This window comes from Akebia trifoliata, chromosome 16 (assembly GCF_017979445.1).
Source record: "Akebia trifoliata isolate Shusen 1 chromosome 16, ASM1797944v1, whole genome shotgun sequence".
Classification (NCBI taxonomy): Eukaryota; Viridiplantae; Streptophyta; class Magnoliopsida; order Ranunculales; family Lardizabalaceae; genus Akebia; species Akebia trifoliata.
The window spans coordinates 9,371,581-9,443,669 of NC_141390.1; the positions used below are offsets into that span (position 1 = coordinate 9,371,581).

A 72,089-nucleotide genomic window follows, 5' to 3' on the forward strand; every position below is an offset into this window, starting at 1 on the left:
TGCATGATAAGCCAATAAAGACCCAATTTTTTAAACTTTGAACTCAATAATACCGAGTCTTTAACTAATTCAAGTCCTAGAAATGTAGCTCTAATAAGTTCGAGTCCAAGAATTGAGACTCCGAATCTTTTTGAATCATAGAATGAGTAGGTTTTTTGAAGTGCCTACAAACCTAAGTTCGAGTCCAATAAACGAGACTCCAACTTATTGAATCATAGAATGAGTAGGTAGTGCCTACAAACCTAAGTTCGAGTTCAATAAACGAGACTCCAACTTATTGAATCATAGAATGAGTAGGTAGTGCCTACAAACCTAAGTTCGAGTCTGAAAAATGAGACTCTAACTTTTTGAATCATAGAATAAATTGACAAGATTGTTTAAGTTCCTGTAAACCTTAGCTAGAGTTCAATAAACGAGACTCAAATTTTTTTAGACTCTAAAAATGAATTTTGATAGGAAATAATGAAGTTTCTAAATCACCTATCTCGTTATTCAAACTTACCATAATTTAATATTGTGTGATTGTCTTCATTGCGTATGTGCATTTCAATTTGAATCATTAATGTTAATAAGATGAGATCTCTAAGACCTGACATTCTTTTTTAATTGAGGAGAGTTTATTCTCAATGATCTGATAGAACACTCAATAAGTATCACACCATTGCACACATATGCATTTTTCCTTTAGTCAGGGAAAATTTTCTAAAAGGCTCTACCATCGTCAGTGAGAGTCCAAGCTCTAGGACCTGACAACTTTTAGTTTGGGGAGAGTTTTACCCTCAAGGATCTGAATGCCTCGACGAATTGCTAAATCAGGCTACAAAATGAACTGTCATTAGCTTTGGTATTCAGATATCGTACTATCTACCAAAAAGGGGTATCTATAGACACCCATTTTTGCACTTGCCTGATTAATCAACTCATCAACCCGATCACAACGATTCCCAATGATGGATGATTATTCCAATGCTTTATTTGTTACTAGATATGTTTCAAAAATTCAGATAACTTATTTCAAACAAACAAAATTGTAGAAACCACATTACGCTAGAAAAATATAACCCCAAAAACATAGAAATCATCATCTTGTAGATAAAAATAAGCTTTAGGATAAAAATCACTAAAAAATGATCAAATTACCAAAATACCCCTAACATCAAAACATCCTTAGAACACCTTTACTCTTAGAAAAATACATTCGAACACATAAAACAACAAAATGAAATCAAATAAACCATTTCGCCAATTTTCATCAGATTCGATAAAATTATGAAAATACCCCTCATAGGGTTCGTGATCATTTCATGCCAAAAAATTTGTAAATGATACAAACCAATAATCTCATTGAATTTCTTACGAAAAATCGATTCCAAAACATCCCGGAACATCGAAAATCGACTTGAAATGCAAAAGTTCTCTTCGGGGGCAAAATGTTAATTTTTCAATTTTTAAAATTTTTAATTTCGAAATTAATAAATAAAATATTAATTAACGTAAAGTAAACCTTAATAAAATTAATTTAAAAATCTAAACCAAGTCAATATCATTGACTTAAGTCAAAACCCTAATTAAAACCCTAACCAAGTCAATCTCATTAGACTTAAGTCCAAAACCCTAATCTAAAAAGACCAAGTCAATCTCATAAGACTTAAGTCAAAACCCTAATTGAAATCCTAGTCTAAAGAAACCTAGTCAATTTCATAAGACTTAAGTCAAAATCCTAATTCATCTTATCTAAAAGGAGACCTAGTCAAACCCTAATTCTTTTAAAAAACTCTATAAATATAGAGCCTCCACAACTTAATTTCGCAGGTCAAAATAAACTCTACAAAGGTAGGTCAAAAAGTTTCCCTAACCTTCTCCAAATCCTAATTTTGAAGTCCTAACTCCTTACCTATTATCCAAACCCCGGCTTCTACTCAAAAAAACCCATAAACCTTTCAAAAACACTCAAAAATCCCTTGAAAAGTGAGAAAACAATCAGATCTAAAAAAATGATACTTCAACTTGGATATCAGAAACAGATCCAGTGATAGAGGAATAACAAGGAAACTCATACAAGGACACTCACTGCTAGTACTGAGGGAATCGTTGTAATCCGCTAGGTAATTATTTTTATTATTTTTTTGTTATTATTTTTAAGTCTATTTTACAATGTAGTTTTATTTTACAATAAAAGTCGCCAACGGGCCTAAAAAGCCTGATTCGCCAACACGTGGCATTTTTTATCAATCCAATATTCCAAAAATTCCTAAAAAGATAAAAAATATATAAAATGACACTCGAGATACCCATTACCCTCCACCGCTCCGCTCCCGAATAAAATTATCCTAAGCCCAACTAAAGCCCACAAGCCCTCAACTCTCCAAAAATGCATTTCTCACCTTACCCCCTAACCTAAATTTAATCCCACATCACCTAAAAACCTAAAATATGCCCATTATCGAAAATCCAATCCAAAATGACCCCAACTAATTCCTAAAACCCAAAACCATCCCTAAAACCCAAGTCCAGTACCCCTAAGCCCTTATCAATATCCAATTCATTTCCAACCCATTAACCCTAACCCACAAACCACTACCCACATCAACCAATCACAATCTTGATCATCAAAGATGACACATGTTATCACCACCTCACACCTCCCTCATCTAACTACCTACCACCATCACTTTTCTTTAACAATCCATCTACCCCATCACCTTTCTCTAATAATCCATCTACCCATATCACTTCTCTCCAAAAATCACCTCAACCCATACCCTTCCCTAACCTACCTTCCATCACTCTTCTCTAACACAATGAACCACCTACATCACAACCCATATCCTCTACACCCTAACCCATCAACTTTCTCTAATCACTCCACCAACTCACATCACAACCTACACCTCCCCTTATCATTTCTTACAAAAACCCATTCTCTTAAACCTAACCAATACTCATTATCTTTAATCAAACACTTACCCTCACCATTCAATTCATCTAATCAGCCTCTCTCCCCATCCTTTTCAACAAATGTCATCATCTCATTAATCCTCACAAAAACCCAAACACCTAACCCCTTACATCCCCTTACACAATCCTAACCTAAACACCCTACCTCCTCAACCAATTCAATACTCAATCAAACACCTAACCCTTACACCACCATTCTCCATCATTCATCTCATTTCACCAAACCCTCTACCCAAATGGTTTGGGTAAGATCAAAATCATTTGGATCAAAACACAACCCACTTACCTTTATTACATAATTACCCTTCTATCCACTCAAAATTACATATCCTTCACCCTAAATCCCTAACAATTCTACTTTTTTTCAAATTTTCACTCCCATTATACCCCCCAAAATATCCTCCCAACGCCTATTAATACCCCCATCCCCTTTCAAAAATGGTTACCAAGTCTTACTAATTCTCACTCACCAACTTTCACTACCAACAAAAATACCTCACCAAATCTCACACTAAAAAATTATCACTCAACTCCATTCTCTAATCATCTCTACTTCACTCTCACTCTAACATCACCCTTTTAAAAAAGAAAAGTGTACTTTCATCCTCCATTAAATACTAAAAGAAGAAGACAGAAGAAAAAAGAAGAAAGAAAAAAAAAAGACAATTTTGAAGTTGCAAGGTGGGTTCAAAGTATATCCCCCCTCTTCTTATCTACCCTCTCCATCTCCCCCTTCTACTATCCCCTTCTTCCTTATTTTTTTTTAGAATGACCTAAGATGTGAATGCTCCCCCTCCCTTATCTCCGGTAGATTGGACATCGGTCTGGTCGAAAGTATAAGGGTTGTAACCACTTTCTAAATAAAATCGATTTTAAACCCTTTAAACTGTTTTGAGGCAACGGTGTTTGAATATTTCTCAACTTATGAGAATTGATCCATTACCATGGCCAACACGTTTCAAATATGCTCAAGGCTAATACCCTTTAGGATCATCTCCTTTGATGAGATAATCCTTACAAGCTAAAGTCAAAAATGAATCCCTACTTAAGGTACAAATGCACAACACATAGCACTTTATTTTTTATTTTTTTTAATCAAAATGACCAAGTTAAGTTGAGGTTACCGCCACTTGGCGGAGAGAAAAGGGTGCCTAAGACCTTCCCTTTTCAATCGAACCGCTTACCCCGATCTCAAGGTTTGATTAGTTCCCATCGTGAGTCACTAAAAGTCAAAATATCATTTTTTTTGAAAAATGTACTTCGGGTGACCATTCACACCCACTTATAATATGAATGGTGGCGACTCCAAACCTTAGTAGACGTGGCCATCGTAATCGAAAACCACGTAGTTACAACATCGACTAAATCTGAGTTAAACTAAATCTATATTTTGGTTTTTTTTTTTTTTAAAGAATAATAAATAACCAAAACAACCTGATTCTGAAAGAACATGAAGGAAGCAATCTATCAAGTCAAAATAAATAAATAAACATATATATATATATGGAACTTGATAACTTTGAGAATTTACCTATTTGCATTGTTCATCCTTCAATGGGAGGATTTGGAATCTCTACGATTAGATCCTCGCTTTTAGGATCTCGAGTTGAAAAAAAAAACCCAAAAGATTTCGAAAGTTCACCTTCGCGTGCTTGGAATCCAAATTTGCATAAATTGGAAAAAAAAAGGTTGTAAAAAATCACAGATCTGAAGACTAAAATCCCAAACTGTGACCCGAAAAGCCAAAGAGAAACTGTAAACACTAAAAAAGGGAAGAAGAAGAAACTCGGACCATTTATAGTTGTAGTTTCTTGTTTAAATCGAAGGTTATCGAACATTTTTCGATAGTCGGAGGGGTCGTCCAATGCCGTCAATTAAACCTGCCGATCGAAGAATAAGTAAATGCAACATGGGTGACGGCAACTAAGGTTTGGAGTTGCTTCAGTCTTCTTGAGGAAGAAGATGATTGTTCAGTTGGGCCAAGCCCGGTTCAACTAATAAACTTATTCGACCCATTTGGGTCAAACTCTAACCTGATTCGATCCAAATCGGTTCAGTAAAATCTATTCAGTTGAACCAACCCATGAAAAACCTTTTTTTTTTAACTTTGGAAAGCCATAACTTGTTCATTTTAACTTCGATTTAAACCAAGAGTCCATTTTAAATATTTTTTTTAGATCTATTCAATGAAATTGTTAAAATAATTTGTTGATAGCAACATATAATATTAAAATAAGATCAAGTATATACCCTTCTTGGAGAATATATCTAGAATTGTTTTTTTTTATGTTAAATAATTTTAGATGTTACTATTATCACAAATGTTTGTACCCACATTCAAAGAAAAAATAATTAAAAAGTAAATTAAAAAGTGATCGTTCTATGAAAGTTACAGGTTCTTAAATTTTGAGACTTAGTATTTCACTAAAATCACTTTGTGTCACTCTTTTGTATGGAATCACTAACTTTTGCCCAAAGGTGATTTAGGAGTCTTTGTGTAGATCGAGTGAGTAGAATAGTCACAAATGTGAAGGGAAGAGAAGGATAACCATTTTACTAAAGGTGCCTGGATCAACCTGGAACATGACTGGCTAGGTCTATGTGTGCACTCCAATATAATTTAAGGGGGCATAAAGCATATTGAGATCTTGGCCTAAAGGTGAGTCTTAATGATATGACTTGTTTGTACCGACAGAGTGGAAAGTGTCACCCTTAATCAAACACTTTGAAACAATTCGACCAAAACCCCTAATAAGAATTGAATCCCACAGTATCTATAATAATGTTTGACCATATCTTATTGCAGTCATAGATGAATCATTGATTCAAAAGAGTCTGGCAAGAATTGAGCCTATAAATGGCTCTAATTACTCATCCTAGAGAATGAATATTGACATTTTGCTAGGATGCATGGACTTTAATTTTATTCTTTATGAGGACATGCCATCAACTTCACTTCAAGATTCTACGGAGTTGGTGAGGACCCAATTTGCTAAATGGGAAAAGACTAAAATATTGCTTTAAATGATTATTCGCGCGTCTATAAGTGAGGCACTTCGAAGTGGTATTTAGACCATAGATACAGCTAAAAAATTATTACAGATCATCAACCATTTGTGGGATAAAAAAGATCTATTCAGTATGAATATTTGGGTCAATTAATGAATCTAAAATATGACGGTAATGAAAATGTAAGGGAACATACTTTTAAGATGTCCAAGCTTGTTATTGATCTCCATGAATATAGGATTATTTTTGAAGATGACCTTTTGGTTCACATGGCAATCTTATATTTTCTTAAGTCTTATGACACTTTCAAGGTCAATTACAATGCACGAAAAACTAAATGGGAACTGAATTAGCTAACTACCCTTTGTGTTATTGAGGAAGTAAAATTGAGAGATTTGAAGGTTGAGTCAACACACCTGGAAATTCACACAAGTAGCAAGAAAAATTTCAAGAGTAAGGATTTCAAGAAAGATAGCAACAAGAACTTCCAGTAAAGAAAGGGATTTAAAGGTTTCAAGAATTAGAAAACAATCAAAGAAAAAGCAAAGTCTGAAAAAATAGATGATGATGAATGCTAGTTCTACAAGAAGAAAGGAAAGTTCTGCAAATATATGTTGGTCATTTCTGCTAGTCTACACTACTCTGGACCTCACTGTGGGAAAACTATTCTCTATAGGAATTATCGCTTCCCTTCCGTAGGCCATAACGAATGGAGACATCCTTGTAGATGTTCTGACGTTGTTCTGTAAGCCCATGAGACCCTGTGCAAGATCGTTTTTCCACCTGTCTTTTGACTCCCCTAGCCTTTTCTTCAAAGTGTCTATCAACACCTTATTTATAGCCTCAGCTTGGCCATTACCCTGGGGGTACTACGCTGTGGAAAAAATTGCTTTATTCCAAGCTCACTACAGAAATCTCTAATCTACTTTCCAGCAAATTATCTCCCATTATCGAAAACTAGGATGTGCGGTAGGCCAAACTTGCATATAATATTCTCCTAGAAAAACTTTTGGACTTCCTACTGTCAGATTTTGGCTAAAGGGGGTGTGTCCGCCCACTTAGTGAAATAATCCGTGGCTACCAACAAGAAAGTCAGATTACCTAGTACCCTAGGTAATAGGCCTACTAAATCGATCCCCTACTGTGCAAAGGGCCACGGGCTAACAAGGGAGTTGAGATGTACTGCTGGTTTCCTAATTATCTTCCCATGTTTTTGGTAGTTGTCATAGTGCTTGACGTGCAGTGTTGCATCCTTCTATAGATAAAGCCAAAAATAGCCTTGTGAAAGTACCTAATGCGCCAGAGATTGCACTCCTGAATGATTTCCACAGTCTCCCTCGTGAATTTCACTTAACACATCTTTTGCTTCTTCTAGAGGCAAACAACTCAAGAGTGGCCCTCACACAGACTTTCTATATAGAATCCTATCCAAGATAGTATATCCTTCTGCTCGACTCCTAACATGCCTGGCCTCCTTCGAATCGTTAAGCAAGTCTCCCTGTTGCAGGAAGGCTAGGATTGGGTTCATCCATCCTTAGTCCCTCACAACTACTACCATACTAGCCAACCCGTGCTCGTCTATTGCTGGACGCTCTTGATAGCCTAATGGCAGCTCCCTCCTGTCCTGCCTGGCCAACATCAAAGTGATGTAGGCTAGAACATCTACATGCATATTATCTGTCTGGGTTATATGCCCCATTTTTATTCCTCATATGCGATACATAACGGATCTAATCTTCTCTAGGTAAAATTGCATCCTGGGATCCCAAGCCTCGAACATCCCATTGATGTGATTTACCATTAACTGTGAGTCGTTATAAATTATGGCCTCAGATATCCCCAGACCCGCTAAAGATTCAAGGCCGAGCAGCATCGCCTCGTATTCTGCTTCATTGTTTGACACCCTGAACCCCAATCTAACCACATTTTCTATTTTTGACCCGTCTGGGGTGATCAGCACTACTCCGACTCCTGAACCTTTGAGATTGGATAATCTATCCATGTAGACCTTCCACCCCAGATCACTTTGCAACTCTTACTTATCATCCTCTTGGTCTAATCCCTTTACCAATAGATCTGATTTCTCTTCCACTGGGAAGTATGTCAAGAAATCAACTACCGCTTGGCCTTTCAACCAGACTTTGGGTTTGAATTCAAGCCCAAACTCTACAAGTTGTACTACCCACTTCGTCATTCTACCTGACCCTTCCACTTTTCCCAATACAGACTTTAGAGGGAACTCTATGATGACTTGCACCCGATGTGCTTGAAAGTACGATCGCAGGTGTAACGCCATATATACTGAGGCTAACCCTACCTTCACGAGTCTTGAGTAGCGCATTTCTGCATCCGTGAAGGTTTTACTCAAAAGTAAATGGGATGCTCTGTCACTGTCCCGATCCTAACCTAGACCGACCTAAGCGCATGCTTTGAAGTGGCCAAATACAATCTTAACTCCTCTCCCACTTATGACTTTGAGAGTATGGGTGGTTTGTCAAGGTATCTTTTCAGTTATGAGCTTGTGCTCACATTCTTCCGTCCATTCAAACTTGGAATTTTTTCGTAGCAACTAGTACAAGGGTTAACATTTATTGAAAGACCTGGCTATAAAATGATTTAAGGCAGCTACTCTCCCTACAAGTTTTTGGACTTGCTTCTGAGTCCTTGGGGAAGGCATTTCTAATAACGCATTGATCTAATCTGGGTTGGCTTTGATCCCCCTTGTTTTGACTAGGTAACCCAGGAATTTTCCCGAAGTTAACGCGAAGGTGCACTTCGTCAGGTTAAGCTTCATCCCCACATTCCTTACTCGGAAAAAAATTTCTTCCAAATCACTAACATGGTCTTTCCTTCTTTCGCTCTTGACCAACAGGTCATCTATGTACACCTCTGATGTTCTACCCAACAGGTCCCTGAAGAAGCCGTCACCAACCTCTAGTACATAGCTCCAGCATTATTTAAGCCAAAGGGCATCACTTTATAATAGTAAAGCCCCTGTTCTGTAATGAATGTCATCTTCTTCTGATCTTTTGAGCTGATTGTATCCAAAGTAGCCGTCCATAAAAGACAGCCTCTCATGATCGGAAGTCGTACTTACCAGCTGGTATATCCTTGGCATTGGGAAACCATCCTTAGGACAGGCTTTGTTTAAGTTTGTGAAGTCTATGCAAACTCTAACCTTCCCATTATTCTTAGGCACTGCCACAATATTCGTTATCCATTTCAGGAATTGTACCTCCTTTATGAACCCAGCTCTGATCAACCTACTCACTTCTTCATTCACCGTCTCCCTGAACCGTGGTGCTAACCTCCTTAGTTTCTACTTGATTGGCTTGAAGTTGGGCTCTACATTCAAGTGGTGACAAACCACTTCTGGGCTGATCCCTAACATCTCTTCAATGGACCAAGAAGACATCCATATTCCTCCTCAGACATTCTGCTAACTCCTTCAACTCATCTAGCTTGAATTCCATCCCTACCCCTACTTATTTTCCTTATCCCACATGTACCATCTAAACGCCTTCTAGGCATGGGGGTCCACCAGGCTTGGCCTCCTCCCACTTTAATTGCTATTAATATTCTTCGGTCGCAGGCGACCCTTCCCTGCCTAGGGTACACACTTGAGCTCACATCCCCTGTGACATGGGAAATCGAAGGACCTAGTAATAAGTAGATGGGACTGCTCGCATCTCATGTGTCCACTATCTCCCCAGAATAACATTGTAGGGAGAGCTTGTCTCAACAATTACGAACCTGGCCATCACAATTATCGGTCCCGCCTGTACTGGCAACACTATTCCCCCCTCCCCTCCCCCCCCCCCCCCCCCAAAGCTGATTGGATCTTCCATCAAACCCGATCAACGGCGCTCCCACTTGGGAGAGCATTTTCCTACTAAGGCCCATCATTAAAAAGGTTGAAGCATACAAAATATCTACTGAGCTACCATTATTAATCAGCACCCTCTTGAACTTGAAAGTGCCCACTTTTAGCGTTACCACCAGCGCATCATAATAGGGCCTTGCTACCCTTTCCAAGTCCTTCTTAGAGAAAGCCACTATTTTCTCTCCATGGTGCCCCATATGCTCTGTTGGCCCATTTCTTGCTGTATAGACATGAGCCAGATACTCAACCCTTCTTCTCTTTATCCTCTTACTGGTTTCTTCTTGCCCTAAATTTCTACTCTCCTTTATGAAGACAACATGTCTCACCACTACCCTTCCCCCTGCTCCTCAAAAGGTGGCTGGTCAGCCCTGTGATTCTTGTCCTGGGGTGGGTCTTCTCTTTGTCTTCTGGGCAGGTCTCTCAACTTGCCCTGCTCTACTAGCCTCTGTAGAAATCTCCTGAAGGCTTGGCCTCGATTAGTGGTATGTGCCCGTACCTTGTGATACTCACAGTATCTCTTATTTCGGTTAATTTGATCCCGAGGAAGAGGTGCAGACCACTCGAAATACAGTTCGTGTGTAATGAGAGACAAGATCTCATTGGGGAGGCATAGCAAAATACGTCTCTACTCTTTTTTTTTTCTCCCCCTCTTGCTCAAGCGGCATTTTCCTGCCCTGGTGCTGCGGCCAATGCTGTTTATTAGGTTTTTCCACAGCATAACCTTATTATTCCCCGCTAAGCTCTGAGGATTATCTTCTAAACGGATGTACTTTTCCGTTCTTTCAAACATCTCGCTTAAAGTTTCCGATCTCTTCTTCACTAGGGATCTATACAACCCTGAGCCGGATAGTAAAGAATTTTTGAATGCCACCATAGTTGTTCTCTCATCACAACTCTCTAGAGACATTGCTTCCTCTCTAAATCTCCTCGTGAATTCTTTGAGGCTCTCCCAGATCCCAATCTCATGCTAAGCAACGCGTCAACGTCTCCTCTACTTTCTCTGTTACCAATGTAACGCAGTACGAAGGCAGTGTAGAATTCCTCGAATAAAGTAATGGATCCATATGGCAACTTGTGGAACCAAGTCAGCGTGTTCCCCTGCAAATTCGAGGGGAATAATCTACACATCAATCCTTCCTTCTTCTCCTACAATGCAAGCATCTACCAGAAATGGAAAAGATGCTCCACCAGATCCTTCGTCCCTGAATAAGGGGTGAAACGCGGTGATACGAACTTCTTCGAGATCTCTTCAGCTAAAATTTATACCATGAAGATAGACTTCTGAATCCCTCGAATAACTTGTGCTGGTGTCGTGCCTACATCAGCATTCTTCATCATCTCTTTCTCGTTTCTAATCATCTCTCTAACATCCTCTCAAGTTAGGCCCATTACGGGCTTAGTCCGCGTGGCTGCAGTGGCAACCTCTGTTTCACCTTCTCCCGTAAGAATCATCAACAGTGTGCTCCCTTCCGTACTCGAAGCATGATCATCCTTGCTTACCGGCGGAGAATCCGTTGGTAAACTATCTTACCTCGTCGGTTGCTAGTTATCGAGGCACTAGCTTAAGTTCCGGTTCTGCTCATCTAAATCATCCATCTTTTTCTACATCTCTTCCTGTTGTTTTCTCATGGCATCCAATATATTCAAAAGTTGTGCATCTACGGTTGGAACCGCTGGTGGGGGTGCATTGACTTTGTTTGTTCTCGTGGATCTCACCATTGTTTCAATAGAAATCAATCTACTTTTGGTGTTCCCACAGACGGCATCAGTTCTGTGTGGTCGAAATCCTGTGAACGACTGCGATGAATCCAACCGCACTGATCTGAAGTCGTTCCTAGCACCTCCCTTTTCGCGGCGGCGTGGTACCTGCCAAAATCACTCCGATGCTCAAGTTAGAAAAGCAAAGGAATAGATCTTAGTATTAGTTAGACCCTAATCTCCCCAAAAAAGATCCCCTCCAATTGTGCTTCCTGTGCTACTTATCCCCCCTAACTGCCCATAGGATTTCCTCCTCTATAGGCTGTAATCATAGGATCTCCACTAACTCTATGGAGTTGTTTATCTAATCAGGATCTTCTGGATCGATCGCACTTATCTACAGAGATCTCTTCCGGGATCTTCAGGATTGACGTGCATGCAATAGTTTTACGATTTACTTATGACGTGGTCTACCCTACTTAGCAGGCCTAGTCTGGCTTAACGCTATGCTGCCTTGCCAACCAGACTAGGGAGGTCCCTACTTTAACCTGCCCTACTTACAGGGCTGCGCCCCGCATACTATTCCGTGCCTGGTACAACTCAGCTGATTCGGACACGTGTACGGCTTTAATTTACACGCAATTATTTCCCTCTACAAGTATTAATGAGGATTGAAGGGGAAAGAAGTTTCCCCTTAACCTATGGATTGATATATTGATCTATGGATCAAATGGTTCATATTGTAATAGTTTTAATGGACAATCTGAACCTTCTCGGATAAAATTTTGGAGAACACAATCCTCTTTGGCCGAATGAGAGGACACCATTGTTTGGACAGGAATATCCTTGGTTTCCTTCACATACAAATCTGCTTGGGAGATCATTAGAGAAAAAAAAAATCTCATCGTGCCTTGGTCTAAAGTGGTTTGGAATAACTATATCACTCCTAGACACTCCTTTATGCATGGATGGGGGTGAGACAAAGGCTTCTTATAGTGGAAAATCTTAGGAAGTGTCGAATGTTCTTGACTTCGAGATGTTCGTTTTGCCACTGCCATTGTGAAGACAATGATCATATGTTTTTTCAAATGTTGTTATAGCAGAAGCACTTGGATTGAAGTTCTGAAATGTCGTGGGATTCAAAAATCTGAAGTTGGTTTTATTAGTGATGAAGCTAAGTTCAGCAGCAATTTTCCTATCCCCAAAGGTATGAAAAAAATTATCAGCACGGCAATATCATCCGAGAAGGCTCATATTGTAATAGTTTTTTATGTGTTAGATTTTTATCCGAGAAGGCTCATATTGTAATAGTTTTAATGGACAATATGAACCTTCTCGGATAAAAATTGAACATGTCAAAGAGTTGTACAAATCAAATAATCCTCTTACACTTAAGTATAAAATTTGTTCAAATTGTCCATTTCTGATGTTGCCGGAATTTTGTCGGAATCACCTCTGATGATCTCCAATGTACTTCAATGTGTATGGAATGTTTTGCAATGTCGTCGAAGTGGCTTTCAACTCGACATCAAATGGAAATCCTTCTGCAAAATGCACCACCTACACAAGGGAAAACAGAACAATAAAAATGTAAACCGAACATAAATGTGCAATTTATATTTACAATCATGAGAGTGTAAGAATGCAACCAGAGCAATCTCATGGGTATATTAGCCAGGTTTACCGCATTGCGGTCATTATCCACCGTGCCGCCATGAAACAGACCCAGAAATGTGTCATTTTGTTCCAGCAGGCTTATATTCTTATCTGGGTTGTAACGGTGAAAATTAAGGATTAGCCACAAGTCATTGCAAGTTCTACATCAACCGAAATTAAAAGCAAACATAAATTAAATGAAGAAAGTTAAATCTTGATCTTGATCTTCAATAACTTGGCACACCAACTCTTCTCTTTGAATGACATGAACTAGAGAACAAAAGAGAAGAAGAAGAATAAGCTATGTACAAGAGAGCAACTCTCAAAAACTAACAAAATGGGAGAATAATGTGATGGAGAAATAAGAGGATACTCCTGAGATCTCTCCCCATCCTGTTCTTATAACATCTGGGAGCCAAGAGTCAACAATCTCACTTATCCAAAAGTCAAAAATATCACCAAATGAAAAGTCAACAATCTTGCATACGTGTAGAAGCTTCCGCAAAGTTACAGTGCCTTAGCGCACAGATTTATCGTGTTTCGGTGGATTCTTAACATGACGCAGTAAAGTTGAAATGGATAACTTCTAATTTATTTTTCCAAACTCCTGTATTAACCTCATAATTGATGGTTTTGATGCTTTAGCTATTTGGTTCATTAGATCGCTCTAATCTTCACTTGATCATCTACAAAAATACAAGCAGAAAATCAGAATTCTTGATCAACATTTTTTCATGTATTTAAACTATGATTTAAGTATTAAAAAAAATGTATGTAAAACCTTAGTAAGACTAAAATGCATGATTTCATGTAAAAATACTAATATTAAGGTCAAAAAATCTGTAAATGTCCCCTAATAAATGAAGTTAGGATATGAATGTTTAGGCAGTTATGAGGCGCTCGGACTAAAGTCCAAACCCCCGAGAGTGGGTATGGTGGAGGATATATTTTGTAGGGGTACCAAGAGGTGACATGTGGCACATAAGGATCTGAGCTAGTCATAGGATTTGAGCCAACTCATCTGAGGGTAAGCTCATTGGCTCAATCACAAATCAACCAAGGGTTTGGATATCGGATGATCGGAGTAATATTAGGTCAAGAATGTGTGGTAAGATACTCAATCAACCTAAATCTCTAAATATCAGAAATTTGGTCCAAAATGGTTGGAATCTTAATAGAGAAAGATTCCAAAAAGGATGAATGATGAGGGAGTGATATTGATTAGGTGCAGTTCTAATCTAGATGCACTTTTTAAAATGGATAAGGGTGAAATTGGAAAGACTATCAAAAGGATCCTAGGATTTTTCCTCTATAAATATATGGGCAAACACATCCAAATAGACATTATTTCCCTCATATATTGTTATTTTGCATCTTTTTGTATTTAATTTGACTTGGACATCGAAAAGATTGTATTGCAGGCATACCTAGGAACGCAGGAGGTAGAGATCACAAGGCATTGTCATAGATTCTGATGTAGTGTAAGTTTTTGCATATACAAAATGCACTCATTAAGAGGATAAAATGACAATAATTCATCTAAATATTAATTGCCTTTCTTTCATTATTCATAATGTATGCACTTTAGTATCACATTACCTAAGAAATGCATACGTAATTGGTAAATTACATTTGCTAGTTACACCAAAGAGGTAAATATGGCGCGAACCACCCACGCGGGAAGGAAAGAAAAACTATTGGGAAAATTACTTTATAGACCCTCAAGAGGGAATTCTTCTCTCATCTTTTTTTAACATATCTGAGTTTTTCAACGACAACTGTGTTCCATTCTGATGATTTGCAACAATGAATGATAAATGAAGAATGATATACTCATAATTGCAAACATTTAGATGTAACAATCTCTTAACGATGATTTGTGACGACAAATAACGAATATAGAATGACGTATTCATAATTCTGAGGATTTAGACAAACTTTTATCTAGACATTTATTTAACCATTATTATATAGTTTAATTAATAGACCTTTGATGTGTATATTATAATAGTCAAACAGGTGTCGAAATCAAAAGTTATAGCATTTTTAGCTCCGTCGAGCCCGCCACTTCTACTTCTAAGAAACAATGATCTTCTTCTAGGAAATAACAACCTCATGGCTTCTGTTTCAGTTTTTTGGTTTTGTAGCTTGTATTTGTTAAAAATGTCATAACTCTTGATTCTGACATTTGTTAGGCTATTACAAATATATGTTTTTTTTTTTTTTTTCTCTCCCAAATATTTATCCAATAAACTATATAACAATACTCAAATAGATACCTAAACCAAAATTTATGATATTTTTAGAAGCAAGATATCATCACTTCTAGAATATTCCAAAAAGAGAAGGGAGCTTGTTGCTAAAAAAAAATTAACAAAGCCACAAGCTCTTCATTTTAAAGTGACGAAGTGGGACAAGGTTGCTATTTTTAAATTCGGAAAAAAGAAGAGCTCATCGCTTTATTGATTTTTCAAGCGATAATCTCACCACCTCTAAATTCAACAAAGCAACAAGCTTCTCGCTTTGTTGATTTTCAAGGGACGAACTCATTGATTTGTTAAATTTTCAAGAATAGAGCTCATCATTGGATGGATATCACAAGACACCTAAACGTATATATAATAACAGACCTAGACTCAAATTTACATCTAAATCTTCAAAGTTTTGAATATGTCATTCTTCATTTGTTATTCTTGGTCACAAATCATCGTAATAGATCGAAAGTTAGATCTATTTAAATATTCAAAATGATGACTATATCATTTCCATTCATCATTTTCTCTCACAAATCATTGGAATATAGTTGAAAAACTCGGTAATGTTAAAAAGAAAAAAAAAGAAAAAAAAAGGTGAGAAAGGACTGTTTTTGGTACTTTAAAACTTTTGTTGAAGTGAGGGGCATTTAGAAAGAAAGATTTTACTAATAGATTATCAAACTACCACGAAAAGTTAAGGGTACCTTAAAAAGAAGTCTCTCCCACAGAATCCATTCAATAATTGTCTCAAAACTAATTTTTGACTGAACTTCTACGTGGCATCGAAAAAGATGATAAGATGCCACAGAAATGTAGGTAGTAAAATTTTAAGAATTTTCAGAAAATTGGTAATTTTTCATTATTGAATTTCAATTTTAAATTCTGAAGTTTAGTGACATTTTTTTTTTCCAAGTATTTGATCAGATAAAAAAAATTTGGAATTTTATTTTTTAAATCAGATCTAGATCATGAACCCTAGAATGTTGAGGTGTTGCTAGACCAACATAGCAATTCATGTGAACCCAACAAGCCCTATTGCTGTTCAAAAATTTATTTGCCAAGCTGATGTACCAATGGCATGACACCATTTGTCTTAAATGAACAAAGAATGATTGATTAGTAGAGCGAAAATTTTGAAGCAATTTAAGAACTTTATTTTAGTATATTTTTTAATACACATGGTGTCATGTCATTGGTTCATCAGCTTCGAACATAAATTTCGAAATAGCAAATCTTTGTTTCGTAGCATCCCCATACCCCGTAACAATGTTCCAAATATCCTACTTAGCAAAGTTAGCAGTTCAGAATCTGGCTTAGTCCTTTAGGATTTCTCTTTTACTCACATTGATCTTCGGAATCACAACATATCATCCAGATCCACGACCCCATCGAGTCTGAGATCAATGATGAACCCTCTCACAAGACATTCCGTGATTCAACAAAACGCCAATAATAAATTGCTTCTGGCACACCAAACCAGACCTCTTTAGGCCTCTATGATCATTAATAAAGGATTTCAATCAAGTTTCCATAAAACCTAATGAAGCAACAATAATGGCCTACCAATATTCAGAACCAAAGTGTTACAAATTTGGCTTTAATTAGGGACAACTTCTTGTGGGTCTAATCAGACCTTCCTACCTAGTGTGAAGTTATACTGAAGCTTTATATTATTTTTCTGATATTGTAGTTACACAAATAGATCAATTTATCTTTCCTATAGGATTCATGATACATATTAGATTTTTTAAATAAAATAAAAAATTAAGAGATATGCTATTGCCACACCAACTTTTGTTAATGCCATACCAATTCCTATGTAAATCACCAAAGAATGCACACAGTTCAGGTGGCATTAGCACAAGTTAGTGTGGCAATAACAGTTCTCAATTTGATCAAAATCAATGAAGAGTAAAACCTTTCTTCTCTTGAATCCTGATAAAAAGGTTTCAAAGACGGACAACCACTGTACTAAAAATTGTTAAAAAGTGTTCACCAACGATGATAAATGTTTCCTTTTTTAGAATTTTATGCTTTTACATCCACGAGGCACCTTATCATTTTGTAGAGTTCTCAGATTTTTGTGTTCTACATATCAATGAGGCCCCCCCCAATTATGTTATTGGGTTCCATGTGAGCGTGCGGTGCGGTCCATCAGATTGATGTTCCTTCAGTCCATGCCAACCCAATCTCGTTGTTTCACTAGTGAGTGATAGAATCAATTTTCAATTTTGTTGATTGTTAATCTCGTCATTGATGTCATAACTAGTCTTTCATTTCAAAAGCCAAAACTATTTCGACCAACTTATTGCATGGTAATTACAATAAAATTAGAAAGTCAGCTTTAAGAAAATTAAAAAACAATCTACACTTTAGTTGGTAAGTTAATGAAAAATGCTCTATTAAACTATACAAAATACAATTCATCTCATGTTCAGTCATCATTTTCTGTACAGTTCTTACCAAATGTCGATAATTGGAAAACAAGAAGATTAATTTCTCAGAACAGAATTTAACCTTTTCATGGGACACGCTCCAATACTCGTTGCAATGCCTTTTTAATGCCTTCTTGATCAAGTGTAGTTGTCAGATGTACTTCTTGCACCTGAAACAGATATGAATCTCATCTTAACATTTGGTATGCAGCAAATCATTTCCAAGTGCAAATAATTTTCTGAAATCCATTTTATTGATGCTTTTGATTACACAATGCAAAACATTTGCATTGCAAAAAAGTTTGCATGGATCACCTAAATTCTTAAGAAAATTCAGCAAATGATTTGCAGCAAAAAAGTACTGCAAATCATTTGCAAAATTATTCGGCTCCAACCTATGCATATCAAAATTATTAAAATGCCTCTTTTCAAGGAAATTAATCGAATTATAAAAAATGGATAGCTGTCATTGCCACACCAACTTTTACTAATGCCACACCAATTCCTATGTAAATCATCAAAGAATTGCAACACAGTTGTTGTGGCATTAGTAAAAGTTGGTGTGGTAATAGTAACTCTCAAAAAATACCATTAGTACTTGGGACAACAATATGCACATAAATTTATGCCTCCTCCAAAATACATTAAATTGCATCTTGAAAATACAAAAAATACCTCTCATCAAAGAAACATTTAAATTATAAAAATAGCCCTCGATACTAACTGAAATAAAACACCTATGAATTTATAAAAATACCCTTCATCGATTTTATTACAAAATATCCCTCATTATGAAGGTATTTTTGTAAATTCATATGCAGGTTATTGCAACAAGTGCTAAAAGTATTTTTGGAATTTGAACAGTTTATTTGATGACGGATATTTTTATAATTCCAATATGTAAATTACCATACCTTTTGATAGAGATACTTTTTGTAAATTCATACCAATATTAATGTAGCAAGTATTGAGGGTATATTTGTAATTTGAATAATTTCTTTGATGAGGTTGAACTAGTTAATTATTCTCATGTTTTATTTTAACAAGAAATCACAACAATTTTTTTTTATTGCTAATATCAACCAACCACAAAAAAAGATTCGCAAGAGATTTCCCAATGGTTACCAAGCAAATAATAAATCTTTCACCACAAACTATTTGCATGCAAATGACTTGTAGTGTACCAAGCAGGGCTTAAAAGAGACAATTTTCATTTCTGATAAATACATAAAATCAGTAAGAATAGAGAAAAAGAAACCCAAAAAGGAGGAATTAGACAGACCTGTCTGCCAGCTCGAGCAAGGAGGGTGCATTGATTGTCCACAGCGGCTGCCTGTGAGTAATGCGAAATGAAAACATTGAAGGGGTAAATGAAGATAAAATAGAAATAAAAAATCTCACCATTCAAACAACTAGACCGACAACTCACATTTGAAAGCCAAAGCTGCAAATCTTGTGAAACCACACGTTTCTCGAACCCTTGCCTAATGATTCTTACTTCACTTATGCTGTAAACAAATTGGAGAAATGATTAAATAAAGACCTATACAACTTTCTTATGAACTAAAGGTCCTTATTGAGAAGAAAAAATTTTATGGAAAGTCCTTTTTAGAACTTTTCTGCTTTTTTTTAATTTGGCGTAGCTCGTGCAGAACATTTGGAATTATTCAGGCCATCTTCTTTCAAAGGTAGCAAAAGAATCTACAAGATTGGCTTTTCAAGAGAGGTTGTGATTGAGCTTTAGTTTCAAGCAGAAAAATGAAGATAGCCCATTGTTAACTTGGAAACTAAGAATAATCAAGTTAAACTATTTTGTGATAAAGGGATTAGAAAATACAAAGAGTGCAAAATGAACAAAAGAAATTTTCAAAAACATTGGTTAAATTGTTGTTCTAGTTATCCACAATTATGACAATTTCTTCCCAATAAAGTCCCACAGTTTCAGAAACAAAATTTTCGTAAGAGAAACAAATTATAATGCAGTTGTACCCATCTTCTTGCAATAGCTCTTTGCAGATACTATCAAGTCCTGGAAGAGGTTCGATGTTCAATCCGTCTGGTGTGATTGAAGTATTGATGCCAAAATGACCATCCTGCAAGTTTGGTATTTCATTAACAATTGGCAATAATTTAGCTTTTTCAATAAAGCAAGATTTGATTAAACCCACCTGAGGAATTACTCTGTCCAACGTCTCTAAAAGAGGATCATCCTCCAATTGTTTGATTGACAAGGCAACCCTTGACTTTTCCCTGCATCGTAGAGTCAATCAAAGCACAAATGGAGAACAAATTTAAAGTAGACAACAGAAAGAAACAACCGCAAGAGAACAGAAGAAATTAAATGATATTTAATCGTTACAAATCAAAGCTAGTTTCAACTTTGAGATCAAAGATAACCAAATAAACAAGGGAATGAAATTTTCAACTTCAAAAGGAGTTCATCTTGCAAACAAATGCTAAATAAGGACAAATGACATTACAAACAATGATGACTAGAAGTTTAGCGGCATATGAGTAAGTGAAATCTTAGACTAGCAAGCCAATGAAAACTTCTCGCATGAGCATGCCAACTCAAATGCTCGTTATCATGATGTAACATCAATGTTCCAAGTTCAAACCATAACCACATACCACAAATCAAGCAAAGACTGGAAGTCTAGCACTAATATCTCATCGCTAAGATTTTTATTTTTAGCCTGAACTCACTGCTTGAAAGTAAATAACTGGTTTGTGTCTCACATGTCTCTGCATTCAAAATTCAAGCCCCCTTCAAATAACCATTTTGTTTCTTCATTCATGACTTCTAAAGAAAACTACTTGCCCATGCCTTCCTACTTTGAGCCTCCCCAATGAAGTAGTAGAATGAAGAAGACATTTACCGCTTCTCTAACTTAAACATAGAGTTTTCTACTTGACATGAAAATTCCAAGGAAAGATAATCAATAAGTTAACTCTTCTTTACACTATAGCCTTTTAGCGTTTACGTAAAGTAGTTGGTTCGTTACATGGTAAAAATCACATTCGTGTGCATCAAAGTGCAACAAACAATCATATGGAGTAAATAAATGACCATTAGTATCATTCCACTACAAATTGGAGCAAGTATCCAAGAGCCCGACAACCAAACAACTACGTACTACCTTGAAATCAAGGTTTAGAATGCCAATCTGTTTAATTGTTTCCGTTTTGTAAAGACGGAAGGGAACTGAAGCATTTCCAAACATTTGAAATGTATCAAAATATTTTTTCATGATATAAGATGTATTTATATATTAGTAATCTAAACATTGGATTTTAAACCAATTAAAATTGGCTTTTATTCATAATAAAATATAGGAATTGAACTCAATTTTCACATCGATATGCATTAAAAAATTTAAAACATTTCCAAAACAAAAAACAATTACTTTGAAACATTGCATTTTATGTGTAAATAAGGCTAGAATTAAAAATTTTAATGAAAAGTTAGATCACACTTTTATATCGATAAATAATGAAAATGTGTAGGGTAAGCTCTCTCTCTCTCTCTCTCTCCCTATATATATTTATATATATACGTATGATCTCTCAAACTATATTTTTATTTGTTTTCCATTTTAAATGTTGGGAAAATAGTGAAAGAGTTCTTCCGTAAGAATGCTTCGCAAGACATTCATATAAATTTGAATTTCAATAAAGGAACCTTTCCTGTAACCAGAATATTTGGATGTTTTGTGAAACATCCCGAAACATGTTAAAACATTTTAATAAATTCAAAATTTTGAAACATATAGTAGTGTTTTGTTCATGTCAAAATAAAAAATAGAAAACTCCGACAAACATGCTAAAACATTGAACCTTAGTCATGGTGTATAACTCCTATGATCCAACAATTTGAATGTTTTGGAATTTTGAAAATGTTTTGGTCGAGACTGTCTCAATTTTTTTACCCAACCGAAACTTTGCCTCGAGAAAATATTTTAAAGGGAAAATTACTTAATGAACCGTGATGGAGGGGTTTCTTTCTGAATACCCCCAATTTTTCAATGGTAACTTGATAGTCCATTTGTATAGTTTTTCTTTCTTAATGACCCCTCATCCCCCTTTCAATTGGTGAGATCGATGATTCAAATTGTTGAGATCAACAGTTCAAATCATTGAGATAACCTTTGCTCCAACTGTCTAGATCGATTGCTTACAAAAGTCAATATCAACAAATGTAAATCATCGATCTCAACGTTTGAATATGAATCATCGAGATGAACGATTTAAATTATCAAGATAGACTGTGTTACAATCGTCGATCTCGACATTTCAACATGAATCATCAAGATTAACAATTCAAATTGTCAAGATCAACGATTGAATGGTTGATCTCAACAATTTGAATCATCAATCTCGACTTTTGAGTACATCGTTTTATCAAGATGAGGGGATATTAAGAAAGAAAGACTTAACTAACTAGGTTGTTAAGATACTGCCCCAAACTCAGGGTGCATTTAGAAAGACATCCCTACCACAGACCTTAGTCACAATAACTAAATACACCTTAGTATGTATTATGTAAAACACTTGCCTCTATGAACAAACTATTCAGTACTACATGAACACGCTGTGACATTTGTTATCTTTTAAATATATATGACAAATTATCGATAAAAATATATATATATATATGATCAATTAATAATATATCCAACAACTTAGAATGTAAGTCTGCTTGTATGAGCGTACTAATAAGCTTAAAATTCCTTTCTACTAATGAATGAATATTATGTTTAATTTATATGTCCATTCTAGAAGAATTTATAGATTTTGTTAAATTATAGCTTTATCATTATTTTTTAATAATTTTAAAAAAGAATATTTTGATCGAATTGTATTGTTGTTCGATATATCCCTCCAAACTCTTATATTTTATTTTTTTCATAGGTAAATGGGTGAAGACACTGTTTTCAACAGAAATGTTGCATTTTATAATTGAAATTTGATTATTTTGGTCAAAATTGTTACCGTTTGCCAAAATATTTCTCAAAAGAAACAGTGATTTCAACTTATATATGCAGAAAGGAAATGTAGAATGGAAATACTTTGGCATATTTTGTGGAAATATGTCAAAATTTAATTATGTTTATGACCAATTAAATCAAATGAAAAACTCACCTATCTATTTGAATAACTTTGACTTGCACTTCATCACCTTCATTTAGGATGTCTCTGACATCCTGAACTAAATCCCAAGAGACCTCGGAGACATGTACAAGCCCAGTAATATGGTAATTACCTGCATAACAATTACGACATAGTAGTCATCTTTCCTCAATGCAGCTAAACATTTGCACCAAAAAATGAAGAATGGGAATTTTCATATCGCAGGTTGGAAGTACCATCGAGGAAGCATAAGTGAACAAAGGCACCATAGTCTTCCATTGAACCCACCCTTCCCCGAAAAACATCCCCTACTTTTATTTGTCCTGATAGTTTTGACCAAGTGGCTTCTTTTTCCGAGAAGATCAGCTTTCTATTCTCCTCACTTGCTTGGATTACCTAGAAGATTGATAAAAACAAACAAGATGGTAGTTCTTCAATTATTCTATAAGAGATGGACTATCATAAGAGCATTTCAAAAAGATCTAAATTTTTATCTCCGTGAAACGAGAAGCCTACTGAGACCTAACAAAGGAGCAAATCAGAATCTGTTTTATCATCATGAAATGGTTGATCAAATAAAGAGAAAAAATGAGTTTTAACAACCCAAGAACTAAGAACCAATAAAAACCCAAAAACATAAATTAGGCACCCTCTATCAGACACCATGTATCTCCCACACCAGAGTTTTTCTTTTCTGTTTTTGTTAGTCTGGTTGGAGTTGTACTTGTTTAGAGGTTTTAGTATTAGTGTACTGCCGGGTTTCTGTTTAGGCCTTAACTCTGCCTATGTAGTGTGTCTTGCATTGTTGCATGGCCAGTCAGAAGCCTAGACAGAGGAGAGCCATGTCAGGTTGGCAATGGCCTAAAAACTTTCCGTCTTCTAACATGAATTCTGCTCCTTCATACCATTGATAGAATTGAAATGGAAGGGTAGGACTTGTTCAGATAACCCCATACACGAGGATACGGCATCGAAGATCATGCCCTGCTTGAAGAGAGAGAGAGACTCCGCAAAAAGCTTACCCAAAAAATAGAAAACCTAAGTACTAATTAGAACCTTCAACTTGCACCAGAACACTCCCACGGATGGGATCATTGCTTTTTCATTGTACACAATCAAAACATCATAATCGACATTAATTTATCTTGTCTTCTACTGTTGCTATTCCTAGATTTCCTATGCTTAGCACACATGATTCATCCAACTCAACATCCTTATCTTTGTGACACCCACTCTATTTGTTTCTTGACAGCCCATGATTCAGCTCCAACGCAAGGCTGGTCTCGTTGCTTTCTAATAAAATTTCCCTTTAGTTTTGTTAGAGTATTAAGTAGGAAGCAGTGTAATCAGGCGTATTGAGATACACTAAATCATATTTATGAAGATTAGAATAGATTTGGTAAGATCAGATTAGATAATGATTTGTTAATATAAGAACCGATTGTGGTCATCCAATCCCATCGGTTAGGATTGCTTATGTTTTCTATATAGACCCTCATTGGGGTGGTTGTATTTGATCATTCAAGTTTTCAAATAATAAATCTGATCCTAGTATTTTCACATGGTATCAGAGCTCAAGCTCTACTGAGCACACCGTTCTTGGTATGCCATCCTTTTGTCGGTGGTGTCGTCACACTGACACCACTGACAAAACCTCACTCATCTGTTTAGTGCATTGCACCCAATCTTTCTTACAGGCATTTCATCAAACATATTAAATTCAAACCCCTATCACCACCTTCCACAGTTTAATAGCACCATTGCTGCACATTTATTAACATCCAGCCATTGCAACCAAGACTGCATTCACTGTTTTTCAGATATATTTCTGTTAGGAATCACAGGTCTTCTTGTTTAAAAAAAAATAACTTGAAGAAAGAAGAGGAAGAGATGGGGTTTGTGAACTAGCATCTCCAATCCATCATTTTCCCTCACAGACAGTTTTGATGCCTCCGATTTGTTCAACAATTACAAGCACATCATAATCCTTGCTGTGAGCTATCTGTAACAAATAAGAAGAGCTTTCATTGTCATCTGATGCCATTAGAAATATATAATCCTTATGTTTTGTACGCCTGATTACACTGCTTCCTACTTATGAGAAATCATAAGAAATCATATTTATGAGTATTAAGTATTTGCCCAAGACCCATTAACATAGAGTTCAACCATCTACTATGAGGCCCAAACAAAGTTCTCCATCACTTCTCTTTTGTAATGAAGTGCAGGTACCCCAATATCCAACTCCCTCATGGAAGCCCAATCATGGTCCGTCAAGGCCCATTTGAGTTGAGCTATTTACTCCTCCCACTCCTCTACACAGTTGGGTAAATGATTCATCATCATCTTTTTCAAGCAAATACTCTCTATGCTACTCAACGGCAATACATATTTGGCAAAAGCAATTCTTCAATGGCAACACACCTACAAGATTGAGGCCTACCATTATTGTCAAAGATTCAGCAACACAAGTGTGGCAATTGACGAATCTTCATTGACTTTTGAAAGCTATTGATTCTATCATACTCATGCTAATCATTGATCACCATGAGTTTGAGAGAGGGTGTTAGAGTATTAAGTAGGAAGCATTGTAATAAGGTGTATTCAGATACACCAAATCATATTTATGAAGACTAGTATAGATTTGGTAAGATTAGATTAGATAATGATTTGTTAGGATTAGATCCGATTTTGGTCATCCAATCCCATCGGTTAGGATTTCTTATGTTTTGTACATAAACCCTCATTGGGTTTATTGTATTTCATCATTCAAGTTATCAAATACTTAATCTGATTCTAGTATTTTTCACAAGTAGGAAGTTACACATTGATCAGATAACACTCCAGAAGTGTTTCTTCACTTAAGCCACCAATCACTAATTTAATTGGTCCCTTCCAATCGAAGTTGTTGGGGAAGTTCAAAATAGAAGAAGAAAAACCTCCAAATGGTACTTACTGGCCTAGATACTGCTCATGATACAGTTTCTAAGAGATAATCTAGTGGATAATATGAAAGAAAGGTGTCTCGAATAGGTGCATTTAAATAATAGAGCATGTAAATGAGGGAGCAGGAACAAAGTACGGGTATGCATCAATGAATAAGACAATGCATATCAATTTTTGACCATGTACAGTGTGCCTTATTATCTAATAGCAACAATTCATTAAGAACAATTTAGTTATATACTTGTTGTATCTTCATAACAGCATGTTGGGGGGATGAAAATCATCATCACAATCCCTTCTGATAATAGATGATAATCATTTATTTTTCTTCTTCTTTTTTGATATTTACGTGTAGATGATAAGTCTTACAAATGTACTTCCAGTACTGGGTCTCTCTAATGGCATTAATGAAGTATTAGAAGATCGATGCTTAACACTATCAAAAATATATGGAGTACTCAGTGGTACCATAACCATGGTTTAAGTTCCGTACCATCTCGGAATGTTTTGGCCAAGACTAGGACAATACATTGACCCCAAAACATTCAATGTTTTGGTTTTTCGGATCGTCTCAGAACGTATCCGTCGAGAAAGCCTTTGATTTTCTCCTGACCAACACATTGCCTCGATATATGGATTTTAAACCTTGACCACAACTAAGTAATTTGAACACAGTACAGCTATTATATGCAGTGGATGGATCGCATAAGCATCGAAGAGAATGATGATGATAATGTGAATGACAGGTTCTTTTCAATGTAGTTATTAAGCTTTTACTAAATTAAATGCATGGGATCATGTAAGAGGGACTGAGACTCTGAACTCTTGGTGTATCATAAAAACTATGACATTGGATTTTTAAAATAATCCATTAAATTTAAAAATCAACAGGAAATTAAGTCCAGCTAGATGTGAAACAGAATAATTATAACATCTCAACATGAATTAAATTATTCAGTACCTTTACTGAAATAAGAGAACCAATTAGATCTTTTGCTATCTCTTGAATCGCTTTCTGAGGTTCTACATGAGACAATATCACAATATAGCGATGATAGGTTAGCAATCTTTGTTTATCCAGCAGTTATGAACAACAAATTGCTAATATGAGAAATTAAGAAACCAAGAGTAATAACAGATAAGTATGTAACCAAGAGTTTATAAACGAGAGCAATGAAAGTAGAATAGTGAAGCTTGAGATTTGTATCAGTTGATGAGATCATTGAATGTGTTTGAAAAAACATTCCATCTTGTTTCCACCTACTGAAAGCTTAATGACGGAAAATTACCAAAGCAGACTTGACAAGGAGATAGAAAAGATCCAAGACATTTATTTAATTTTTGAGTATAATTTAATTAGGACTTTTTGTTTAAATGGGATCTCATGTGCCTGGCTCCAGATTAGTTTCTATCTTTCTAAGATCCACATTCCCCAACATACAACAAAATATGTTAGTGTCCATAAGATCCTCTCTATGCAAAAAAGCCAAAATTGGCCGACTTCGAAATGGTTCCAAAACAGACTTGGAAAGATCCACTTAATAAAGAATAGTGACAGGAAGTGAGGAATCTCTAACATAGGGGCAATGTCAAATAATGCAGCTAACCAGAAAGTGATTTTGGATAGCACTTTTGGACCTCAAATAGAAGCAATAGGGAACTACATGACAAAGTAGGCACCGATGATTTGTAAAAAAATATGACCAAGAAACTCTATTCCTATACAGGCCCACTCCCTTCGGTCCTCATCTAACAACTATTGGAACACGAGGAATTTGACTTATCAAGTTAACAAATTCCTAAATCTCCCAATCAATTGAACCCCCCATGAAGCCAATGTCCCAGACCATTGACTCCCACTTTGAATCATGAAGGCATCCTGATGAGGACATCAAATCCTGAAGAGTAGATTTTAGCTTTTATTTGGATTTCTGTTTAAGGGCTTTAATTTAACGTTTTTTGGGCTTATTTTGATGTTTTATTAGCCCATGGTCTTAGTATAATATTTAGGGCCAATTTAGTAATTTTAATTTGTCTTTTATTTATATTTATTAGGGTTGAAAAATTAAGAGAAGGAAAGTTACGAAAATTAGGTTATTTGTCAAGTGTTTTACATTGATTAGGACTCTTACATTTATTTTCTTTATATAGATTGTATTAAGATTGTTTTTAATAATGAAGAATGACAAATAAAATTGAGATTGGAGCTTTGATATTCACATTAATAGTGTGGTGTGAGGTCATTTTGGAGTGAGTCCAATATAAAATTATTTTCTTCTAATCTTTATTTTTCTTTTCTATTATTTTGTTTTTCTTGATTTTCTTGAAATCTTGAATTTATCAAGAACCATCTTTTCATGATTTTCTTTTAATCCTTATTGTTCTTGATTTTCTTGATTTTTATTCTTGATTCTTGATTCTTAAGTTCTTAAATTCTTGAAGTCTTGAATCTCAATTTCTTAAAACCCAATTTATTTTACCCTTGATTCTTCCCCACTTTCTTTAACCCTTATATCATTAATCTCTTTACCAAATCTTAACCCTTAATCATTTCATTACCCTACAAACCTTTAACCATTTTCATTAGGATTGTGGTCATCCTTGCAAAAAGTCATAATTAAATTATTTTACTTTTAGGTTTATCCTAATCCCCAACCAGATTTCCCTAAACCGCCTTAGTTTCCCCATTCTACCCAAATCCTAAACCAAATTTCCTAATCCCAAATTTCCCCTTCTTCCTTCAACATCCTATATCAGATTTGGAATCAGAGCCTAGATTCAGGCAACACAAATTAGTATATCACGTTAAAGGGAGATGGACTCAATAGAGATGTTCTCAGAGGAGTTGAAAAATATGTTGTCAAAATTACGTCGAATGCGTCACTTTCAAGCATATCTTCGCATTGTTCGTAGCCATATTATAAAGGAAAGAGAAGAACACAGGCAATTAAGAGACCCATGGTATGAGTTCATACAATTTGTGCTCCAAGTACAATCATTTTGGACACTTTAAATTAGAGTGCTCAAACAGGGATAATGAAGCAAATGTGACATAAATCCATGCAACTAAACTCAAGGCGAGTAATTAAGAAATCTATGAACTTAATCTAAGTGATAGTAAGATTGACGAGTGTGAGACATCATTATTGTTTCTTGAAGAAGAATCTAAGTCTGAAAATTTGAACAATTGGCACAAGAAATTGTGGAGCCACTACATCCTTTAATTTTAACACCGATTTTATCTCTTGAAAAAAAAAAAGTAGATAATATTTTGGATAAATCAATGAATTATGCTAGCTTTAGGTCCTATCAAAAAATAAGAGTCCAACTTTGGTTCGATGATTTCAACGTCTGGGAAGGGATTGAATTGAAGACTCGACATCATGATAAATTAAAATGGAAGACCCCACCTTGAGATGCATTTATTAAGAAGCAAGTCAGGATCATATTGCACATGGACTACAAAGATTTCATTTGCTGGAAAATTACCACAATTTTATTTCGCCAATGGCGAAATCTTCCCAGCCAAGGAGACTTGATGGAGGCATCAAATCCTGAAGAGTAGATTTTAGTTTTTATTTAGATTTTTGTTTTAGGACTTTAATTTTATGTGTTTTGAGCTTGTTTTGATGTTTTATTGGCCCATGGTCTTAGTATGATATTTAGGGGAAATTTAGTAATTTTAATTTGTCTTCTATTATGTTTATTAGGGTTGAAAAAGTAGGAAAAAGAAAGTTACAAAAATTAGATTATTTGTTTGATGTTTTAGTTTGATTAGGACTCTTAGATTTATTTTCTTTATATAGATTGTATTAGGAATTTTTTAATAATGAATAATGATGAATAAAAAAAAAGGTTGAGCTTGAACTTCCCAGCAATGAGTGTGGTGTAAGGCCATTTTGGAGTGAGTCCAATATAACATTTTTTTTTCTTCTAATCTTTATTTTTCTTTTTTATTCTTTTGTTTTTCTTGATTTTCTTTTAGTTCCTTGTTCTTGGTTTTCTAGAATTTTTTATTCTTGAAACTCCTTTCTTGATTCTTGATTCTTGAAATGTCACACCCCAAAAACTCAACCCGAATCCCCATGATTCCCAAGTTGAATCCCGAGACATAATATAAAACCCATATCATGATAATCAATACATAAACGTAAACGACAAATAATATAACTATATGTCATACCTGATCATTGCGCAACAGAACAAATACTTATCCTCAAACATCAGAACACTTGACATATATACATAAAACAGTAATGACATAATACGGTGTTCATAATTACATAACAAAAACGACAGCTAAACACTTAAACCTAACTCTAGTTTAAGACTCATTACTAGTAGTACTCATGCTCCACTCCTGGAAGCTTGGACTGATCATCTATAAGGCCATGGTACTGAGCCTCCTTGGAAAGAACACCTAAACTAGGTGCGCCAGAAATTTGTGATCTCGTAGAGGTGAGTAACAGGAAAGTTACCCAGTAGGGGAATCTTACAATTCTAATTAATAACACCCTATATGTAGTTTAAACATTCTAGGAATTCGTAAATCATGCATATTTGATATTTAACACATCATTGAAAATAATTGAACCTCGATATCATGAAATCTAGTAGGAAATTGAAACACAATTAAAAATCTGTATAAACAATTGTTCATAATATAACATCGAATAATAGAGTACTATAATAGAGAGATGAGGGTCACGACTGATGTGAACATCTCAGTCAAAATACGATTATTCCAATACTTCACCAGTGTGGAACCCCACCGTTAGTTCCTGATTCTATGGCCAGCCTCTGCCACAATTTGGGTAACTGTTTTCCGGCTCAGGTTGACCGTTGACCAAGGCCTTAAGAAACGGGCCAAATCAAGTAGGTCATTCTTTCTTGACTACTCTAGACTATTAATGATTATTAACTAGCCATCTTCATCTATGCCAATCTAGCGTGCATGTGATCCTCGATAATCTCTATCAATCATAAAATGATCTACATCTTGTTCTCTATTAAAGATAGAAAGGAAATTCCCGGATTTTTGTTTTGATGTTGTATTCTTATGTATCCCATAATACATAAGAACTCAAACAACGCAACTGTTATCCTAGAATAACATATCGTTCCGGAAATGTCACAACATGTTATTCTTTATAGGTTTTCACAATCTCTTTAATAAATCACTAAAATGCTACATATAAGTATTTATTTTCTTTTCAAAATGTATTGAAAGTAAAACATACACGTGTTTTAAATACCCAGTCCATTCTTAAATGTACAGTCTCATCTCTCTTTTATTTTTCTTTCTTTCGTGTCTTACACGACCCTTAGTCGAAGCATTTCTCTCATTCACGTCTTACACAGTCTATGACTGAAACATCACTTCCTCTTTTCTCTCTTTTTCGTGTCTTTTACGGCATACGCCGAAGCATCTCACTAACTGGTTATTTTGAAAACACAACAATCAATTGAGAACTCGTTCTCATATTTTATTTTAATAAATTACTTTTCTTACTCGACTTTTTAATTAGAAACATTTCTTGGAAATCCATCACCAAAACGATTAAAATAAATTGTCCACTAGTGTAACTTATTCAAAATCATGCCTATCTATAAAATATATGAATTGTGTATAAAAGCAACAACTTATATAGTTGCTGTATTTTTTTTTTTTGATAAGTACAAAATACGTATAAAGTACATATAAAATATGTATAAAGTAACAAATGGTTTGAGCATTCAATCTAAGTATACATAGTAAAATATTATATAAAAACAGCAACTTTTATAGTTGCTGTATTTATATTTAACACGTATAAATACGTATAAAACACATATAAAGTACATATAAAACAACAATTTTTTTTTATCCTTCTATCTAGCATACATGTTGTGTCAATTTTATACAAAAACAGCAACTTTCATAGTTGCTGTATTTTGTTTTTAGCATATATAAATACGTATAAAACATGTATAAACCAACTACAAGCATGTAATAATTCTTTTTAAATAAAACAACTACTAGCATGCTTTAAACTCATAAAAACAATAATATAAATATATATAAAGTATGTGCATGTTGTTGAAAAAAATTACAAAACAACTTTAGTTTTAAAATTACTAAATCAGAATTGTTTTAAAAACAAAACAAATTCTATTTTACAACTATAAAATCAACAATATATTTTTTTTTAATTTTACTAAAACTATCATAAAGAGTTGCAAGGGATACAAAAACAGCAACTTTCATAGTTGCTGTATTTTGTTTTTAGCATATATAAATACGTATAAAACATGTATAAACCAACTACAAGCATGTAATAATTCTTTTTAAACAAAACAACTACTAGCATGCTTTAAACTCATAAAAACAATAATATAAATATATATAAAGTATGTGCATGTTGTTGAAAAAAAAATTACAAAACAACTTTAGTTTTAAAATTACTAAATCAGAATTGTTTTAAAAACAAAAAAAATTCTATTTTACAACTATAAAATCAACAATATATTTTTTTTTAATTTTACTAAAACTATCATAAAGAGTTGCAAGGGCCTACATCTTTGCTTCTTTTTCTTTTCCTTTCCTTCTTTCCTTTAGCTTCCTTCTTTTTTTTCTCTTCCTTTTTCCTTCTTACTTTTCTCTATCTTCTTTGTGTAGAAGGTGAGACAAACAAAAAAAAAATCAGCTAATATCATATTTAGATATTATCAAATAATATTTAAATATTGTTAAAAAGAATTTTAATTCTTTTAGAATTTCCTAAAAAAAATTGGACTTTATTCAATTTAACTTAGTCAAAGTTGTTTGACTAGAATTGACATGACTTGAGTCAACAATAATTGACTTGACTTGAGTCAACAATGGTTGACCCAGTCAACCTTAGTTGACTTAGTCAAATTTTTTTTTTTTTTTTAACATTACATGAAACCTACAAACCTCAACCCTTAATCCTTCACCATTTTCTTTAACCCTTATTCATTAATATTTTTTCCAAATCTTTAACCCTTAATCATTTCCTTACCCTACGAACTTTTAACCATTTTCATTGGGATGGAATTGTGGTCATACTTGCAAAAGGTCATAATTAAATACCCTAAATCATCCCCTAATCGTAATTTCAAAATGTTGTAATTGGAAAATGTTGTCACCCAAATCCTTAACCCAATTCCAAAATCACCCCAAATCAAATTCCTTAAAACCCCTATTTTCCTCTTCTTCCTTTACTATTCTGGATCACATCCATGATCAAGTTTTTCTTTAACGATATAGACAACAGAGAAGGGAACTGTGCATACAATAGAAAATCACCACACCATCGGTCCTCCCAAAACCGAACCGTTTGCCCTTTACAATCCCTGATTGATATCCTCCCATGAAATTCAAGCAAAACTATATAAATGCCTTTCCAAACACCACACCCGTAAGATGACCTCACCTCTCCACTTTTCCACCCAAAATCCTAGTACTTTTCCTTCATGATTCTCCTCCATAGATTTCCTTTTTCCAACCTAAACTCCCGCAACCATTTTTCTAATGATGCATGGTTCATGTACCTAAAACCTCTCTTGCCTAATCCCCCAATCTTTTTTGCCAAACAAATCATTTTCCCCTTCACTAGGTGAAACTTTTAATTTTCTTCTCCACCATTCCAAAAAAATTCCTTAATAATCTTCTCGAGCTTTGTTTCCACAGCTTGAGAGATCAAGAATAGTGATAAGAAGTAGACATGAATGCTTGAAAGTCAATTTGTAATGTTCAAAATATATATATATATATATATATTATATATATATATATATATTATATATATATATATATATATATATATTGACCAAGTCAACTAAGGTTGACTGGGTCAACCATTGTTGACTCAAGTCAAGTTAATTCTAGTCAAACAACTTTGACTAAGTCAAATTGACTACAGTCCAACTTTTTTTTAGGAAATTCTAAAAGAATTAAAATTCTTTTTAACAATATCTAGATATTATTTGATAATATCTAAATATGATATTAGCTGATTTTATTTTTTTTTGTTTCACTTTCTACACAAAGAAGAAAGAAAAGTAAGAAGGAAAAAGGAAGAGAAAAGAAATAAGGAAGCTAAAGGAAAGAAGGAAAGGAAAAGAAAAAGAAGTAAAGATGTAGGCCCTTGCAATTCTCTACGATAGTTTAGTAAAAATTTAAGAAAAATATTGCTGATTTTATAGTGTTGTAAAACAGAAATTATTATTATTATTTTTTTAATATTTCTGATTTAGTAATTTTAAATCAAAAGTTGTTTTGTAATTATTTTAAAAAACATGCAACATACTTTATATATATTTATATTATTGTTTTTATGAGTTTATAGCATGCTAATAGTTATTGTTTTGTTTGAAAAGAATTATTACATACTTGTAGTTGGTTTATACGTGTTTTATACGTATTTATACATGTTAAAAATAAAATATAGCGACTATGCAAGTTGTTTTTGTATAAAATTGACATAACATGTATGCTAACTAGAATGATCAAAATTTGTTGTTTTATACGTACGTTATACGTGTTTTATACATATTTATACGGGTTAAATATAAAATACAGCAACTATGAAAGTTGTTGATTTTATATTATATTTTACTATGTATACTTAGATTGAATGCTCAAAACATTTGTTACTTTATACATATTTTATACGTATTTTGTACTTATCAAAAAAAGAAAATACAACAACTATATAAGTTGTTTTTATACACAATTCATATATTATATTCATATTTTATAGACAGGCATGATTTTGAATAAGTTAAACTAGTGGAAAATTTACTTTAATCGTTTTGGTGATAGATTTCCAAGAACTATTTCTAATTAAAAAGTTGAGTAAGAAAAGTAATTTATTAAAATAAAATATGAGAACGAGTTCTCAATTGATTGTTGTGTTTGTAAAATACCCAGTTAGTGAAATGCTTCGGCGTATGCCGTATAAGACACGAAAGAGAGAAAAGATGAGGTGATGCTTCAGTCATAGACTGTGTAAGACACGAATGAGAGAAATGCTTCGACTAATGGTCGTGTAAGACACGAAAGAAAGAAAAATAAAAGAGAGATGAGACTGTACATTTAAGAGTGGACTGGGTATTTAAAACACGTGTATGTTTTACTTTTAATACGTTTTGAAAAGAAAATAAATACTTATATGTAGTATTTTACTGATTTATTAAAGAGATTGTGAAAACCTATAAAGAATAACATGTTGTGACATTTCTGAAACGATGTGTTATTTTAGGATGACAGTTGCGTTGTTTGAGTTCTTATGTATTATGGGATGAATAAGAACACAACATCACAACAGAAATTCGGGAATTTCCTTTCTATCTTTAATAGAGAACAAGATGTAGATCGTTGTATGATTGATAGAGATTATCGAGGATCACATGCACGCTAGATTAGCATAAATGAAGATGGCTAGTTAATGATCATTAATAGTCTAGAGTAGTCAAGAAAGAATGACCTTCTTGATTTGACCCGTTTCTTAAGGCCTTAGTCAACGACCAACCTGAGCTGGAAAACAGTTACCCAAATTGTGGCAGAGGCTGGCAATAGAATCAGGAACTAACGGTGGGATTCCACACTGGTGAAGTATTGGAATAATCGTATTTTGACTGAGATGTTCATATCAGTCGTGAGCCTCATCTCTCCATTATAGTACTCTATTATTCGATGTTATATTATGAACAATTGTTTATACAGATTTTTAATTGTGTTTCAATTTCCTACTAGATTTCATGATATCGGGGTTCAATTATTTTCAATTATGTGTCAAATATCAAATATGCATGATTTACGAATTCCTAAAATGTTTAAACTGCATATAGGGTGTTATTATTTAGAATTGTAAGATTCCCCTACTGGGTAACTTCCATGTTACTCACCCCTACGACATCACAAATTTCAGGCGCACTCAGTACCATGGCCTTATAGATGATCAGTCCAAGCTTCCAGGAGTGAAGCATGAGTACTACTAGTAATGAGTCTTAAACTAGAATTAGGTTTAAGTCTTTAGCTGTCGTTTTTGTTATGTAATTATGAACACCGTATTATGTCATTACTGTTTTATGTATATATGTCAAGTGTACTGATGTTTGAGGATACGTATCTGTTCTGTTGAACAATTATCAGGTATGACATATAGTTATTTATTTGTCGTTTATTCTTATATATTGATTATCATGATATGGGTTTTATATTATGCCTCTAGATTCAACTTGGGAATCATGGGGATTCGGGTTGAGTTTTTGGGGTGTGACACAATTTCTCTCCTTTGGAGAGATATTTGGCTTTCCACAAGCCCAATATTTTTTCTATCCTATGTATTATCGAATATCGGATATTTTGACTTTTATATCTTGCACCCAAGGAAGTCCCAAGTATAAGGATGGAAAAGAACTTGCTTGACAACTAGATGACCCAACAAGCGTGCTGAGATCAGAAACTCCTTCAACCCCATAAACTATGCTCTTTTACAAATGTACTTGTCAATCCAAAAATTGCCTCATAGCAACGTAGCGAATCCCTCACGATATATGAACGTCAAACCAAAGAGAAAATTGACTCTAGAAATAGCAACTTTGATACCTCTTGAGGTTTTGAGAGAGAATTCCAATGGAAACCTAACAACCTTATTGTGCATTGCAGAGTTAAGATGAGTTGAAGACCTGAGGGGTTGTAATTGTGCCCGTTATCCCGAGCATGACTTTGATCCATTTAGATCAATCTCCTAAACTTCCACATGCTGCAACTCCGGGTTAGCTTTTGTAACCAAAGTTATCTTGCTGAATAATTTCTGAAGATTTTTTTTTAACAGCTCAAAACTTGCAATGAGACCCTAATTATTTGTAGTTATTGGATCTCCCCTTAGCATGGATCTAGAACTTTGTTTTCATAAGATACCTATTATCCAGCCCATTAACGCTTTGTCAGGCTTCTTCAAGGTGGGTAGCCTCCAAGTCAGTGTTGTGGAAGCAAGGGGTCGATTGACTCAACGAAACAGTATAACTTCGGTCTTTTGCAATCAGAAGCAAGAAAATGGGTTTCATTACGTTTGAGAGAGAAATGAGGAAGAAGAAGAAGAGTACCAAAGAGAGAAGTGGTGAACAAGTGAGAGAGGGAGAAAAGCAAACACCAATATAATTGAACATCTCTCTCTCATCTCTAATACATATTACCTCAAAACAGTATTAACTAAAATGCTATAAAAAGTGAATAAACCAAAATGCCAACACCACCTTAAACTAGTTATCTAATGGCATAAAGCATGATTGCACTACATTAATGTTACCCTCATGTTGAACCATATAGATTATAGCGCCTATTTTTTAATAGACTCAATCTATCCGACCTCACCTAAGTGCCTCGGTGAACAAATCTGGTTGACTCATGGATTTGACATATGGAGAGGAAAACTGTTGCTGATAATATTTTTCAAACCATTTTGATATGCTTAGTGCTTTCATGACATACCAGATTGTTGGCAATGTGAGAAGTCTCTTAGGTGTCAAAGCATAATCTCATAGGCGTGTCTACCTCAAAACTGAGTTATTTACCAAATAAACTCATACCAGATGAGCCAAACTCTCTATTTTGCTTCTGCACTAGATCCAATCACTAGACTTTATTTCTTACTTTTCAATGTGAAAATTTTGCCTCCTATAAATGTATAGCAACCAGTAGTGGACTTTCTATCAGATGGGAATCCGTCCCAGTCAGCAAAAAAAAATCCACCCTTAAATGCCCATTTGACTTGTACAAGAGCCCTCGTGCAGACGAATCATTCAATTATCTCCAAATATGAACTATGGCATCTGTATGTGGCACATAGGGAGACCAAGGAACTGACTAATACTGCATAGGAAATGTCCAGCCAAGCAATCATATGATAAAAAAGTTTACTCGTAAGTCTGTGATATTGATTAGAGTGGGAGCCATGTGCTTCAGTTCTGCTCTATTTAGCAACAGTTTTTTTTATTTACAACAAAAATTATATAAAGAAAACACAAATATTATTTAAAAGGATCAACTAATAACATAGTATACAATTGAAAGCTAAGTAAATGTTAGAAAGATGCAGAGACCTTTCATTCATTGAAACTACAAGCCTTCAGCTGAAAGGCTATCAAGAACATCAAAATAGAGAAGTTATGGTCATTGTTTCAAGAAATTTTCATAGTTACAGATGAGAATACAAAAATAATGTGAATCAGTCTTATCCAGAGAAAACTTTAAAAAAAATTATGTAATCGTACAAGAGACATTATCTACCAAGGTAAAAACAATTAAAGAAACATAATACCTTTACATGAATGAGAAGGACTCAACAGCGGGTAGGGAAGAAATCCAAGAAGTGAATAAAATCTAACCAGCAATCCTCCACCATTGGAGCCTTCAATCCGACCCTCATAGATGGCTCCACTATCTTTAAAAGCCCCTGCAGCCTTCCAATCAGCAGACCTCTACTTCTTTGCAGAAGCTAAGTATTAGATCATAATATTAATTAAGAGAAGAATAAAGCAACCCTATTTTTTTTTACAGATAGATAAAAAGATATCATTAAGGGGAAAAAAACACGCACATATCAGAACAAAGGAAGCTCAATAACGCACGAAAGACACAAACATCCTTATAAGCCGAAGGCAAACTCTCTAAATGTTACTTAAGCACACAAAATTACGCAATCAAGGAATCTAATTTAAAAATAGTCATTTAAAAACACAACGTTTGAACTCCTTATGAAGCTTAGATCATAAGAACTCAATTGTAACGCCCCAGACCCACGATAGTACAATATTGTCTGCTTTGGGCCGAAGTCCGCATGGCTTTAAAACGCATTGTACTATGTAGGATATGATTTGTCTTTATAGACCAGGATCTAAATGTTCTCATGTTCGATGTGGGACTAAATTTCACACTCCTTCCTGCAATTCCACCCTGCAACGTGATGGCTTCACTTCGACCACGCTATCTCCGCAGCCCTTTCCACGTCCAGCCAGTAGTGTACTAGTAAGGCCGTGATAAAATCCCTACCAAGCAGGAAGAGCCGTCCTCAACTCTAATACCATTTGTAACACCTTAGGCACACAATAATACAATATTGTCCGCTTTGGGTTGAAGCCCGCATAGTTCTAAATCCTGTTGTACTATGTAGGATCTAGTTTGTCCTTATAGAACAGGATCTGAACGTTCTTATATCCAATAAGGAACTAAGTTTCACACTCCTCCTTGTCATTCCACCTTACAATGTGACGGCTCCATTTCAACCACACGGTCTCCACAGGGCTTGAGGCATTACAAATTGTATCAAAGACAATGCCGGCTCTTTCTGTTTGGTAGGGAGGTTGTCAAGACCTCGCTGGTGCGCTACTGGCTGAACATGGAAAGGACTACGGAGACCACGTGGTTAAAGTGGAGCCGTCACGTTGCGGGGTGGAATGACAGGGAAGAGTGAAACTTAGTCCCACATCGGACAGGAAAACGTTCAAATCCTAATCTATAAGGACAAACATAACCCTACATAGTAGAACGCATTTTAAAATCATGGGGACTTCGACCCAAAATATATAATATTATACTATTGTGAACCTAAAGCGTTATAATGACGCAAACAAATATTCTTGTTTCTTACTAGCGAGATGGATTTTTTAGTACAAGTTACATCCTCAATGGGGTACCCTCCAAATCTGATTTATCCACCCCTTTACGAATTATGGATAGGTAGAAAATCCGATTTGGGTCATCTACATCCATAAGGATCATCTGATTTTATTCATATTCATTCCCAATAGATTGAGAAGTTAGACATGAGAGCTAAGAAATACACATTTATAAGATATTCTGAGCATTCTAAGGGCCTCATGTTTATTTATGAAGGAGACAATGGCGTTATGGTAGATTGAGTCATGATATGTAGATTTCTTTGAGAATGATTGATTTCCTAAGTGATCAAGTCAGGTTTTTTTGGGTGTTTTTGTGTTGCTTCGAGGTTATTTCAGGGTTGCATATGAATCTTCACCAAATTAAATTGTTTGCAGTGGGCGAAACTCGTGAGTTACTAGTCTTAACAACAATTATGGGATGTAATGCTGACTCATTATCGTCTTCTTATTAGGGTCTTCCTTTAGGGGCTCCCTAATACAATAAAAGAATTTTGGACCAGGTGGTAAAAAAGCTAGAAAGGAAGCTTAGTATGTGGAAAGCAAAATATCTGTCTAAAGGAGGTAAGCTAACTCTGATCAAAAGTACCATCACAATTATCCTTATCTATTTTCATCGATACAATTATGAATATCAAAGAAACTGATATAACGTCCCAAGCCCACAATAGTACAATATTGTCTGCTTTTAGGCTGAAGCCCGCATAGTTTTAAAACGTATTGTACTATGTAGGGTCTAGTTTGTCCTTATAGACCAATATTTGAACATTCTCCTATCCGATGTGGGACTAAGTTTCACACTCCTCCCTACCATTCCACCTTGCAATGTGACAGCTCCACTTCAACCACGTAGTCTCCACAACCCTTTCCACGTCCAGCTAGTGGTGCACTGACGAGACCGTGACAACTTCTCCACCAAGCAGAAAGAATTGTCCTCCACTCTAATACCATTTTGTAACACCTTAGGCCCACAATAAAACAATATTGTACTATTGTTGGCCTGAGGCATTGCAGCCATAATCAACCTCACCATGTCTAATAGGGTTTTATTCCTTCTTTCTGTTACACCATTTTATTATGGAGCAAAATGAATCGTTATTTGCCTATGGATACATTTTTCTTCATAAAGCCTCCACATAATCTGTTATAAATATTTGTGTTATAGGTCAATTATGAGAGCCTAAATTTTTCACTCCACTTGATTTTCGATTTCCAACGATGACTCAGATTTATGTAAAATCAAATAAGTATAAGAAAATCACGAATAATCATTAATAAATGTGACCAAATAGGTTGCTCCTTGGCGTACCCTTACATTAAGTGGTCCGTACATTTCAGAATGGATGACCTTTAATAGAATTGATGCACGTACTGCCTTTCCAAATGGTTTCTTACTCAACTTTCCGGGTAGACAATGCTCACAGAACTGAAGATCAACTTTTGAAAATGGGTCCAATAGCCCATCATTCTCTAGTTTATTCATCCTAACTTGCCCAATATAACTAAATTTATCACACTATTTACATAATAAAAAACAACACTATTGAAAATTGAATAAGCACTTAGGTTTAAATTATTATAACTAGTATATTCATTTGAAATAAAAGTATGTCCATGCAAAACAGAATCCAAATATTGCTAATTGTCTTTAATGAATAATGGAAATCAAAACTTAAACCTAATAGCGATAAAACTGAAAACAAACTACGTTGAACTCCTAGCACATAAAGAACATCGTAGAGTAGTAGTGTGTGCTCTCTGCACATCTGTAACTAATATGTTCCCACTCTCATTACATATTCACAAGATCTATTTCCCATTAATGTCTTCTGAATTTCATATGGGATCCGACAAAACTCTACGAACCCTACTCTATCTCTTGTTATATGTTCGATTGCTCCAAAATCTACAATCCAATTAGGATCACAAGAATGAGCAATTAGCATCTTTGTACAAACAAAACAATGATAAAGGGTATTAGAGGTAGTTTGTACCTACTTTACTCAATGCATTCACGAGCGAAGTGGTCCAATTTCTTATAGATGTGGCTTGTCATCTTTGACTTGTCTTTCTTTCCACCACGCTTTCCTTTGTGGCATTTGAAATTTTTTTTCTTCTTAGAAGAAAGGTCATTTGTCTGAATTTTTCTCTTTGGCTTGCACTTGGATCTTAAATTCCAGCGTATACTAGATTCAACAATAAAAGCGACATTAATAGTACTTACAGATTGGTGTTCAACTTTTAACCCAAGATGTCGCGACAATTGAGAAAACTTAGTAATGCTCCCATTATGCATCATATTGAACTTCATCTGCTCACAAAGATCAAGTAAAGGTCTCAAGCCAACACAGATTTGTTGCTCACCGGTTAGAAAAATTCTTAGCCGCTTTCAAATTGCGTATTATTTGAGAGATTTTTCTAAGATGCTCAACCACATTGTCATTACGAGCCTTTTTATATGAGTCAAATTTCAACATCAACATGCGCAACCTAATGACTAAAGTTCTCGCAAAATAAAGTTTTAAGGCATCCCACATTTTTTTGACTATCTGATAACCCCTCAAATTCATCAATAAGGCCATTATGCATGTTACTCAACATGATAAAATGTGCACAACGATCTTGTTTCTAACAATTCAGGTATATATCCATGCTACCACGGTGGCCCCTTGATCATTTAGGAGATATTGAATCTTACTGTGCCAAATGTCATAATTATTTCTATCTAGTTTCTCTCTCTTACAATTATGCCATGCACCAAAATTTGCTTCATCCCTTGGATTAGTCAATTAGGATCACAACTATGTCATTAGATCAAAAGACTAAAAATTGACTATTGTCAAATTAGTAATCATCTTTTATGGTCATGACTTTGATCGTAATTGCTTAATCCATGATCATAAATTTGATAGGAACCATAAGGTTACCACTCAATATCCTACTAATAATTTATACATAAAAATGCATGAGTTCAATGGTCAAACTCTTCATGTATTCAATATAATCAATTTTACCACGTGGTGGCTCAAATTGTATGTAAATTTGATTAGAAATAGGTTCGATGGCTCAGATCTCGTGTAAACATCATATTAGAGCAAGGTCATACTGAGTTTACATAATCATGCATAAAACATATTAATTTTCAATACTTGCACATCGGATTTCAACATGAAACAAACTATTGTGAAGATTATTTTACCCTATCCATTAAAGTAAGATGATATGTTGCGTCACACTACACTTCAACAGCCTACCCATAGATCTATTGTTGATAAACAATGTAATTATTACACCTTGGAACCTTTGAATTGATTGAATGGACTTCAACATATTAATTCACTGCATCTTTCTCAATAAAGAAATATGACACAAAATGTAATAGATAATGGGTTCACATGGGATGAGGTTTCAGAATTATCTTATAGATTAGGAGGACTAATCTCTCTTCATAAGTAATAAACGGGGTGTTGGTCAACACCTTAAATACAAAATAGGATAAGCATTGATAAACAACTCCATACCAACACTGCACAGTGTGTTGTTCTTTTCTAACTGCTGTAGATTAAAGTAACCGCAACAAACCTTCAAGACAAAATCAACAACAAAAATTACCTAATATACATGACTATTTTTGAAACAGTGGATACCTTTCAGGATTTTCAAACAAAACAAGGCTATATACCTCTATCCACAAAATATCAAGGAAAAAAAAGAGGTTGGTCAAAATCAATTATCTTACTGACTCACCTTTTTGTGTTAAAGATACAATATATACATAGGATCAACCACAAGATCCTAAAACAAAACACATAAACAGTTTCTCAAACCCTTTCTGTATTATGTTTGACTAATGGGGATATTTGGGGTTGCGAGCTTGCTAGAGCTTCAAGCTAATGGGAGAATAGATTATCTACAACTAATCCAAGCTCGTTGTGCCGCAAGAAGTAAGAAAGGGTGCCCAACGTTCAACACCATAGGAATGGCAGCAACAGAATTGCTCCAATCATGTAACGGTGTTCGATAAAGGTGAGTCACCCCTTCTTCCATCCTTCTTCTACATCTTGTTCTCCATCCCCACTTTTTTTACCTTAACATGAAATAACAATATTTCGTTGGTTTCCCCAAAAAAAAAAATGGAGGTTTGCCAATAAAACTAAGGTTTTGGGAGATGAAGACAAAGATGGGGAGGAAAAAACCCCAAATTTTGTGTCGATTTGGGTTAAAAAGTAAACCCAACAAGTTGACTCATCGAAAAGTCTCAGTGATTTACATAGTTGAGATTGAAAAATAAGTTGACTCGTCAAGTCATTCAGCAATCTTGATCAGTTTTGATCTTTCTATTAGAACCAAAAAAAACCAAGGACTTTATGGTGTTTATTCAATCAACGGAACACAATTAATCTGTTTTCGATACCAATGTAAGAGATTTGGGAGTGTACTTGTGACACATAGGGGAGATCCAACCTGGAATCATGTTACGTTCACCGATCATCGGAGAGTGCAAACACCTGTTGACATTTAACACTACTGGAAAAATCACAAATTTTCACTCCTTAAACCCTAGGGTACCTTTTGATAGAGACCCAAAGAACCTGGCAGACTTACAAAGGAGATCTAAATCAGAGATATAGCTAAAGAGATTTTTTATATTGCTCACATACGGGTGTTGCAATCTCCTAATCAAATAGATTCTCAATCTGATTAGGATTCTAACTCCTAAATGAGTTTTAATGTACATGAGTGTGTATTATGAGAATGGTCCCACATGGAAGCTAAATCAACCAATCAAATTGAGAAATTAAATATCAGAGCTAAGAAATGCACATTTATAAGATATCATGAGCATTCTAAGTGTTTCGTGTTTATTTATGAATGAGACAATGATGGTATGATAGAGATTAAGTCACGAGATATACATTTCATTGAGAATGATTTCTCAAGCAGGAAGAAAACTCAGACATCAAATGATTTCTATGAGATAATAGAACCAAATCTGGAATTAGAAGAGGTACCTCCACCTATCCTTGACAACGGTGGGGGGAAATATACCTTCTGATAATCCGATGATTGTCAAAGATAGTTGAGTGTACCAGTCAATAAAAGTGTACCATCCCTTGATTTTGATGATCTTGAGCTTCATACGAGCAAACGTGGAACTATACCCCGTAGTTGATTTAAAGGGGAGTAATTCATGTTCACTTTAATTGATGGTGAACCTAGAAATTACTGAGTGTCCTCCCCTGCTTTTAAAGAATGAATGACTGTTATTTAAGATGAACTTAATTTAATAATGAAGAATCATGTTTGAGAACTTGTTGATCTTCCGCCTAGGCATAAGGTCGTTGGGAAATGAGTTATAAAAGTCAAACAAATGGCAAATTAACTATTTTTAAATATAAGGCTCATCTGATTGCAAAAGCATATACCCAAAAAGAAGATGTTGACTATGAGGAGACTTTTTCACCAGTAGTAAGACTCACCTTTGTTCGCCTCATTTAGTCACTGTCGCACATTTAGACTTAAGAACTCTTCCAGATAGACGTTAAGACAGCATTTTTTTTATAAGTACGTTTAGATGGCATTTCTCAATGGAGATTTGGATTAAAAGATCCATATGGATCAGTCTATAGGCTTTAAAGTAGAATGAGATGAGCGCAAAGTCTGTAAGGTTAAAAATCCATCTATGGTTTGAAGCAATCATTAAGGCAATGATACTTTCGATTTCATTGAGCCATTACTTCTTATGTGTTTACGTTGATGGAAGAGTACCATTTTGTGTGCGTCAAATGGAATAGAAAGTTTCTTGATATTGTTTTTGTATCTTAATGATGCTATTAATTGGAAATTATATGGAATTAATTGTCGCCACTTAAAGGTGGTTATCTTCTAATTTTGAGATGAAGGACATGAGTGAAACAAATTTTGTACTTGGAATTAAGATCACTCGTGATCGCTCTAAGAGACTTCTCTATTTATTTCAAGAGACTTAACATTAAGAGAGTGCTCGAGCGTTTCCCTTTACAAAATTTTGTAAGCCCGTGGACACTACAATCCAAAAGGGACATTCCTTACATCTTGATATTTGTCCTATAACGGATGTAGAGAAGGAAAAGATGGAACAAGTATCCCATGTAAACGCAATTGGAAGTATGATGTACGCTATGATATGTACTTGACTAGACATTTGCTTTGTGATAGGATTGGTCAGTCATTATCAGAGTAATCAAGGACCTGCTCATTGGAAGGCAATGAAGAGAATATTTTGATACTTGCATGGGACTGTAGACTATACTAGGGAGCAGATTTGGGACTACAAGGTCATAGCAATGTATTTTGCTTTATCTACGATGGAGTCAGAATGCATTGCACGTTGTATTGCTGTTCAAGAAGTTGTGTAGTTGAGAAGGTTCCTTATTTGACTCAGTATAATGTATAGTGCCAAACATCATTTATCATTGTATTGTGATAGCATGGCAGCACTATCATATGCGAAGGAAGGACCCTAAGTACCATGGAAAATCAAAACACATCAACTTTTTCTACCACTACATTCAAGACATGATTGCACAAAATGAGGTAATCCTATCAAATATCTCTACAGCCCAGATGATAGCAGATCCTTTAACTACGCATATTCCTCGAGATAGTTCTAATGGAACATGACTAGGAAAGTAACTAAACCAAACTAAACAACATAAGGACTTGAGGAAGATTATTTGGCATCATATTTTAATGATATATTGTACATAATAACTAAAGCTTGTGTCTACGCATATATTTATATTTTTGCAAAAGGATTTTCTATACTATCGTATATTCAATTATAGGTATAGATATAGGAATTATCTTGTTTTTCCAAAAAAAGCTCATGTATTATGTACGGGGTTGAGCATTGTTCTAACCTTGGGCTCGTGAGGGATTGGAAAATACTCGATCCAATGGGGCCAAATGAGTCTAGGGAAAGTGTGAGTTGCAGAAGATAAGACGTGTCATGTAAGTTAGATAGAAACTTGACATAATGCTCTCTTTGGAAGACAAACTCTCTTTGGTGGCACACCTTATTCTCTTGTATGACGAGAATACTTACATAGCTTGAGATGATGAGAAATTTGTTGTGCCCCACTATGGACGAGTAGGAGATGTTAGATGATTGGGCATCCATGTGGGCCCATCCTCATAACAAACACACACACACATATTCGCATATATTAGGACTCCTCTGGGAGTTAGAGTCCTAATCAGATTGAGAGTCTCCAGTTGGTTAGGAGATTGCAACAATCAAATCTCATATTCCTACAAAATAGATAAAATAGGGTTGGAGACTCGTATATAAGAGATATAGAAAATCTATTTAACGTTCTTTGTTTCTCCGATTCAAATCTCCTCTATAAGTCTATAAGATTCATTGGTCTCTATCAAAAGATGACTTAGGGTTTAAAGAATAGAAATCCATAATTGCTCTAATAGCATCGACGTCAATGAGTGTTTGCACTCTCCAATCTCCAGTGACTGGTGAATGTGACACTATTCCCGATTGAATCTGCTAACTCATGAATGTTTGGCTTACACCTTGATAGACCTACATACCAAAAATCAGCTTGAATCCAACCGATAGAAATCACCAATTAAGGTGAAATTTGAAATGTTAGGATCACTACGGGGAGGACCAAAAATTCAGCAATTAGCAAGATAAAAAGAGTGTGCTATGTGGCACATTTGACCTGACCCGCAAAAGAAGTTAGATCCAACTTCAATTCCAAGCATAAAGAAACTTCATTTCAGATTCAAGCACCCATACAGTGATAGAGCCAAATGTATAAATAATTTTAGGACAATGACTACTCAACATTGACTAATTTTACCATTTTGAAACAATGGGTACTAAATAATCCATCAAACAAGATATAAGAAGACATAAGGAAACAGAACAAACCCGAGCTTGTCGAATGATGTCAGTGGCAGCCCGCGAATCTTCACCGACATGGACTCCTTCTGCTTGCTCGACGATGCCTTCAGTTCCGGGGCCCTCAGAAAGTGAGACTTTAATACAGGATGAAGTTTTTAGGAGTGGAGATTTTCTCAAATAGGTAGAAGACCCAGAAAGGTTTATGTAAGCTAAGGTTGAAAAGGTAGAGGAGACATCGCTCCTGTTAAAAATCTGTGAAAGAAACGAGAGACCTGTAACTGAACCAACTGCTGATGCACTAAACATCTTGGGAATTGTTTGTTGTGTGTGTGAGTCAGACAGAGAATTTTTCAAATAAAAACTGGACTAATGTGTATATATTCAGTAGGGGATTCTGATAAATTCTGATCCTCCAAGTGTCAATCCAACGCCCACACAAGCCTTACAAGTTTAAGTGGATTATTTTACTCTAACGTGGAATGAGAGAATCACCTTGAGTGGTCCCCCCCACCTTTAGTCGAGAGGGAGTGTGGACATGAAGAACGATTATTTAGAAATGTCCCTCAAAATTTTGGGCAACATGCCCCCTTGACCTAGGTCTTCTGTGATAGACTAATAAAATGATCTATATACCCTCGTCTCTTTCCTCTCTTTGGTTTCCTTTTAAATATAATCATCTTCAATCTTTTGATAAATTTTTTTACCCTCATATTTAATCTTAAAATTCTCTCCTTACAACTTTCAAAATTTCAATAAAATAATATTTATATATATATATATATATATATAATAAAACACAACTGTAAACCCCATTTTTGTGAAGAACAAACTTTCATCCATGTAGGATAAACATTCCATCAAACTATAATATTTATAGGATTCACTTTATTATTTTTCATCTTCACCCCCTCTAATTTTATTATATTTTCTTTTTTACTTTTTTAATCTATTTTATTATTTTTCATTTTTTTTACCCCTTAACCTCAAAAAAAATTAATAATAACCTCAAACTTTATTTTTATTTTTATTTTTTCACTTTTATCCATTAATTTGTAAGAGGATACTCCTATCATAGGCACAGGCAAACTCTAATTTATATAATAAAACACAACTGTAGGGTCACTTTTGTTATAGTTATAAGGGACAAAAGTCTCACCCAACTTTTATTAGAGGTCTAAAAGAATCACTTTATTGCCTTTTTACAATTTTGTTATAGTTACAGAGGATAAACCTCTTCAACTTTATTGCCCCCCCCCCCCCTCTTTTTAGGGTCACTTTTGTTATAGTTATAAAGGACAAAAGTCTTATCCAACTTTTATTAGAGGTCCATAGGAATCACTTTATTGCCTTTTTACAATTTTGTTGTAGTTATAGAGGATAAATCTCTTCAACTTTATTGTATATACTTTTCTTGCCCCCCCCCCCCCCTTTTCTTTTTAGGGTCACTTTTGTTATAGTTATAAAGGACAGAAGTCTTATCCAACTTTTATTAGAGGTCCATAGGAATCACTTTATTGCCTTTTTACAATTTTGTTGTAGTTATAGAGGATAAATCTCTTCAACTTTATTGTATTTACTTTTCTTGTCCCCCCCCCCCCCTCCCCTCCCCTCCCCTCCCCTCCCCCTCAATAATACTCCTCTAATTTTATTTTATTTCCATTTTTACCCCATTTTTCAATAATACCCTACTAACTTTATTATCTTTCATCTTGTACCCCTTTAACTTCAAAGATTTCTAATAATACCCTTCTAATTATTTTTTTCTTATACCCCATGAACCACAAAGTGGATGATCGTGTCATAAGCACGAACGAACCGAATATAAGATATGTGGAGAAGTACTTAAAATGGATTGCCATATGGGCTAGCTAACGGCTTCGATATGATAAATTTTTAGTGTAAAGTTTTTTTTAGCTCGTCTTCAACCTTAAGGTTATATGTCATTGAACCTTCAAATCTCTAGAGCAAGATAGGATTTTTGGAGAAATGAGATGGATTTTTTGTAAAAAAGACATTGAACACAAGTATGAATAGTTAAAAATAATTTTCCTTAGAGCTTAACAGCTTAAAAATGACTAATTTTGGAAAGAAAATCAAAGTGTTTTCAGCTAGAGATTAAAGATAAGGGCAATTGGATAATTTATAATAGTCTCTAATCAAATACTAGTCAAGGGACGTGTCTTTAGTTTGAAAACGCAGGGGGTGTCTCTAATATTGACAAAACCATGGAAAGGCATGTCTAAATCACCATTTTAAGAATGGCTTGGGATTCCATCAGTCCCTTTGACTCGAGTGAATTGATCCTATTGAGTCTTTGCATAACCGTTCAAAAATTTTTCATAAAGAGCCTATTATGTTGGCCAAAGGACATTTTAGCCTATAGGGTTCAAACTTTATATTATGTTTTTTCCTTTTTTTAATTAAAAAAACAAAAAATAGTTATGCTAGAGTAACATTGAAATTGACATCGTTTGGGACATTGGAGTGCACAAAACCATGTATGCTTCTCACTCGTATCTCGATGAAATCTATGGTTTTATAGACACATCCACGTCAACAATGTTTGAAATGATGTCAATTTCAATGTTACTTCAGCATTTTCCAAATATATATCTCAGCCCATGCAACCCATTCTCATATGTGATTATTTCAAAACTTACTTTTACTTTTAATCTAGACTTGTATTAGATGGAAGAGGCCTTAAGTAAGTGAACGCACAAAGTGCCCTTCACACGTAAGGGTACATATTCGATTGAATAGATGGAACGAAGAAGTTCCAATGTTCAGTTAAGTCTGAGTTTGTGATCGTTCTGATACCATTTTATTGAGAAATGAAGAATAGGCGGAAAAAAAAGTATTATTATATCCTTGCCTCACTATGAGTAGTGTTAACACGTAGGGAAAATTACTTAAAGGACCCTTGTAGAGGGAATTCTTTCTAAATAGTCCATAAATTTTTTACGATTGCTTGGTAGAACATTTAGTAGACTTTTCTTTTCTAATGGTCCCTCATTATTGATGAAATCAACGCTTTTTTATTTAATGTCGAGTTCACCACTTTTATTTATTGTCGAAATTAGGACTTTTTATTTACTATGGATTTCACAATTTTTATTGTCAAGTTCACCATTTTTACTTATTGTTGAACTCAAAGCTTTTTATTTATTGTTGAGTTCACAAATTTTATTGTCAAACCCGATAATTTTCATTTACTGTCAAGTTTCTTCAAGTATATATTAGAGTATGTTAGAGTCTTTTCCTTTCTTTTAGGTATTCTTATATAAGCTCATTCTCTTCTTGAAATTGCTTAGGGTTTTCTAATGCATTGAGTTCCTCTCTCTTTTCTTTTTTACTTTGTGTAACATAGTATCAGAGCATCAATTCTAGGTCCGTGGCATCTCGTTTGGATCGAAGATTTCAATTGGAACATCTCGATTGAATAGAAACTTGATCTCTGCATTTTGTTTTTGGTTATTTTTCCTCCAAATGAATTTTCTTTTAATTACAATAGCCTCCATCAGCAATCTTCATCACAACAACCCTCAATTTCAGCAAAACAATAACTTCTTCTCTTCTGCAGTAACCACAACAACCACAAAATAACAGCAACCTCCCTCGCAACAACCAAAAACAGCAGTAGCCCCCGCAAGAGCCACAAAATAGTAATAGTCCCCTTATTGCAACAACAACAGCCTCGCAACAACTTGTACGTAACAACAACAGCTTCATAGCAGCATCAACAACCACAAAACAACAGTAACCCCCCTCATCGCAATAATAACAAGCTCGTAGCAACAATAGCCTCATATCAACAACAGTCTCATTGAAACAACGATCACCTCATTACATTTGTAATAGCATCAACAACCACAAAATAATAGCCTGATCATTATTGCAGTAGAAACATCGCAACTGTCCTTTGGATGAACAAGGTCTATTTGATAAAATGCCTATGACAAACTATCTACAACAAATCAATAATTTTCCCTCCTATGTATTGATTCTAGTTTGCATGACTGTAATTCTTTGATTATCGCTTCTCGATTCGAATTTCTTCTCTTAAGAAAAGTTATTACATTAGTCATTTCCTTGATTTGGGTTGCAATGTAGAGTGAATGAGATGATTCTCCTCAGTCTATTAGTGTTCAACTTGACGAAAAAAATTATTCTTATTGGAGTTATGTGATGAAAATTTCCTAAAAGAGAAAATGATGTAGAGATATGTTAATTGTAATTTGACTATGTCATTAGATAGGACAGATGTGAAATATATTAAGTTGTTAGCTACATAGAAAGTCAATAACTCCAAGGTTATTACCTAGTTCAATAATTTCATCAAACAATCTATTGGAAATCAATTGGGCAAATACGAGACAACCAAGGAGATTTGGGATCATTAATCCAGATTGTTCACCCAATCAAACTTTGCAAAACGACATAAGTTAGAGATAGATATCTAGGCAGATCGACAAAGAGATAAAAGTATTCAATAATTTTATTTAGTTATGACTAACTTTTGGAATTAGTTGGCTCTCACCAAGTCAACTAAACTCAACTTGTATGCTTCCTACTTGGCTTATATAGAGGAACACATCCATTCTTCACCGTAGCCCTCTGCCTTATGTTGACTCTATTATTAATGTGCTTTTGGTTGAGGAGGTACGCCTCAAGTCTAAAGTTGGAAAGAGTCTTCTCCTTGTACTCGCTCAGGCAGTTATGGCGATTCTTTCTAGATCATCCTCGCATTCGTAGAATTAGAGTTGACATAGATCGAAGGTTGCTGGTATAGATTAGTGTAGCTTTTGTAAGCAAAAGGGTCATTGGAAGGCCCAATGCTCTATGCTCATTACCTGTGGCCAACATTATCAGCATCAACAACACGCTTCTATACCTGGCTAGTTTCACTTTGCAACTATTACATTTCTTCTTCGACATGTACCAATAATTGCTTCCTCTCTTAACGATTCAACAATATCTTATTCTGCCTTATATATACTTACAAAACAGTTCCAGAGATTTTTATCTACACAACCATAGGCTTCCACCTCTTTGTTGCATGTAGGTCTATCATCCTTAGCCTCATCAAGTATACATTGGTCTACCTGGGTCTTTGGCTCATGAGTTTTTCACCACATGACATATGATTCCTTTTTGGTTATTTCATTATTTTCCCTTCATCTTCTGTTCTAGTTATGACTAGTGATGACACTTCTATGTCTTTAGCAGGTGTTGGTTTCATTGCTAACTCACATCTAATTTTTTTCGGATATTTGTTATATTCCTCAACTTACTTTGAGTCTTACTTTTGTTAGTCAATTAAGTGATTCTCAAATTTTGATTCATTTCACATCTACTCCTTGTTATGTGTAGGACCTTCATTCATAGAGAGGTTTATACTTGTTGAAAGCACTTCATATTGCCATCATTGTTACTTTTAGTGTTGATTTGTCGTCTTTCCATCTTAGTTCCACTTTTTTAGTGTTTAGTTATGGCACTCTCATCTTGGTCGTATGTATAATTCTAGGTTGAAATATTTAGCTTCTACTCGTGTCTTGGAAAATTTACCAACTCATGATATTTCAGGTTGTAATAATTGCTAAGTTTTCTGCTTTACCTTTTAACAAAAGTACTTCAATTTTTCATGCTCCAATTGATTTGGTTCACTGTGATGCTTGGGGACCTGTCCATATTGTTACTAAAAGGGGGGGGGGGGTCCAAATATAATAATTCTTTCATTAGTGACTATACTCATTATTTTTGGGTGTATCATATGAAGCATCATTATGATTTTATTCATATTTTTAATAATTTTTGTATTTTTGTTAAAATACAATATACAACTACTATTAAATGCTTTAAATGTGACTTGGGTGGGGTATACACTTCTAGTGACTTTTTAATCTTCTTAACTTTGAAGAAACAATCCACCAATTTTCTTGTTTGATACTCCTAAATGCAAACACAGATACATTATTGAGGCTGCTCGCTCTTTTCTTTTCTTTACCCATGTTCTTAGTGTATTTTGGGGTGAAGCAATTCTTACCGTTGTGCACTTGATCAATAGGATTCCTACTGCTCTCACCTCTAGCATTTCTCTTTTTGAGAGGTTGTATGGTATAACTTCAGATTACTCATGTTTGAAAGTTTTTTGTTGCACTTGTTTTGTTTTAATACTAAATTTTCTGTTTGATCTGTTATTTTTGTCTTTCTTGGCTATAGTGAGGGCCAAAAAGGATATTGTTGTTTTAATCATTTTACTCAATAAACTCTATGAGTCTCATCATGTCATGTTTTTGGAACATATCATCTTATTCTCTATTCCTAATAGTTCTCATAGTCTCATTAAATTTGATTTTATTTATATTGATCATTTTCCTAACAATGATGACATGTTACCCACTAAATGTTTGACTCCAACACCACATCTTTATATACTTGTTCTTTGTGCAAATATTGGTGGTCTTCCTCCCTCCTCAAGCTACCATACAGTTCTTGAGATTGAAACTCTTGCTATTCTAAGATATCCTCAGATGTGTTCGTGAGACTCCCCAGAAATTGGTATTCTTTAACTCTTTTTACTCTAGTGCATTCTCTTCCTTTTTAGTATATGTTCACAATCTTTTCAAGCCAACCTCCTATAAGGAGTTTATTCTTGATCCCTTTGGCAGCAGGATATGGATGAGGAAATCTTTGCTCTACATCAGATAAACACTTGGGATTTCATACTGTTTTTAGTCAACAAGCGTACAGTTGGTTCTCGTTGGGTTTACAAAATCAAGACTAAGTTTGATGGTTCTATCGAGATGTACAAAACTCACCTAGTTGCAAAAGGCTCCACTCAACAGTATTGGTTTGCACTAGAGTGATCCAAAGAGGACCATTGTTTGCACTCTCATTGTAGCTGTATTTTTCCATTAGTGGGCTCTCTCTTAGCTTGATGTCAAAAATGCCTTCTTGAATGAGGATCTTACTGAGGAAATATACATGACCCTTCCTACTAGAGTGATCCATAATCTTGGTGAGGTATGCAGGCTCAAGAAGGTATTATATGGTCTCAAACAAGCTCTTTGAGCTTGGTTTGAAAAATTATTTACCATTGTGTGTTTTCTTGGCTTCCACTCTAGAAATCATGACTTTGCATTATTTGTTTGCTCCACCATTGTTGACCACTTTCTCCTCCTTCTCTACGTTGATGATATGATCCTAATTAGTAATGATACTGATGGGATTTCTCAGTTGAAACTTCAATTGAGTCATCAATTTTAAATGAAGGATGTGGGGCCCCTTCGCTACTTTCTTTGCATCGAGGTAGCCACCTGTCCTAAAGGTTATCTTCTCTCTCAATTCAAGTATACTACTAACATCATTGAGCTTGCTAGCATTATTGATTCTCGTATTACTAAGACTCCCCTTGAGCTCAATGTACGATATATTTCTTCTAATGGTCATCCTCTACTTGACCTATTTCTCTACCGCACCATAGTTGGCATGTTGGTCTATCCTACCATCACTCGCCCACATATTACATATGTTGCCCACATTGTTAATCAATTTGTTTTATTTCCTACCACTGTTCATTTGACAATAGTTATTCGCATTATTTGCTATCTTTGAGGGTCTCTACATCAGTCTATTGTTTTCTTCCATGCCTACTCTAAAATTACAAGCTTATTTTGATGTTGACTGGACTAGTGATCAATCTAATCACAAGTCCACCACTAATCTTTGTATTTTTCTAGGAAACTCTTTAATTTCCTAGAAGAGTAAGAAGCAACCTGTCATTTCTGTTAGTTCCACATTTTGTTAATCCCAAGACTTAAGTTGTGTGTCGGATCGGTTTACAATTGAAGACATGTGAAGACCCTAGTAAAGTTACTTAACCTCAAGCACATCGACAAAATGCTCATAATGTGTGTGCATAAAACATAAAAGGTAATGAGACCACCTATACCATTCCCCAACACCTAGAATGTTAGGTCGACTTATAATGGTAAAGAAATCTTATATACCCATTTATTCATCAAAGCTTTTAAGAGCCCCCTAAGTGGTCATAAAAGGTTATTTTGGTAATTTTACCACCCTTAGACCATCACCCACTCTTGTTGAGTCTTTAGGGATATGAGTGTTTAGGGATTTTATATAGGCAAGATCTACTAATCTCCAAATCGTTTATTCATCGAACTTCCTGAGAGTTCAATTTGACCTGAAATAGTTAAAAGGGTATTTTGGTAATCTTACCCACTTAGGCCATGGCCCAACCATTGGAGAAAGTTTTAAGACCTTCTATTTAATAAGATCTACAAAATACTTGAATGGTTTGTTCAACAAAAGTTTTAAGAGAAAGATACAGTTCAAAATGACCCAAAATGGTATTTTGGTAATTTTACAAGCGACACCGGGTAAAATTACCAGGGCCTTTAGCAGCATACTCCATCAGTCATATTTTCGATCGTTAAGCTATCGGCACCCCTGGTAATTAGCCCGGCACCATCGATAGGTCCCAAAAAACCAAATGTATATAAATCTCGACACTTAAGTTCATTTGTGGGTTGAAACAATCCCTAGAGAACTTGTACTCTCTTTTCTTTCTTCTTAGAGAACATTTTCTACAACATTGGAGGATCATGTCCTAGTTGAATGCACCATTAACTCAAACAACCTCCATAAGAGTTTAACAATAGGTGAAATTTCCCTCAACCTATCTTGATTTCTCATTTGATCCCACTTCAAGCATCAAACATTTCCTTGCACACACATTGGTACATTCATGGAGCAAGGAGCAAAAAGAGAAGATGAAAGGAGTAATCAAAAGGAGCAGACGAACTTGAAAACTTGATTGAAAGATCCAACTATCGAGATGTACTTGTGAGCTCAATGACTCGAAGAACTCAAGATCTCCACTGGCAAATCTTAAAATGTTGAATGAGTCCTTGTCATTTTGATATTTCATTTTCAAATCTATGTATGTGATTACTTGGTTCAACTTATCAAAAACCAACTTCTTATTAGATTCTAGGACTCTTAACAAGAGAAGAGGTTCGTGAATCTTTTATAAACAAAATTCACAATTTCGAGATGATGTATTTCTCTCGATCTTAAGATTTTAGAATTTAGCCTAGATATAAAAAATTTATGTAAAAGGTTTGAGGTGAACCATAAACCTCTTTGATAATGAACACCAAGTTCCTACGTAAGAACCTTAGGAGTGGATGTAGGTACATTATTGAACTAGTATAAAATACTTGTCTCGTGTTTGTAGAAATACTTTTATTAATTTACAGTTAGATGAATACATGCTATGAATGAATATTATGTTATGTATGACATGCCATAAATGTTTAGATTTTAAGTGAACAACTATTGCATTGCAAACTAGAGACTTGTCGTGAAAATGGATGTAGGCACATTTCCAAACCATTATAAGTCTTACGTTTTGTGTATGTTTTATGACTCCGCAACTTACACTTGAATATTTTAAATGTCATGAATGTCAAATAAGTAAATATTATATGAATGGACTATTGAATGACATGAAGAAATGAATGTTTAAATTCCAAGTGTATTTTCATTAAATGCATTTTAGAGATATAAGTGCAAAATAGATGATAGGTGAATGTCTTAGAATAAATAGTCACATCATCAATCTAAGTTAAAATTGGATAAATAAATAAAAAAATTAATTATCCTATTCACCCCCTTTAAGACTAGACATGGTATGAAACCTGGTATTTTCAATTTTTCGTTCCTCCACAGAGGTTGATTACCGTGCTATAGCTTCCACCACTATGGAGAGAGTTTGGCTACGTTGGTTGCTTTCCGATATAGGAGTTGTAGACACCCCAAAATTTCATGACTACAGAGTCCAAGATCTTGAGAGATAGAGAAAAGAGCTAATAATTGAAGAGAGAGAAAATAATGCAAAAAATAACAATTTAGTGAGAGCACATGACATTTTGTCATGTCCCCGGTCTCCAACAAAATTGCGTCAAAGATGGCACGTGGATCATTAGGAGGGATATGTAAACCCAATATGTACAACTTTACTACCGTGTTTATCTAATTACATATCCTATAGCAAAATGGACTTGAACTGCGAAGGAAATACTACTTATATAGTTGGATCATACTAGAACCTCCTCATACAACCGTTCAACCAGAATCTTCCCCATTGCAATTACCATCCGTTTATCCTGCCCCTGATCCAAGCCTCTTTTAATTTTTTCTTGCTATTGGTCACATGTTTACCCTACCTCCCCTTTCTAAAAATCCTCTACATATTCTATGTTCCCTATATTTTTTACCCCCACATATTCCTTGAGACATTCCCTTAGTCATCTAACTGATGCGTAGATTGGGTGAGTACAAGAAAATTATTACCTAGAAGATGAAAATGTCAACAATGATAACTGGGATACCATTTAAGAATACTAAAAATCCTTATCATATGGGATACATATTAAATTAGTTTTTGTATTTACATAGAGAAACTCATCACAACTTACTATGATTTATTGGCTAAACAGTGTTTATTTTAAAATAACTATAACCACTTAATAGAAAAACATAAGAGATTGTAAATGAGTAAATATACATTCAATAGACAACACATAATGAATGAGATACACACTACATACATGATGATGTATCAGATAGAGTTATGGGTTTCACGACTGAGTTTCATGCCTTAGTCAAGGATTACCGATGAGGGATTGCAATGTTATCACCTTATTTTATAGTCAGCTTGATTGCCTTGTTTAGAGGCCTGTTTCTTCCGCTCAACTTGATCGTTAACTGGGATGTCCCACAATCATGGGGACCCTTCTTCACCTAGGTCAATCGGGTTGACTACTATAAAAGAAGATCAAGTAGATAAGGTGTATGTAATATGAAGGATATGCCCATTCTTTTTCGGTTTTCAATTTAACAGTTCAATGCTTCTCTTATAAGTGCCAAGTCATTTAAAAAATTAATATAATTCACCTAATTTGTATAACCCTTAATCATGGGTCAAAATGATTCTTAGTCTATAAAATAAATCATTTTCATCAGTTATTTATTGACCAGTGTGTTTTATCATTATTGACACTAAATCTAAGGGGTTAACTTAACAAATGCTATTGAGAGGGACCTTATTTCTAAAATTGCTAAATATTAATCTCAAGTCCACAACCAATAATCCACCTTTGATGGGGTTTCAGGTTATCATTGTGCCTAAACTTAAGCATCCACCGCCTAGTTGGGGTTCGTGAGTCGAGTTAGTTAGAACAAATGTTAGCACCAAGTCAACAGTCATGACTGATTTAAGAATTTGAACTCATAGAGATCCGTAAGATCATGACACTCTTTTCCATAGACATAAACAATATAAAAAGTAAGGTTGAGGTGTTAAAACATGCCTCTGAATTAATGGAAACCCCTATCTGATGAATTGAAAGGTAAGAGAATAGAAAAATAACACAACCAAACAACCTCAAAAAATCTTTGTTCTTGTGGAAATGAAGAATCCATCATGAAAGCCCTATGCTGGCTAATAGAATGACTCAATTGGAGACAATCCTAATGAACATAAAAGGGATTGATGAAATTGCTACATGCATCGAGGTTCTGAACCTCATCCTTAGGGTCCGATTGCCTGAAAAATTCATAATAATGGAAATAGAAAAATTCAATAGAGTTGGTTGTACAAGAACATACCTCAAGGTGTTTGTCACTAACATGCGCACTCTGGGCCTTAGTGACAAACATATGATGTTACTTTTTCAGCGTACCATATTGGGATTGGCATACGATGGTAGATGTCTCAAGACCCTTTTATGATCGAAACTTGAGAGAATATTTCAAAATTATTTTGGCATCAATACAATTATAGTACTGAGATTGAAACCTCTCGAAAGGATTTGGAAACAACCAAACAGAAAAATGGTGAAACTTTTACTGATTTTATCAACCGTTGGAGAACTAAGGTTGCATAAATATGGGATAGACCGTCAAAAGGGGAACATGTATCCATTATTATGAAGAATCTAACTCAGGGGTATGCTCAGTACCCCGTTGCCCAATATCTCCCCACATTCGAGTCTCTATTACAAGTCGGTAGCCAACTTGAGGATGCCTTTGCCTTTGGAGTCCTCACTAATCTTCTTGACAACAAGTTTAAGAAACCCTTCGTTAATTTTAAGCCCTACACTAATCATTTCTACATAGCCAATACATCCGTCACCCCTGTCCAATCTGCTACCCAACCTATTAACCAAGCTAGTTCTAGCCAACCCTGACCTCGTTGATAATTCACTAATTTTGGGATGTCCTTGAGCATTGTTTTTCAAAAATTATTAAAGAAATGACTCATTACACTTTTCCAACCTCGATTTTTACCAAACCTACTCCTCACTTCTCACAAACAAAACTTGTTTTACGAGTTTTACCAAAATCATGGTCACCTGAATAATCGTTGAGTCACTTTTCGTCACGTCATTCAAAACCTCATCGACATAAAAAAAAATTACCATATCTGCCGATGTGTAGCCAAATGTTACTTACCCTCTTACCAACCTCCTCGAACCTTGAATATGGTATCCAACACCCAACTCCCATTCAATCCAATCCTCCTCATCTGCTTAGTCAACTTTAAACCACCCAATTATCCTTTTGATGGAATTGCTTTCACTAAGGAAGTCCACACCACCAACTATGAATCATTTGACTTAACTTCAAATGAAACCTACTACTTATTCCCACCTTGTTATGATAGTCCTACTGTAGACACCCCATTTCTGCACTCGCCTGATTAATCAACTCGTTAACCCGATCGCGACGATTTCCAATGATTAATGATTATTCCAATGCTTTATTTGTTACTAAATATATTTTAAAATTTTGGATGAGGTGTCTCAAACTAACAAAACTATAGAAATCACGCTACACTAGGAAAATATAACTCCAAAAACATAGAAATCATCATTTTGCAGACAAAAAAAAATTTTATGATAAAAATCACTAAAAATGACCAAATTACCAAAATACCCTTAACATCAAAATATCCTTAGAGCCCCCTTATGCTTATAAAACCCTTTCAAACATATAAAATAACAAAGTGAAATCGAATAAACTATTTTGCTAATTTTCACCAAATTCGACAAAATTACGAAAATATCCCTCCTAGGATTCACAATCGTTTCATGCAAAAAAATTCGTAAATAACACAAACCCATAATTCCATTGAATTTCTTACGAAAAACAGATTCCAAAACATACTAGAACATCGAAAAACGACTTGAAATGCAAAAATTCTCTTTAGGGGTAAAACAAGTGGAGCCCCATTGATATTTATTAAAATACCCTTCCATCTGAGGGTCCAAATAATTAAAGATATAATTAGGGAGTTCTCCAAAAATTAAAAATATATTCTTTCATTTTACGCAAGATTAAAAAACCTAATTTAAAATAAAACTAGTCAATCAAATAAGACTTAAGTCAAAACTCTAATTAAATCCTTAATCTAACGAAACCTAGTCAATCAAATAAAACTTAAGTCAAAACCCTAATTCACCTTATCTAAAAGGAGACCTAGTCAAACCCTAATTCTTCCAAAAAATTTATAAATAAGAGCCTTCACAACCTAATTTCTCAAGTCAAAATAAATCATAAAAAAATAAGTTAAAAAGTCTCCCTAGCCTTCTCCAAACATTGATTTTGAAACCCTAGTTCCTTACCTATCATCCAAAGTCCAATTTTTACTAAAAAAAAACTCAGAAGCCCTCCAAAAAATACACAAAATACTCAAATCTAAGAAGAAGACACCTGAACTTAGAGATCTGAAATAGATCCAGTGACGGAGGAAAAATAAGGAAACTCGTACAAGGACGTTCCTCTCTAGTATTGAGGGAACAAATCGTTGTGATCATCTAGGTATATTTTTTTTTTACTTTTTTATTTATTTTATTTATTTATTTTAGGTCTTTTAGCAATGTAATATTTTTTGAAAAATAGTAGAGACCGACGTTTGTCAGACGGGGTTGGTGTTTAACACCTTCCAACCCCATAACGTGATCCTCGGATCTGTTCTCTTTGTAGATTAGTATTTTATCTGTTAGAGTCAATATTTGTTTCCTAAACCATAATAACTAGGTGGTAACTCCCAAACCTCAAAAATCAAAAGCAGATTCGCACACCCCGCGGATCGAGGGTGCTTTCAGTGGTGACTCCACTGAGGATTATTGAGGATCAAACTTGAAAAGCTCCAAGTATGGGAGCATTGCCAAATTGACCTAGTTTTTATTTTATTTTATTTTGGTTTATGTGTTTAATTAGTTTGACTTGATTATAGATCATTTGTTTGATTTTTGAGTATTCTAGTTTATTTGTTTGCTTTATGATCCAATCAAGGGTCACTTTTGATGATCCCAAATAATTCAAGATTTCAAAGTTTAATGAAATAATAATGGAATGATAGTGGTTGGAATGAGGAACCATAGACTTTTAAAAGAATTTTTTTTTGATGAAAATCTTTTTTTTAGCATGTTAATATGCATGGGTGATAAGGTGTGAAAATAAATTATTTGTTAGTGATGTGCTAAGAAATAAAAATTTCTTTTTTTAATGTTGTTTGTGATGAGGAGAGAATTTCAAGTAAAAAAAATCATTAAAAAAATTATTTTTTTGCATGGGGTGCCAATAGCAAAAATATTTTTTTCCTATTTATATCTTCTTCTCCAATGAGAAAGAAGAGGATGAAAAACAGCAAAAAGAGAAGCGTTTCTCTTTCTCTCTCTCTCTCTCTCAGTCCCGCAAAGATCCGCCATTAAAAGGTAATTCAAGAACATTTTCATCTCTAATCTCTTGCATTGTCCCTCGTATCTAAACTTAGATGGAAATTTGATATCAATTTGATAGAAAATAGGGGCTCTCTTTTCTCTGCTTGTTCCATTCCAAACTGAAATTTGTTTATATTTTTTCCTTGAATTGATTTAAAACAAAAAAAAGTGGTTTCCCTTGTTGTGTTGCTGCCATAAGAACGCCAAACTGAAATTCGTTTTTTTTTTCTTTGAATTGATTTAAAAAGAAAAGAAGAGGTTTCTATTACTGTTGTTGCAGCTAAGGAAATCATTGACGTCATTTTCAGCCAAAGATGGGGATTCAAATAGATTCTGCTCTTGTGAGTTCATCTATGGACATTGTGGGTTTTGTAACTATCGTTTTAAACGAAGATAAAATTTCAGATCGATTTTAACTTTCTCCATTTACACATAGAATGTGTTTGGGGATTCTTTGGTGACCTCTTGGTAAGCTTGCTAAATTGCAGCAGTTGTTGAGAAGAATTTTCTTTCACCATCATCGAGATTTTGGTGGAAAGATCGATTATAAGAATCTTTCAAAGTTGAAACAGAAACCCCATCTCATTATTTTTCTTCAAATTCAAATTTAAAGATTCAGATCAGAGATCTATAACATATGTTTAAAAAGATTTGATCTTAATGAAGATGGGTTCATTGATTTGAACAGGTTCATCGAGTTGAACACTACCCATAGGCGACATTGAGGACCCTTGTGACTGCAAAATTAACAGTGATTATTCTGTTTCTTTCTTTATGAGCTCATATGGGCACACCAATTTTTACCTATAGCACACAACTTGACTTGATTGCAAACAAGTGGTGTGGCAATAGTCTTTTTTATAGGCTGTGTTTTAGTTTTATTTTAGTAATTTGTTTTCTTAAAAAAAAAGTTTTTTTTTTCAGTCGTGAGTGTTGCTTGCAGCAATATAATTAAAAATTTTTTTTGGCAGTCCCAATGGTGTTAAAAGAGACTAATTTTTCCTATTTATCATAGCAACTTTTACTTATAGCACATCATATCAGGATGTTTGCTAATTTTGTATTTGATTGCAAACGAGTTTGTGTGGCAATAGGACTTTTCTCTTTGATTTTTTTTTGTGGGATGTTTTTTTAGTTTTTTATATAGTTTTTCTTTTTCAAAAAAAAAAAAAAAATGTTCATCACTCCCCATTTCCACAACTATCAATCTATCCTCAATTCAATACTCTTAGAGAATCTCGATTTATTTAAGGTTACCCAAAGTGATTTTTGATTGGATCATAAAAAAAAAAATTATTGTGGTCTGTTTAAAAAAATAAAATTATATGCCTATTTCAATGTTGGATCTGATTGAATATTTTGTGATTGCCCATCTAGTATGCCATGATCACAATAGATATGTTGATATGCTTACTTTGATCTTAATGTTGATGTGATGGGATTTGTATTATTTTGATTAATATATGTGATATCATTGCTTGTATGGTCTGATATGGCCCACGGGCCCATTTATCTGAAAAAGGCCCCGGGCACACCCTAACCTGCTTTGCATACACCACTAGCAAGTCTATTTTGTTGCATTGCATGCTTGCATGTCCCTAATAACCAACGTGTCACTAGTGTATGCCAGGTCTCTTCGTGAGATACGACGTCAGACATGAAAACCACAACTCTAGTCACGAACCTTTATGGTATATAAAATTGGGGCATTAGTACCGTTCGATCAGGTGATACTAAATGTTATATCGATGCACCCAGGCTGGAGTGACCTATGCCTTTGTCCTATTGTAAGCCGCAAAGTCACATGTCTCGATCGCCAACCCTAGACTCGTACTTATACGGTATATCAAAGTTAATCAAAGTTCACCAATTGCACTTCTTGGTTAAAATCAGTGCCTAAGCAAAATCCTGCCCCGATGTATTACGGTACAAGAGGGGTAAACTATGTCTATTCTAGAAGAAAGGTGACTTAAGACCGCCCTTACTCAAGCATTCACCTCCTAGTTAGAGTCGTAAGTCCAGTTGGTTAGAACGAACATCAGTACCAAGTCAACAGACAGAAATGGCTTTAGAATATGAACTTATAGAGATCCGTAAGATTTTGACAGCCTTTGCTAATGATATCAACAGTATAAAAGGCAAAGTGGAAGTTTTAGAACAGATTTCAGAATCAACGGACAATCCCCTTGATGATCCAAAAGGAAAAAATATAGAAGAAAATACAACGAGATGTTCACATGAGGTCTTTGAACTTGACGAAGATTAAGAACATGTTGATGAAAATCTTGTGTTAACCAACAAGATGTTTCAGTTGGAATTAGCTCTAAAGAGTATAAAGGTTATCGATGAAATTGTAGCAAACATTGAAGCTCTGAATTGTATCACTAGAATTCATTTGCCAGAGAAGTTTGTGATGCCTGAAATGGACAAGTTCAGTGGGGTAGGTTACGCAAAAATATATCTTAAGGTTTATGTTACTAACATGTGCACTATGGGACTCAACGACAAACATATGACATTACTATTTCAGCAAACTTTATCAAGATCGACACTACTATGGCTGATGCTCAAAATCCAGCTACAATAGGTACATGGGAAAATATATCAAATGCTTTCTAGTATCAGTATAAGTACAGTACCGAGATTGAAACTTCAAGAAGGGATCTGGAGTCAACTAAACAGAAGAGTAGGGAAACGTTTACTAATTTCATTGGTCGCTAGAGGGCCAAGGTTGCAAAAATGTGGGATAGACCTTCAGAGAAAGAACAAGTTGCTATTATCTTAAAAAATCTCTCGCAAGGGTATGCTCTACATCTAGTCTCCCAATACCTTCCTACATTTTAGTCTCTATTGTAAGTCGATAGCCAACTGGAAGATGCCTTTGCTTCCAGGGTCCTTTCCAATCTTCTGACGATAAGCTTAAAAAGTCATTCGCCAATTCCAAGCCTAACACTAATCATACCTATGTAGCCAGTACATTTACTATCCCTGTCCAATCTACCACCCTGTCTACCAACCACATTAACCATAGTCAATCTCGACCACGTAGGAAATTCACCGATCTTGGGATGTTTTTGAGCCTTGTCTTTTAGAAACTATTAAGTAAATGGCTTATTGCATCTCTCCAACCTCGACATTTACCAAATTCGCTCCCCACTTCTCACAATCCTAACCTATTTTGTGAGTTTCACCAAAATCTCAGTCATCCTACTGATCGTTGCGTCACTCTTCGTCATACAGTTCAAGATCTCATTGACACCAAAAAGGTTATTGTCCCTACCCCTGAGTAGCCAAATGTTACTACCAACCCTCTAACCACTTACCAATGTCCTTGGAGTTTGAAAATGGTATCTAACACTCAACTCTCGTTTGACCCAGTCTTTCTCATTCACTTAGTCAATCATAAGCCTCTCAGCCCCCCTTTTATTAGAGTGATGGTCCTTAATAAGGTTTTTGTCACCAAATGTAGCCTTGGCCAAGGGAGAAGAAGTAAGTCTAAACAAGGTAAAGAATCTGGAGAAAAAAACTTAGTCCTTTTGCTTGGAAATGATGTCCTGAGTTCTCAGTCTATAATTAAGCATGTTGTGGGTATTTGTCTCTAGTTTTTTGAGTCTTGAGTCCAGTTTTTTTTTATTAATTCAGCAATCAAGTCTATTTTTTTTTATCTCTTTTGAGTCAAGTTTGTCGAGTTTGCAATGATGTTAAACGCCCCATATGAAGTCAATTGAATAAATGAAGTTTCTGAATACCTCGAGCGCATTAATGGATTAACTAATAATCGAACTTCAATGATAGATTTGTTTCCTGAACGAGAAAATAATGATTGGGATAAACCCTTAGGTCATTAACGTCAGAACAAAAAATTCCAAGAAATTCAAATAGAAACCATCCTATCTCTAGAGAAACACCAGGGGATAATGAATTTTCTCAGAAATTTTCAAAATACTTGTTCATGTGACCCTATGAGGATATGTTATGTGCAAGCTTGAGTGTTATCCCACATGGAATAGATACTCGCTCGATAAAATGAAAATATCAATGAGATAAAAAAAGATGTTACAAAATGTATCAATGTTGTCCCCACTATCTTTTGAGTTGCAAAGTTCATCTAAGCAAATATCATAAGTCCAAATAGTGCCTTTGAAATTAGTTTCTGATGATGGGTCACACTAAATATCACTCTGCGTTCAAAGTTCAAGATCCGGCATGACAAATCATCTTCCTACTGTCCTTAGACTAATGAAGCTGCTAAAACAGCTTATAAGAGTCTCAAAATAATCATTAAGAAAATATGTCAATTGCACCAGAATTGATTAGAGAAACTACCATTTGTATAGAAACAATCTTACCAGTTGAAAGGGAAATCTCATATCTCAAGGTGTTGATAGAAACCAATTGTTAGAAACATAAGAGGTCCGTCATTTGTACGAAGAACTGAACCGGATTAAAGAAAAATAACTTAGAAGTTCTATACCAACTATAAACTTATCAGAGAAGAGTCACTCGCACGTTTGACAAGAAAATCAAAGTTCGCCACTTACAAGTCAATGATTTAACAATCAAACTTCAAAGAAAATTGAGCACTAATCCTCAACCATAAGAGGAAGTCTGAACCCAATTGGAGAGATTCATTCATTAAGAAAATACTACCTGAAAAAATCATCAGATTTAAATATCATGATAGAATTGAACTACCAGAGTCGACCAATCTTGACTAGATCAAGCGATACTACATTTAAGGAGGTCATCTTTGGCCGAATCAATTTTCCTGCTACCCAGTTCAATATCTCCTTTCTCAGTCCTTGTAGTATTTAAAAAAATGTCTTTTTCTTTCTCAGCCCGATCACCCACCTAGGGGAGAAAAATTCGAACTACGTTTTAGTCTGATTCTAAAATTCTGGGGTACGTAGGCAACCTGAGAAACAACTTCAGGCCCGACTACATCAAATATATATATACCCCACAAAGAAACAAATTCAAAAGAAAAAGAAATATTGTCAAAATGGGGAAGAAAATTCGAAGAAAAAAAATAATTTAAAAAAAATACCACACAAGGGGCACTCAAATTTTTGAGCCTCAAAATTCCTTTCTTTTTATGCCCAGTCCTAAGCTTACCCATGAAAGTCCTCCTAAGTACCGTGTGAAAAAGTCAAGGAAGGTAACAAAGAATAATCAGACAATATCTCCAAAAATTCAAAAGGGAAGAAAATGAAAATGAGGTCTGTTAGGTTGAAAACCCGAAAAGGTGACTTAGACAAAAATTAAGGCAAGCTCGCAAGGTTGAAAATCCAAAAAGACGACCTTGGCAACAATCAGAGTAAAAATAAAAAATATAAGTTCGCTAGACTGAAAACCTGAAAATGTGGTCTAGGAAAAAGCTAGAGCAAGCTTACTAGATTGAAAACCTGAAAGGGCAATTTAGGCAAAAATTAGAGCAATAGAAAAAATCTTCAAGGAGTTAAAAAGCTAAAAGGCGGTCCGAGTTGAAACATTAAAAGTCCAAATGATCAAGTCTCAATACCTAGTTTAAATTAAATATAGACTCAGTGGATACAATTATCTCGTCTATGATTGATCTGAAGAGCTTCCTAAGTGAACTGACGGGGAGAAAAAACATATTCTACGATGAATTTTAGAAAGAAATATTTGGTTCAAATTTTTTTGAATCGGACTTAGAATCTTCAATATATAAAGTCAAAGTTAAAAGTTAAACTTTATTGTGCTTACGGTAATCAAAGATTTCAAATCTTCAAAATAAGGGGTATTTTCCTTTTTTAAACTATGTAATTTTTCCTTTACACTACGGGCAGTCTTTTTCAAACTGAATTCAAATATTCTTAGTGCAATGTTTTCTGTCAAACTAGGGGCATTTTGTTCTGAAGCTTAATCAACTACAAATGATAAGGTTAAAACTAAATTATAAGGTTACCCTCTTGATAGCAATTTGTTGAAAACCCCTGAGATTCAAAAGCAAGTTAAAATGTTGACCGAACCTTCATAAAATCCAACTCTTTGTTTTTTAAAAGAAAAAGTCAAATGCGGTGTTAATCCCCCATTTGTTTCCCTTAAAAAATTAATTCATTACTCTTCACCCCGAGTAGGTAGAATAGGACTCCCATAAAATTAGTTCATTACTCTTTCATTCCGAGTATGTAGAGTAGGAATCCTTAAAAAATTAGTTCATTACTCTTTCACCCTAAGTAGGTAGAGTAAGACTCACAGAAAATTAGTTCATTACTCTTTCACCTTGAGTAGGTAGAGTACAACTCCTAATAAAATTAGTTCATTACTCTTTTACCCTAAGTAAGTAAAGTAGGACTCCCAGAAAATTAGTTCATTACTCTTTCACCCTGAGTAGGTAGAGTAGGACTCCCACAAAATTAGTTCATTATTCTTTCATCCTGAGTAGGTAAAGTAGAACTCATTGAAAAATTAATTCATTACTTTTTCACCCGAGTAGGTAAAATAGGATTCCCAGAAAATTAGTTAATTATTTTTTCATCCCGAGTAGGTAGAGTAGGACTCATCAAAAAATTATTTCATTACTCTTTCACCCCGAGTAGGTAGAATAGGACTCCCAGAAAATTAGTTCATTATTCTTTCACCCCAAGTAGGTAGAGTAGGACTCCCAACAAATTAGTTCATTACTTTTTTACCTCGAGTAGGTAGAGTAGGACTCTCCAAAAATTAGTTCATGACTCTTTCACCCAGAATAGGTAGAGTAGCACTCCTTAAAAAAATAGATCATTACTCTTTCACCCTGAGTAGGTAGAGTAGGACTCATAGAAAATTAGTTCATTACTCTTTCACCCCAAATAAGTAGAATAGGACTCCCAAAAAAAAATTTGTTCATTACTCTTTCACTTAAGGTAAGTAGAATAAGACATTCAACTTTTACTTAGTTTATGCTCAGTTTATGCTCAGATTATACTCAGATTTTACTTAGTTTTTGCTCAAACCCTTTGAGATTTATCTCAGATTTTAAGTAAACACGCTTGCATATTTTTAGTCAGGAAAAATTTTCTAAAATTTAAGGATCTAACGCCGTCAGTGAGAGCTCACGCTCAAGGACCTGACAATTTTTAGTTTGGGAAGAGTTTTACCCTCAAGGATCTGAACGTCCCGACGAATTGCTAAATTAGGCTGTAAAATGAATTGTCACTAACTTTGACATCCGGATATCGTACTATCTACCAAAATAGATTTGCTATCTAGACACTCTATTTTTGCACTCACCTGATTAATCAACTCGTAAACCCGATCGCGACGATTCCCAATGATGGATGATTATTCTAATACTTTATTTGTTACTAGATATGTTTCAGAAATTTGAATGAGGTATCTCAAAGTAACAAAACTGTAGAAATCACGCTACTCTAGGGAAATATAACCCTTATGCTTAGGAAAATCCTTTCGAACACATAAAATAACAAAGTGAAACAAAAAAAATCATGTCGCCAATTTTCACTAAATTTAACAAAATTACGAAAATGTCTCTATAGGGTTCACAATCGTTTCATGCAAAAAATTCGTAAATGACACAAAACCATAATCCCACTGAATTCCTTACGAAAGATCGATTTCAAAACATCTCGGAACATCGAAAAATGACTTGAAACGCAAAAGTTCTCTTCATGGGCAAAATAATAGTTTTTCAATTTTAAAAATTTTAAATTTTGAAATTAATAAATAAAATATTAATTAACGTAAAGTGAAACCTTAATAAAATTAATTTAAAAATCTGATCCAAGAAAATTAATCAATCATGCCCAAAGGTAAAATTGTTGATGGTTGCCCACTTATTTAAGTGGAGCCCTCTTGATATTTATTAAAATACCTTTCCATCTGGGGGTCCAAATAATTAAAGATATAATTAGGGGATTTTTCAAAAACTAAAAATATATTCTTTCACTATACACAAGATTAAAAAAATCTAATTTAAAAGAAATCTAATCAATTAAATAAGACTTAAGTCAAAATCCTAATTAAAACCTTAATCTAAAGAAACATAGTCAATCAAATAAGACTTAAGTCAAAACCCTAATTCATTCAAAAAAATCTATAAATAGGAGCCTCCACAACCTAATTTTGTAGGTCAAAATAAATCCTAGAAAAAATAGGTCAAAAAGTCTCTCTAGCCTTCTCCAAACCTTGATTTTGAAGTCTTAACTCCTTACCTATAATCCAAAGTCCAACTTTTACTATTAAAAAAATACCCACAAACCCTTCAAAAAATACAAAAAATACTCAAATCTAATAAGAAGACACCTGAACTTGGAGATCTGAAGCAGATCCAGTGATGAAGGAAAAGTAAGGAAACTCGTACAAGGACGCTCCCTGCTAGTATTGAGGAAACAAATCGTTGCAATCATTTAGGTACATATTTTTTTTACTTTTTTATTTATTTCTTTTAGGTTCTTTAGCTATGTAATATTTTTTGGGAAATAGTAGAGACCAGCGTTTGTCAAGTTGGATTGGTGCTTAACACCTTCCAATGCCGTAAGTTGATCTCCGGACCTGTTCTTTTTGTAGATTAATGTTTTTTCTGTTAAAGTCAACATTTGGTTCCCAGACTATAATAACTAGGTGGCAACTCCCAAACCTCAAAAATCAAAAGCGGAACCGCACACCCTGCGGATTGAAGGCATTTTCACCTACTATCATTAGCTACCTCTCAACTTAGTGAACCAGAAGAATTTTAAAAAATGTGGATCCTTATTTGTTGGTTAAAGAATACGAATCTTTCTCCCTCTCTTGTAATGAATTTGTACATGTGACTAAACTTAATATTGATAATTACGCAGCTTAGGCCAAGGGAGCAGAATCAGGTTTAGCCAAGGAAATCTTGAAAGAATGCAAAAGATCTGAAGAAGTTCAAAACTAGCAAGCCATCGTAGAATTTTTCAACATTTCCTAGATGTTCCTTGTAGATCACAATGTCTCAGTCATGCCGATTGAAAATGGTATCCTGAGCCCTCAACCTGTAATCAGGTCTATTGTGAGTACTTATCTTTAGTTTTTCATGAGTCATTTGATTTAGTTTGAGTCTAGTTTTTTTTATTGAGTCTACAACGTTCTATTTTCTCTAGGTCTAGTCTAGTCCTTTTATTTTCATTGAGTCGAGTCAGTTTGTTGAGTCTGCAATAATGCATGTCACCCCATTTGAATTTAATTGAATAAAAGAAATTTCTAAATACCCCGAGTGCAGTAACAAATTAACTAATAGTCTAACTTTGGGAGAAAATCCTTTAACGAAGAACCACCTCTCAAATTAATCAAATTACTTGAATAAATAGATAAATGTTGGGTTCAACTTCTAATAGAGAAAGTATAGGTCATTGACCTTAGAACAAAAAATAATCCCTAAGAAATTAAGATTTGAATCAGCTTATGCTCAGATGAACATGGGAAAGTTCTATTATACTTATTATGGGTAACAGAGTAATGAACTATATTATGGAAGTCTGAGAATCCTACTTTACCTACTTGGGGTGAAAGAGTAATGAACTACATTCTGGAAGTTCTACTCTACCTACTATAGGTGAAAGAGTAATGAACTATATTCTAGGCAAAGTAAATAAGAGATTAAAAACACTTTTGTATTTTTTTTTAAATGAATATTATGGATTTCAAGCCAACATTTTGACTTTCTTTGAACCTTAAAGGTTTTTCCAAAAATATTTTTAGAGGGTAACCTTTAATTTAAGGTTGACC

General features: G+C 34.7%; 1 protein-coding gene across 2 annotated transcripts; it reads right to left on the minus strand.

The window, feature by feature from the left end:
* Positions 1-17,778: 17,778 nt before the first annotated feature.
* LOC147382527 (Nucleic acid-binding proteins superfamily) lies at positions 17,779-48,005 on the minus strand. Of its 2 annotated transcripts, XM_086427352.1 has the most exons (10): positions 47,590-48,005; positions 38,300-38,459; positions 26,932-26,993; positions 23,261-23,420; positions 23,037-23,157; positions 20,063-20,144; positions 19,884-19,987; positions 19,324-19,402; positions 19,177-19,227; positions 17,779-18,064 (listed from the first exon to the last, which is right to left on the minus strand). In XM_086427352.1, exons 1-10 carry the CDS (start codon positions 47,866-47,868, stop codon positions 17,981-17,983), a joined length of 1,182 nt encoding a protein of 393 aa, XP_086283478.1. In that variant the 5' UTR covers positions 47,869-48,005; the 3' UTR covers positions 17,779-17,980. The 2 variants fall into 2 exon arrangements, with proteins under 2 accessions (XP_086283478.1, XP_086283479.1); XM_086427353.1 differs by lacking the exons at positions 26,932-26,993; positions 38,300-38,459.
* Between the last annotated feature and the right edge of the window lie 24,084 nt (positions 48,006-72,089).

Coding starts and splice junctions, on each gene's coding strand:
- LOC147382527 (XM_086427352.1), bottom strand. CDS start 47,868: ATGTTTAGTGCATCAGCAGTTGGTTCAGTTACAGGTCTCTCGTTTCTT. Junction 20,145..23,036: donor AAAGTTATTCAAATAGATAG/GTGAGTTTTTCA, acceptor TCTACGATGCAG/GGAAAAGTCAAGGGTTGCCT. Junction 18,065..19,176: donor TTGCTCGAGCTGGCAGACAG/GTCTGTCTAATT, acceptor TATCTGTTTCAG/GTGCAAGAAGTACATCTGAC.